The sequence below is a fragment of the Linepithema humile genome, chromosome 2 (genome assembly GCF_040581485.1).
Source record: "Linepithema humile isolate Giens D197 chromosome 2, Lhum_UNIL_v1.0, whole genome shotgun sequence".
Taxonomy (NCBI): domain Eukaryota; kingdom Metazoa; phylum Arthropoda; class Insecta; order Hymenoptera; family Formicidae; genus Linepithema; species Linepithema humile.
The window spans coordinates 15104468-15176556 of NC_090129.1; the positions used below are offsets into that span (position 1 = coordinate 15104468).

General features: G+C 31.9%; 2 protein-coding genes, 2 long non-coding RNA genes and 1 pseudogene across 4 annotated transcripts; 2 read left to right on the plus strand and 3 right to left on the minus strand.

Annotated features, from left to right (window-relative positions):
• Positions 1–5997: 5997 nt before the first annotated feature.
• Positions 5998–7653, minus strand: LOC136997955 (uncharacterized). The gene is made up of 2 exons (XR_010888503.1): positions 6685–7653; positions 5998–6597 (listed from the first exon to the last, which is right to left on the minus strand). It is a non-coding gene; the product is annotated as an uncharacterized lncRNA (long non-coding RNA).
• Positions 7654–7744: 91 nt separating this feature from the next.
• Positions 7745–9346, plus strand: LOC136997976 (uncharacterized). The gene is made up of 2 exons (XR_010888529.1): positions 7745–8659; positions 8747–9346. It is a non-coding gene; the product is annotated as an uncharacterized lncRNA (long non-coding RNA).
• A 673-nt stretch (positions 9347–10019) lies between these two features.
• LOC136997882 (uncharacterized) lies at positions 10020–15505 on the plus strand. Its single transcript, XM_067349281.1, has 8 exons — positions 10020–10038; positions 10168–10245; positions 10620–10727; positions 11814–12005; positions 12585–12638; positions 12926–13057; positions 13789–13911; positions 14870–15505. The coding sequence occupies exons 1-8, from the start codon at positions 10020–10022 to the stop codon at positions 15154–15156; spliced, it is 993 nt and encodes a 330-aa protein (XP_067205382.1). The 3' UTR covers positions 15157–15505.
• A 14170-nt stretch (positions 15506–29675) lies between these two features.
• On the minus strand, positions 29676–32074 carry LOC136997731 (uncharacterized; annotated as a pseudogene).
• A 15679-nt stretch (positions 32075–47753) lies between these two features.
• LOC136998036 (homeobox protein ESX1-like) lies at positions 47754–48441 on the minus strand. The gene has a single exon (XM_067349887.1). It carries the CDS (start codon positions 48291–48293, stop codon positions 47880–47882), a length of 414 nt encoding a protein of 137 aa, XP_067205988.1. The 5' UTR covers positions 48294–48441; the 3' UTR covers positions 47754–47879.
• Positions 48442–72089: the final 23648 nt, after the last annotated feature.

The window sequence follows — 72089 nt, forward strand, 5'->3', positions numbered from 1 at the left end:
TAATTAGACTAATGACTTTCTGGTCTACTTCTGTACCAAAATCAGTTTTAAGTTCCGAGAACAATGTGTCTTCAGTTAACGATGCATCTTCCAATACATCCGCCGAAGCAACCTCATTAAATATTTTTAATCTATCATCTGCAAAATTATTAGACGGATGATAATAGACTGATATTTCATTCTTTTCAATAAAATCTCGACCAATTATTAAATCTGCAAAATGTGTATCTTTTTCAAAAACAAGTAAATATATTTTTCCATTAAAACTTGGAAGAGACTCTAAATTAATCAAAGTCGAAATAGACCCGAGAATAGGAATTGGATTTCCAGAAACCGACTGATAAGAAATTAACGGTTTATTCATTACAATATTCGATTCACCAAAAAACTTTTTAAATATGGAAAATGAGATAAAAGAAACGGGACTACCGGTGTCAAGTAAAGCAGACAAAGTACAAGAAATATTATTCAAAGCAACGACCTTAAGAATTGAATCCTTCGTATCCAACCTTCGAGGAAGAGCTTCTCTTACAGCAGCAACAGACTCCGATGTACCTTCTGAAGAGTCCACTGCAGCGACAGGATTGGAGAGAGGGGAATTCGTTGTCTTCTGCTGCTCCTTTCTTTTAAGCTTGAAGCAATTGTCCTTTACATGACCACGAGTACGGCAATACACGCAGAAAATGTCTTTTAAATTCTCATCTTTATGAGCTTTTGAATCCGATTTAACAGATGAAGCACTACTGTCTTTAATCTTTTCTGACTTACGCGAAACCAGAGGAGATTTTCTTTGCGAATCACTGTAAGTCACTGTAATTTTATGCATTTTTTGCAAAAAAATATCCACAGTATCAGCTTCTAAGGAAGAAGCAACTCCGCGCAAAGAACGGCTTGTAATTCCAGTGATTAAATATTGAATTGCATCACTGTTCGACAAATTCAAACTTTGCATTAATACCAATTTATCAGTGGCGTAATCTTGAAACGATTCCTTTGAAAATATCCATTTTCGGGCTTCTACTTTCTGCATTATTACTTGCAGCAAAACCTTTCTTTCAAATCTTCGAAGAAGGGCACGTTTAAATTCTGACCAAGATTCTAACACTGAATTTGGACACAAATCAAACCATCGGCGCGCTGATTTCACGAGCTTGCTCGTCGCAGCCAAATACGTAATTTCAGATGAAACTCCATGTATTCTCGAAGCACGTTCAACTCTTCGCACCCAAATGTTTACGTCCTCATCTTCTGAACCACCAAAATTTGGAATTTGCGAAGAAAGTAATTGCAATGCTTGAGCTGGCAAAACTGACGAAAGAGCAGAGCGACGCGACGAATCAGGAGCGTCAATTCGAATCTCTTGCACCGGCGACGCCGCACGCGACACCGAATGATGCACTTGATTTGAAATGTCTGGAAATTGATTAGCATCACTGTTTTTAAGAGTCAATGAAGCAATTAATTGATGCATTTCTTGCTGTTGACGATCCAATTGTTGTTTCATAAAATCCTGTTGAACTCGCAATTGTTCTTGGAATAATAAACACAATTGTGAAAGAGACTAATCTGATGATGCTCCTTGGCAACCTTCTGTTATTTTGGCAATTGTTTTCTCGCAATGAGTTGTTACCACCTCGTTGCTAGCCGAATCCAAAGGTGTAACACCTGACAAAGGAAGATCGGGACCTTGAAATCTTTGCAATCCAAAATTTTCAGAAAAATCCAGCAAAATTTCGATGCATTTTTTCTTTGTATTTGCAGGATGTAGTCCATGTTTAACGATCTCGCTCCGAAGTCCTTCGAGCGTCATCGATTCTAAATGTTTACGATCCATAGCGATTTTCTATATGATGCACTACGCTGAAAGTTCCTGATCAAAACACAGCGTGACCGCTAATCGCAAAAGTTTGTGTTTCACTGTAACACGAAACGAGCAGAAAAAGCGTAACCGTTGAAAGTCTAAAAACGCACTGCTCCGAAAAAAGTTCACCGACACACGAAAAAAGAGCGCACACACGCGAAAACTGTATTCTCGCGGACCGATTATTTAAATATATCCCACTTCTGAAGAATAATTACTGTAAGATATCTAGTTTAATTGAATTAGATATCGATTAGTCAGGAATTAATAAGAGGGGAATTGGAATACATCGATAGCACTCACGTATGAAAACGAACTTTTATAAACTTTATTATTAGTAAAGTTATTTAATACACCATAAATAATATCTCGCACTATGATACAAAGATTTTATTACTAGATCTCGTTTAATGGGGTACGCGATAACACATAGAAACTTCGAGAAAACCGTATCACGATTACAAATCAGAAAAGCGTCCGAATGGTCGCGCGTCTCCCGAAACAAGACGCCCGCTTAGTAACAGATCTTCGCCTCAATCCCTCTGTTTACATATTTTCTTGGTAACGCATTTCGCAGCTTAAACCAACATCTTAATACAATTGAAATGCGCGCTCACACATGAATATAAATAGCTTGAATTTATAACCAATCAGGAATCATTCAATCATTACATATTCAGCCTACAGAGTACGCCATCTTCTGACCAAATACGCATGACATAAAAGTTACCATTAAAAACCTTACAATACTAAATCTATCAAAGTTCTTTAAAATATATAAATAAAAACAAATTAACATTGGAAGTAATAAAATTTCGTCTCGGGTACCTACCTTCAATAGAATGAGCTTCTTCGATTTGACTTATGGGTTCGAATGTTTCAGCGGCTGGAAAATAAAAATCATTTTGTATAATTTTCTTTTTTTATATGTTCTAAAATATAACTTATAAGATATATACAAATTACACATTTTTATAAGGTATACATCTATACTGTATAACAACGCTTGGAATTAGTTGCACATTTCGAGTCGATTCAGGAAACGACGCCTCCTGTTCCCCCACTACCGCCCGGCCGCTGGCAGCCGAGCCGTCGATAGCTCCTCTGGCTCAGGAGCGTTTTATATTAGAAATAGGCTGAATTGTTTAGGCATCTCTCAGGAAATCGTAACATTTTCTTCACTACATAAATAATGTTTATTTTCATTAATACATAATATATATATATTTAATTATTAATGAAAATAAACAATATTTATGTAGCAAAGAAAATATTACTATTTTCTGAGAGGTGCCTCAACAACCCAGCCTATTTCTTATATAAAACGCTCCTGCGGCAGAGCTATCGGCGGCTCGGCCGCCAGCGGCCGGGCGGTAGTGGGGGAACAGGAGGCGTCGTCTCCTGAATCGGCTCGAAATGTGCAACTATTTCCGAGCGCTGCTCTATAAAATACAGATTATTTTACCTCTTTGCAAATTACGACCGCGTCTCGGAGGTCTGCCACGACTGCGTGGAGGTCTGCCACGACTGCGTGGAGGTCTTCCACGATTACATGGAGGTCTTCCACGATTACATGGAGGTCTTCCACGACTCCGTGGAAGATTGGTTCTGGTAATATCCAATTCTGAATCCGGCTCTGAATTAGCAACAACCGATGCTGTCAATTGGAAGAAAATAGTAATAAGTTTTTAATATTGAAAAGATATTATTTTGCAAAATATTCTATATAAAGTCAATAATTAACCGCACATGCAAATAAGTGTCAATTATTAATATAAAATCTGTGATATTTTTTCTCTTATATAATCACTGATACAGTAGATTGCGCATTTGAGTCGTATTTGAGAGTTCGTTATTAATAAACAAAAGATCTTTATCATAAGATAGATAAGCTTTACAATTTCGATTCCATAATTATGTTAACAGAGTGTGCAAGTTGATTCAAAACAAGTGTAACAAATTTAGACAGATTATTCTGAAAAAAAGTATAAACAAAACCTTATACATACATATATATCAATATCTATGTAATTAAAAGTTTTAAAATTTTGCCGTTGTCACAGTAAAATCATATGCTTAATAAAAGTAATCGTTGTAAACTCAAAATAAAACAAGAGGATATGCATCATTTATTTATAATTCACATTTTTATATTTAAAGAAAAAAAAAGAAAAAAAACTTAAAATGTGCTCCTTGAGCTGAATGAACGCATTGCACCAACTGTGTAAATATTAAGGATGTCAATTTTAAAAAGAAAAAGAACCTATATGTTCATATGACATTTTTTTACGAAATAATCTTCCAAATAATTTATTGAAACTTTACACTCGTTTTAAATCATCCATCCAGTATGCATGCTTACTATTACGAATAAATAATGACATAAGATAAAATAGAATAATATATCTTTTAAAAATTTTTCAGACAGTAAAATACTCAAGAAAATATTTATCGAAAATTGTCAGTGATACATCCGATATTGAATACGCTTAATTTGAATTTCCAAAATAATAATTTGAATATACTTAGAAGAATTTGCTAAATTTTATCGAAAATTCCTTTTCTTTAAACTCTAAGTAAAAAATTGTTTGTTGTTCGAATTGCCTATTCAAGATACAAAGGGATTTAATTTCTATCTAAATTAAATCTATCGCGCGCGCGCAGTCTTTTAAGAATTTACAACGTGTGAAAATTTTAATTGAAGATAGAAGCAAAATTTTAACTCAAATTCTTTTAAACGTACCTCGTGATAATCCATGTCTGTCAGATGCAACGTTTGCAATTATTGGCTCTGTTCTATCAACCTCTTGATTTTCAATAACAGTATGTGATATGGACACAGGTTTCTGCACTGTAAACAACGAATATAAATGTTTGCAGAAATTTATAAAACTAAATTATAAATAAAAAAGTAAGGAAGAAAAATTTATTTCTTTTATTTTCATCTTACTGTGAGTATAAAAATATAGAAAAGTTTGTTTTCTACTCTGCCATAAAAGTATACGTAAATATAATAAACTATTAAAATAATTTCTATATCAATATCTTGTAGACACACTATTCACGTATTAAAATGAATCGAAAACAACGAAGCAATATAATTGTCTATATATTTTGACGTATTATATACGTCAAAAACAGAACGAAAGTAAAATAGCACTTTAGAAGGAATATGACCGATAAAAATGACAAAGTTAAAATATAAGATATTTATATGTACGATACCTGTATGCGCATCTAATAGATTGTTATCTATTGTTTCCTCATGTCCTGGAGTGTCATCTAAAATATCGTCTTGTAGAGCTACAATAAGAATATATTATTTTCTTTGCCCTCTTCTACAAAGTATATACTACAAAGTATTATATATATATATATATATATATATATATATATGTATATATATATATGTATATCATGAAATTTTAAAACAAACCAAAATTTTCTTCAGGCATTTGCGACACCCTGCAGAGTGTTTGCAGAAATTCTCTCAGCGAAAGCCTACAGTAATAAAAATTACATTAATATATTATTATATATCATGTTATATTATGCAAATAGAAAATTACAATAATTTAACATTAAACATGTTACATAAAAATGTGATACAACTTTGAAGAACATATGTATTCCTAAATATGTAATAAAACGCTACAAACAGCTAAGGTCGGATCTTGTTTGTTAATAATTTTAATTCAATGAACAGTACAAACGTTTCAACTACGGAATTTGGCCTTTCTCAATGTATATATATATATATATATATATATATATATATATATATATATTAAAATAAAGAATCACAATTGATTTGAATAATGTTACACATACATTTTCCGAAAGTATTATATTGTTTTAATGCTTTATTCTGTATTCGTGATTTACATGTTTAGTTTTATTGTTTATTCTCTGTTTTTGCAACTCGATAACGATCCATTTGAACGTTATACTTAAAATTTCTCTTAAATTTAGTCCTTATAATAACTTAATAAATTATTGTCATTGACATCCTATGTTTTGGGTGTATCAAATTCTGTGTGTGCGGTTTTTTTTTCTTTGTTCGTTTGTTTGTTTGTTTGTAAAACAATGATCTTGCAAGAAAATTCATTGTTTTACAAGACTTGACCACAAAAACACAGAATTTGATAGACACGGAACATAGGACAATGCCAATAATTTATTAACTTGTTTCAAGTACTAAGTTCAAGGAAAATTTTAAGTATGACGTTCAAATCGTTATCGAGTTGCAAAAACAGCGGATAAACAATAGAACTATAAATGTAAATCGAATACAAAAGAAAGCATCAAAACAATATAATACTTCCGGAGAACATGTATGCGTAGCGTTATTTAAATCAATTGTGATTGCTTTTTTAAACATATATACACTGAAAATCTCCAAATCCCATGGCTGAAACGTTTGTACTGTTCAATAAATTGAAATTATTAGCAAACAAGATCCAGCTTAAGCTCTTTGTAGCGTTTCAATTACATATTTATTAATTAATAGCAAAAGCTATTCTTCTTTTTTTAATTGATATATATTTTTGTCTCTTCTGTCGCAAAATTTCATTTAGAGATATTGAATTACCTTCCAGAGCTCAAATTGACTTGTGCTTCCGCAATTTGTTTGTCGCGCACTATGTTATGTCGGATGCGTACTCTCTTTACGCTATGCCCTTCCGCTAATCTCTCAATATTTATTTCTTGGTCAATAAGTAATTCACCTAAACTTTCTGTAAGATGAAAAGATTATATTGCAGAAATACAGTTATACAATGTATGTTGAAAAGTTATTGTGATAATAAGAAATACTGCCATACGAAGAAACTGCCAAATATTATGATGTATTCCGTCAAATCTGTGGAAAAGTACGTAATGAAAATCTTCCACAAAATTGTTCGTTCTTATTGGCGTATTAAAAACGCAAACTTTTTCTTTCGCAGGAAGCCATGTACGTCTTAAATAGACTGTGAATTGTAATACAGCGGGATGCTCTGTGGATACGAGATCAGCTTCTTCTTGAATTATCCGCAAACCTTCCTCAAATGCATTGACCGGTGCTAATGGCAAAGTCATGGCAAAACCAAAAATCTTTCTAGGGGCTGCCATTAAACCTAAAGCTTTCCAGCGTCTTAATATGGCCTGCGTAATATGTAATATTTAATAGAATATTGAATCATATTTAACAAGCACATGAATCGTGTAACAATAAAAAAGCTATATAAAGAACGCAAAATTATGAAATTTTGTTTTTGTTTTTAGATACTATAAATACGTACTTGATTAAAATGAAACCAACTACCAGTTATACGTGCTTCTGGAAAAATTTCTCTTGCAACTGTCATCGCTGCATGTTCGTAATCAATCATAATTGACTGCACTCCTTGCAATGCATTCGGATGGAGCTCCTTTACCCTTTGCCAAATTGCATTGTATACATCTATTGTGCGCTTCTCACGCAATGCAAAAAGGACAGGTATGCCCTAATAGATAAAAAACAAAATAGTAAATATAACATTTTATTAACATTCATAAAGAGATTAAAAGTTATTAAATATATAATGTTTTATATGCTTAACGTACTGTGTCCATATATCGTATATAAATGATATATAATTGCACAAAGGATGGCATTCTAGGAACAACCTGTTCAAAAGGATGAATTTCTTCATTGTAAATATATTTAAATGTTTTTTTTTTTTATTCATTTTTGTCCATTTAAATCTTAAATGTTACTTACCGAAAATGTACCGTCCATAAATATTTCTGTGGCTGCTACTAGAGCATTTAATAGGGCATCCGTTGTAAATAATACTGCTCTATATATAGAGCTCTAGTAGCAGCCACAGAAATATTTATGGACGGTACATTTTCGGTAAGTAACATTTAAGATTTAAATGGACAAAAATGAATAAAAAAAAAAAACATTTAAATATATTTACAATGAAGAAATTCATCCTTTTGAACAGGTTGTTCCTAGAATGCCATCCTTTGTGCAATTATATATCATTTATATACGATATATGGACACAGTACGTTAAGCATATAAAACATTATATATTTAATAACTTTTAATCTCTTTATGAATGTTAATAAAATGTTATATTTACTATTTTGTTTTTTATCTATTAGGGCATACCTGTCCTTTTTGCATTGCGTGAGAAGCGCACAATAGATGTATACAATGCAATTTGGCAAAGGGTAAAGGAGCTCCATCCGAATGCATTGCAAGGAGTGCAGTCAATTATGATTGATTACGAACATGCAGCGATGACAGTTGCAAGAGAAATTTTTCCAGAAGCACGTATAACTGGTAGTTGGTTTCATTTTAATCAAGTACGTATTTATAGTATCTAAAAACAAAAACAAAATTTCATAATTTTGCGTTCTTTATATAGCTTTTTTATTGTTACACGATTCATGTGCTTGTTAAATATGATTCAATATTCTATTAAATATTACATATTACGCAGGCCATATTAAGACGCTGGAAAGCTTTAGGTTTAATGGCAGCCCCTAGAAAGATTTTTGGTTTTGCCATGACTTTGCCATTAGCACCGGTCAATGCATTTGAGGAAGGTTTGCGGATAATTCAAGAAGAAGCTGATCTCGTATCCACAGAGCATCCCGCTGTATTACAATTCACAGTCTATTTAAGACGTACATGGCTTCCTGCGAAAGAAAAAGTTTGCGTTTTTAATACGCCAATAAGAACGAACAATTTTGTGGAAGATTTTCATTACGTACTTTTCCACAGATTTGACGGAATACATCATAATATTTGGCAGTTTCTTCGTATGGCAGTATTTCTTATTATCACAATAACTTTTCAACATACATTGTATAACTGTATTTCTGCAATATAATCTTTTCATCTTACAGAAAGTTTAGGTGAATTACTTATTGACCAAGAAATAAATATTGAGAGATTAGCGGAAGGGCATAGCGTAAAGAGAGTACGCATCCGACATAACATAGTGCGCGACAAACAAATTGCGGAAGCACAAGTCAATTTGAGCTCTGGAAGGTAATTCAATATCTCTAAATGAAATTTTGCGACAGAAGAGACAAAAATATATATCAATTAAAAAAAGAAGAATAGCTTTTGCTATTAATTAATAAATATGTAATTGAAACGCTACAAAGAGCTTAAGCTGGATCTTGTTTGCTAATAATTTCAATTTATTGAACAGTACAAACGTTTCAGCCATGGGATTTGGAGATTTTCAGTGTATATATGTTTAAAAAAGCAATCACAATTGATTTAAATAACGCTACGCATACATGTTCTCCGGAAGTATTATATTGTTTTGATGCTTTCTTTTGTATTCGATTTACATTTATAGTTCTATTGTTTATCCGCTGTTTTTGCAACTCGATAACGATTTGAACGTCATACTTAAAATTTTCCTTGAACTTAGTACTTGAAACAAGTTAATAAATTATTGGCATTGTCCTATGTTCCGTGTCTATCAAATTCTGTGTTTTTGTGGTCAAGTCTTGTAAAACAATGAATTTTCTTGCAAGATCATTGTTTTACAAACAAACAAACAAACGAACAAAGAAAAAAAAACCGCACACACAGAATTTGATACACCCAAAACATAGGATGTCAATGACAATAATTTATTAAGTTATTATAAGGACTAAATTTAAGAGAAATTTTAAGTATAACGTTCAAATGGATCGTTATCGAGTTGCAAAAACAGAGAATAAACAATAAAACTAAACATGTAAATCACGAATACAGAATAAAGCATTAAAACAATATAATACTTTCGGAAAATGTATGTGTAACATTATTCAAATCAATTGTGATTCTTTATTTTAATATATATATATATATATATATATATATATATATACATTGAGAAAGGCCAAATTCCGTAGTTGAAACGTTTGTACTGTTCATTGAATTAAAATTATTAACAAACAAGATCCGACCTTAGCTGTTTGTAGCGTTTTATTACATATTTAGGAATACATATGTTCTTCAAAGTTGTATCACATTTTTATGTAACATGTTTAATGTTAAATTATTGTAATTTTCTATTTGCATAATATAACATGATATATAATAATATATTAATGTAATTTTTATTACTGTAGGCTTTCGCTGAGAGAATTTCTGCAAACACTCTGCAGGGTGTCGCAAATGCCTGAAGAAAATTTTGGTTTGTTTTAAAATTTCATGATATACATATATATATATACATATATATATATATATATATATATATATAATACTTTGTAGTATATACTTTGTAGAAGAGGGCAAAGAAAATAATATATTCTTATTGTAGCTCTACAAGACGATATTTTAGATGACACTCCAGGACATGAGGAAACAATAGATAACAATCTATTAGATGCGCATACAGGTATCGTACATATAAATATCTTATATTTTAACTTTGTCATTTTTATCGGTCATATTCCTTCTAAAGTGCTATTTTACTTTCGTTCTGTTTTTGACGTATATAATACGTCAAAATATATAGACAATTATATTGCTTCGTTGTTTTCGAGTCATTTTAATACGTGAATAGTGTGTCTACAAGATATTGATATAGAAATTATTTTAATAGTTTATTATATTTACGTATACTTTTATGGCAGAGTAGAAAACAAACTTTTCTATATTTTTATACTCACAGTAAGATGAAAATAAAAGAAATAAATTTTTCTTCCTTACTTTTTTATTTATAATTTAGTTTTATAAATTTCTGCAAACATTTATATTCGTTGTTTACAGTGCAGAAACCTGTGTCCATATCACATACTGTTATTGAAAATCAAGAGGTTGATAGAACAGAGCCAATAATTGCAAACGTTGCATCTGACAGACATGGATTATCACGAGGTACGTTTAAAAGAATTTGAGTTAAAATTTTGCTTCTATCTTCAATTAAAATTTTCACACGTTGTAAATTCTTAAAAGACTGCGCGCGCGCGATAGATTTAATTTAGATAGAAATTAAATCCCTTTGTATCTTGAATAGGCAATTCGAACAACAAACAATTTTTTACTTAGAGTTTAAAGAAAAGGAATTTTCGATAAAATTTAGCAAATTCTTCTAAGTATATTCAAATTATTATTTTGGAAATTCAAATTAAGCGTATTCAATATCGGATGTATCACTGACAATTTTCGATAAATATTTTCTTGAGTATTTTACTGTCTGAAAAATTTTTAAAAGATATATTATTCTATTTTATCTTATGTCATTATTTATTCGTAATAGTAAGCATGCATACTGGATGGATGATTTAAAACGAGTGTAAAGTTTCAATAAATTATTTGGAAGATTATTTCGTAAAAAAATGTCATATGAACATATAGGTTCTTTTTCTTTTTAAAATTGACATCCTTAATATTTACACAGTTGGTGCAATGCGTTCATTCAGCTCAAGGAGCACATTTTAAGTTTTTTTTCTTTTTTTTTCTTTAAATATAAAAATGTGAATTATAAATAAATGATGCATATCCTCTTGTTTTATTTTGAGTTTACAACGATTACTTTTATTAAGCATATGATTTTACTGTGACAACGGCAAAATTTTAAAACTTTTAATTACATAGATATTGATATATATGTATGTATAAGGTTTTGTTTATACTTTTTTTCAGAATAATCTGTCTAAATTTGTTACACTTGTTTTGAATCAACTTGCACACTCTGTTAACATAATTATGGAATCGAAATTGTAAAGCTTATCTATCTTATGATAAAGATCTTTTGTTTATTAATAACGAACTCTCAAATACGACTCAAATGCGCAATCTACTGTATCAGTGATTATATAAGAGAAAAAATATCACAGATTTTATATTAATAATTGACACTTATTTGCATGTGCGGTTAATTATTGACTTTATATAGAATATTTTGCAAAATAATATCTTTTCAATATTAAAAACTTATTACTATTTTCTTCCAATTGACAGCATCGGTTGTTGCTAATTCAGAGCCGGATTCAGAATTGGATATTACCAGAACCAATCTTCCACGGAGTCGTGGAAGACCTCCATGTAATCGTGGAAGACCTCCATGTAATCGTGGAAGACCTCCACGCAGTCGTGGCAGACCTCCACGCAGTCGTGGCAGACCTCCGAGACGCGGTCGTAATTTGCAAAGAGGTAAAATAATCTGTATTTTATAGAGCAGCGCTCGGAAATAGTTGCACATTTCGAGCCGATTCAGGAGACGACGCCTCCTGTTCCCCCACTCCCGCCCGGCCGCTGGCGGCCGAGCCGCCGATAGCTCTGCCGCAGGAGCGTTTTATATAAGAAATAGGCTGGGTTGTTGAGGCACCTCTCAGAAAATAGTAATATTTTCTTTGCTACATAAATATTGTTTATTTTCATTAATAATTAAATATATATATATTATGTATTAATGAAAATAAACATTATTTATGTAGTGAAGAAAATGTTACGATTTCCTGAGAGATGCCTAAACAATTCAGCCTATTTCTAATATAAAACGCTCCTGAGCCAGAGGAGCTATCGACGGCTCGGCTGCCAGCGGCCGGGCGGTAGTGGGGGAACAGGAGGCGTCGTTTCCTGAATCGACTCGAAATGTGCAACTAATTCCAAGCGTTGTTATACAGTATAGATGTATACCTTATAAAAATGTGTAATTTGTATATATCTTATAAGTTATATTTTAGAACATATAAAAAAAGAAAATTATACAAAATGATTTTTATTTTCCAGCCGCTGAAACATTCGAACCCATAAGTCAAATCGAAGAAGCTCATTCTATTGAAGGTAGGTACCCGAGACGAAATTTTATTACTTCCAATGTTAATTTGTTTTTATTTATATATTTTAAAGAACTTTGATAGATTTAGTATACTTAATTTGTTTATATTTCAATGAAGCATTCATATCGGAAATTCATATTTGGAAATTTTTCAATAAAATAAATGTCTATCGAGAATTATCAATAATGTATCCACATCGGATGTATTATTGATATGGATACATGATTTATTTTATTAGAAATGAATATGATGAGTATTATGTGTGACTATATACTTACATTATTTCCATAGCTACTTCACATCATTTGGACACACTTACTTTGGATGGCGAACTAACAAGAAGCAGGAACCGTGGCAGACCTCCTAAACGACGTGGACGACGCGGCAGATTTACGACGCTTTCACGGACTGAAGAAATCACAGGTAAAACATATTATTTTTCGCTATATAATATAGTATAGTAAACTGAAATAAATATTAAGGTATAGTACTTCCGCGATCATACCTGAGAAAATCATATTTCTTTGGAATATTTTTAAATTTTAACTGCATATTAATAGAAATACTACCTACGCATTTGTAAAGTTAGAAAAAGATTGACCGTACCGAAGTTGAGATATTTAAAGTTAGCATTTTTTATACGAATTACATAAAAGTGCTAACTTTAACTTTAAATATCTCAGCTTCGGTACGGTTAATTTTTTTCTAACATTACATAGGTGTAGGTATTATTTTTATTAATATACAGTTAAAATTTAAAAATATTCCTAAGAAATATGATTTTCTCAGGTATGGTCGCGGAAAGTACTACCTTAAACTGACAATAATTACATTGCTGTGATAATATTAATTAATAATATATGTATTTTATCAATTTGATGTTATCTTTTTCGGGATTTTATCACATTGTAAAGAATTTGAATTGATATAATTTTAAAAATAAACACGATTAACTTTGAAAATAATAAAAATATGAATTGATTATTATGATATATACTATTATCCAATATAAATATCTAAACAATTAATACAGCATAAAGGTTTGTACATTATTGATTTTATAAATGTAATAATTTGACATAATGGAAAATAAAGCATTTTAAAAAAATTATATTTATTAATGAATATGTTGATAAATATTGTCATTATTTCAGGACACACAAGCACTGAACAAGGAAGTCAACAAATAGAAGTGTTGTCGAGCGAATCTGATCATAATGAAGAAAATGAAATAGAAGCAGTTTCGAGCGATCAGAATGAGATGGTGCATAATGAAGGTTAGTATACATATTCCCATTTGTGATCATAATACGGTACACATTTTTAAAGTTAGATCCGATTGGCCATAAAGAATACGACAATGGCTATAAAAATCTTTTATTGCAAACTAAAATAATTTAACATATATTTAATTTTTCTACGTAATTGACGTCGATTGCATCTTGTACGTAATTTCTACGTAATTGACGACGATTGCATCTTGTATTGTATATCGTAGCATTAGCCTTTTTATACAGGTATCAAACAATTCTGCTGTCACTGAATTGAATCACTTCACTTTGAAGGTCGAACAAATGTGTGACCATATCATTTTGAAAACGTTAGCAAGAAAGCTACACTTTTAAAGTGTAAAAATATGTGATAATCATTGTGGGATTATCCAGAGTATGGAAGAATAATCAAAGAAAATCAGTGTCAATTCTATAGAGTTGGATGAATAGATTCGACTGTGAACTTTTTAACCTACACTTTTCTCCCTACAATTAATATCTCGCCTATAAATATAATCATATTTTACATCTTAAAAGTGACTTTCTTGTCAGTGTTTTCAAAATCACATAATCACACATTTGTTCAACTTACAAAATGAAATGATTCAATTTATCGACGGCAGAATTATTTAAGATTATAAAAAAGTTGATGCTACAGTACAAAGTGTATCGAGGTCGACTAGAAACGGTGATTAGAAAAATTAAGTGTATATTAAAGCATTCTTAATTTGTATTAAAAGATTTTCATAATTATACCCAACGAGAAATGACTCATCGAATTGACGTCGAATCGACATCAATATGATGTAATATCGATGATTTCGATGTCGATTTGATGTCGATTTGACATCGATTGATAGGTCATTTCTCGCTGGGTAATTAACTGTAGCTTTTTTACGATGGACTGGATCTTATTTTAAAAACACGCGCCTGTTATTATCATTAATTAATTTATATTTTATAGATTTTGAAGATATTTTTCGCACACCAGAAGATGATTTTGGAACGATTGGTCTAAGCGATAAAGAAGAGGATCACTTACCTTTTCATCCTGTTAGTACAATAGCATCAAGCCAGCGCAATCGCTCCAATGGTACATGCTGCACATGCTTGAATGCTACTGCCGCGTACATATTTGTTCCATGTGGACATTTGTGTATTTGTAGTGAGTGCCAAAAACGATTGCAAGATCATAAATGTCCACTATGTCGTAAAAAATATTCCTACTGTATTCGCGCCATAACGATATAAATACTGTATAATTTTACATGTAAAATTCAAGCATTTACATGTAAAATTCAAGCATTTACATGTAAAATTCAAGCATTTTCGCGCCGTATATAACGTATATAACGTATTCGCGCCATAACGATATAAACACTGTATAATTTTACATGTAAAATTCAAGCATTTACATGTAAAATTCAAGCATTTTTGCGCCGTATATAACGTATATAACGTATTCGCGCCATAACGATATAAATACTGTATAATTTTACATGTAAAATTCAAGCATTTACATGTAAAATTCAAGCATTTTAAGATGTAAAATATGATTTGATTTGACACTACTTTTTTTTCTGTGCAATGTGTATGTGTATAATCAAAAAAAGAAGATATCGAATTGTTGTGCCCTTTGTGATAGGGCACGGGTTCGGGATCTGCCGAGGAGTTAGGCCGGGAATCCGGGAATAATCTTTTGATGTTTTTTCAATAAAAAACAGTCTCTCATATATTTATTGGTTTCTTGTTCTATTACAAATTCCCTTACTTTTAGTTAGTCTAGGTTCCGTCAGGAATCCTTGTCGTAATGTGGTATCACGGAGCCCCAAGTTATTCTTATTCGCTTTTAGCGAATTGTTATAATTCGCGTTCTTCTAGATTTGTGGTCCCAACGGACTTACGTCCGTTTCTTGTGAATGATAGTTTTAGACCCGCCGTCGTGATCTCGCGACGGCGATTTTATATCTGTGAAACTGCACTTGATTGCAGTTTTAACGATCTAACTTGCTGACGAAATTCGATCGTTCGTCAGCATTGTCGCGTAAAAAGTGAGTTAGGTTTTAATTTTCGCTGCGCGAGTTATCCGGTGTCTCGCATGAGCCGGAAACTGAATATTAGATATCTTAATCTGATATGCAATAGATATTTTCTTATATTTTATTAATATATATATATTTTATTATTAATAATTGGTTGTGGTTCTTTGGACCCACAACATCCTCCCCCCGTTGAGAAAAGAAAACGAGGAGATACGAGTTTTCGTAACCTTGAGGCTCCATTTATTTATTCTAAAATGGACTTCGTTCTTTCCATAGTTTTATTCCTAATATAATGGCAAGTATTATGGCAATTACAACAGCTATGCTACTTGTTGTCATAGGATAGACAAATGCTTGTTCTGCGAATGGATTTTTTAGATTGTCGTTAACATCTTTATTTATTTCCTCAAGTTTATTACTGAGGTCCATTAATTCTTTCGGATCTTGTATAATTTTTTTAAATTTTAGTCCTTGCAATAGACTTTTCTTATTTTGTGTATTCTGATCTTTGCTAAATGTTAAATTAAAATTTGGTAAATAAGTTTGTATATTCGCGATTTGCTCAACGTTTTTTGTTTTTATTGTCATATCTGTTGCAATTACCTTACAGTTTTCTTTTAACGTTATTTTTCCTGTTCGCTTAATTACTACAACAGTTTCTTTATTATTTTTACAATGTATATATATTTGTTGTTCCTTAAGTGTAGAGTACAACCATGTATTTGGTGTTTTTAATGCTATCCATAAAGTTTGATTACTCTTAATATAACGCTTATCGCAATTATCCGCATTTTTTGTTATATGTGAGTACGTTTGTATTTCGCAAAGAGAATTTGTGTTTACAATATAAATAGGACTATAAGGTTCGCATAAATATGTATTGTGTACATTGATACATTTATTTAAGTTTTCTTTTGTTATAGTCATGTATGTCGGTCCGTCTGTACTTATCGCGATTATATGTTGATTTACTTCAGTGAAAACGAAAATATTGTCATGGTCATGTATAGGTAAAGGAATTATTTTTATTATTTTGTATTTAGGAAATGTTATCAAAGGGAATTGTAGTATAGTATAAATATTTGTATTGTCATAGTATGCGCTTGTGGTAATTAATTTTTTGATGGTATTCCATTCTTCTATTTTGAGTCCAAAGGGAAATTGTGTTCCTTGAGGCAAATGAGGCGTCGCTTCTTTTAATTCAGAAATTATTTTTTCTATTGGTGTTATTTTTGGATTTAATATTCCGTTTTGTATTTGTGTCAGAAAATCCATAATATCTTGAATGTCTCGCTGTAGATCAGTTAGAATTGCATTTATTATTAGAAAGTGTTCTAATATATCTTCTCGTTTAATTTCATCTGAGATTCGATTGTAAATATTTTTTGTAGCGTTTTTTAATAATTCGTTATTATGTTCTAGTGTATCTTCTAGCTTATTTATGTGTGTAAGCGTTGTGTTTAATATTTTTATTTGCGTTTTTGCGGCGTGTTGTGTTATTTGTTCGTTATTTTTTATCAAGTGTAATTGTTCATTAATATTTTTCTCGTCATCTGCGTCCATGGTTCCAAATAGAGTTTTAGCGATACTACCTATCCCGTTTATTAATCCGCGTCGTTTGTCGGAAGGTTTTTTATAAATGGTATTTATTTGTTTTATCGATTCCGTCAATTGATTAATGTTCTTTTCGATTATTAACTTCATGTTTCGGCATGGTTGTTTAGTGGATTTATTATTAATTTCATTACAAATTTCATCCGTATCTTGTATTTTTTCCTTAATACGTTTAAATCTTATATTTATTGCCGTAATATCTAATTTTATTACTAGTTTCCATTTTGTTTCGATGAGATTTAGTTCTCCTATTTGTTCATAATATAGCCCTGGTTCTTGTGAGAAGTACTCTATCTTGACTGGGGATATTGTTTCAGTTCTCACCTTGATTAGTTTATCCTCTAGTATAGCGTACCTGGAAGTTTTATGCTACGTGTTATATTATATCAATAGTGTAGGGTGTTACGATAATTTTTTATATGTGCGTGTTCTGCATTTTGTCCTTTGAAAGGGTCTTATGTTTTGTGCGAGTGCTACTGTGCATCAGTTTTCGTTCGGCGTCTGATTTGTTACCATTATCATGGAGTTCGAGAATTTAGTTGTTGTTTTACGGTCTGAGACCGATGATAGGGTAGTGATGCGACGAGAATTTTCTCTTGCGGAGATATTGGAAGAGTTGGTGCCTGCCTTCGTGCAAAGTTCTCCCGAGAGACTTGTCATACAGCGACAAAGGAGAGCCCTTTGTCGTCAGCTCCTTGTTGGGCTGCGCCGTGCTGTGTCGCGGCAATTTCGGCCATTTAATGGTCGCCGTCGCCGGATTGGACATTTACAGTGGCGACGTGTTATGTTACTGATTTCGGAGATGACCTGTGTTCTCAACCGGGTGCGATGGCTCGCGGAGGAGGAGAGCGAGAACGAGGAATATCCCGATTCTCCATAATGCGGTAAGTGTGATTTAGTTTTCGATAAAATGCTTAATGCGGTTTGCATGCACCAGCATTGTTTTTCGCCCTTTTTTTATGATGTAGTTAACGCTTGATTTTTTCTCAATTACTATGTAAGGTCCTGTCCATAACGCGTCAAGTTTTTTCGAGCGTCCACGTCTTAGTGTTTCGTCGTATAATAATACCTTGTCGCCTGCTCTAAACGTGCTTATATTAGCCTTTTTGTCGTAGCATTCTTTTGACTTTGCTTTCTCCTCTTGCATGTTCGCTTTCGCTACCTGGTGTGCTGTACGCAATCTTTCTTTGAATTCGGATATGTAGTCATCATACGTATACGTTAATTTCGGAGGACATGTCAGGGCCGTAGGGAGCGTAACCTGGTGTCCGTACAACAGTTCAAATGGCGTATAACCTGTCGCTGTATGTGGTGTAGTATTGTATGTAAACATCGCGTAGGGCAGCCATTCGTCCCAATCGGTCTGATCTCCGTTTATGTAGTGTCGCAAGTACTCTGCTAGTGTCCTGTGCGATCTTTCGAGCGCGCCGTTACTTTCCGGGTGGTACGCGCTTGTACGAATCTTCTCAATTTTTAACAGTTTGCAAGTGCTCTTAAACACTTCGCTCATAAAATTCGTTCCCTGGTCGGTGAGAATTTTATCAGGCACTCCGTATTCCAAAATTATTTTTGTAACGAATGCCTTCGCTACTGTACCAGCTTCCTGATTTTCGATGGGCATTGCCTTGCTCAATTTCGTGAAATGATCTTGGAATGTTAGTACGTATTTGTTTCCGGTTAGAGTTACGGTTAACGGTCCTACTATATCTAGTGCGCATTTTTCGAATGGCCTATCCGGAGTATCGGTAATAATCATTGGCGTTTTACTTCGTCGTTTTAATTTATTCTTTTGACAATGCTCGCATTTGGCGATGTATTGTTTTACGTCTTTTGTTAACCCTTTCCAGTTGTGAGTTAAACGGATTCGATTTATGGTGCGTTGCACGCCTTGATGCCCGCCTATCGGTGCATCATGATACTCATATAATATTTGCTGTTTTTCTTCCTCCGTGTACCTTTTTATCTCTTTTTCGCTATCTCTTTCTTCTTCCTCTTCGTCACTCTCTTTCTCCTTGTCGATTATATGTATAGCGTGAACGACGTTGCGACTTAGTGCGTCAGCATTTGTATTGTATTTTCCGGCTTTGTGTACGATTTCATAGTCGTACTCTTCCAATTTCAGTCTCCATCTAATTAGACGAGATCCTGGATCGGTCACGTTAAACAACCAAATTAGCGGTTTATGGTCGGTGACAATTTTAAATTTGGTCCCGTATAGGTACGGTCGAAAATGTTTGACCGCCCACACAATCGCGAGTAATTCTTTTTCCGTCGTGTTATAATTTTGTTCTGCACGAGAAAGAATTCTGCTAGCATAAGCTATTGGTCGGTCTTGTCCTATCATTCCTTGTGACAAGATACCTCCTATCGCGAAATCCGATGCGTCGGTAGTTAGTATAAATTCATCGTTGAAATTTGGGTACTGCAAGACGGGGGCGGTAATTAGTTTCTCTTTTAGATTGTCAAAAGCTTTTTGCTGCTCTTGTGTCCACTCAAATTTTACTCCCTTTTTAACTAATTTTGTGAGTGGTTTGACTATTTTCGAAAAATTTTCGATAAACCGTCTATAATAGCCCGCCAGTCCTATGAATGATTGCACATCCTTGACTCGTTTTGGCGTAGGGAAATTCTTTACTGCCTGGATTTTTCCAGGGTCAGGCATAATTCCATGTTCGGTAATTATGTGTCCTAAATATGCCACTTCTTTTCTAAGAAATTCACACTTGTCCGGCTGTAATTTCAGATTATTGTCGCGTATTTTTTGTAATACTTCTAATAGTCGCCGGTTGTGGTCTTCTAAACTAGCGCCGTATATCACGATGTCGTCTAAATAGACCAGACACCGTATTCCTTGTATGCCCGCCAGAATAGTATTCATTAATCTTTGAAACGTTGCCGGGGCATTCTTTAGTCCGAACGGCATCCGATTAAATTCATAATGCCCGTAGGGCGTTGAAAAAGCCGTTTTTTGCTTATCTCTGTCTGCCATGGGTATTTGATGATAGCCCGATGCCAGATCTAACGTTGTAAAATATTTCGAATTCCCTAGTTGGTCCAAAATATCTGTTATATTTGGCAGTGGAAAAGAGTCTCCGACTGTTAGGTCGTTTAATTTTCGGAAATCGACCACGACTCTCATTTTAGGTTTTCCCGAAGCGTCTGTTTTCTTCGGTACCACCAAAAGTGGTGCGTTCCATTGGCTCGAGCTTGGACGTACGATATCGTTTCTTAACATTTCCTGTACCTGTCTATTTACTTCGGCCTTATGCTTCTCCGGTAATCTATACGGTCGCGTATTCACGGGTGCCGTACCGGCTCGAGTTACGATCTCGTGTTGCAGTGCCTCGGTGCAGGTCAGGGGTTCTCCGTCCAAATGGAATACATCATCGAAATCTTCGCAGATTTTAAGTAGAGTTTTTCGCTCTTCGTTATTTAAGTGATCGAGACGAAGCGCCTCTTTAATTCGTTGCATGCGTGACAAGGGAATTTCCTTTGGTATATACGTCTGAGCTATTAATATCTCGGCATTTTCTTCTGTCTTTACTTCTTCAATTTCTACTACTGGAGCTTGCATTTCTATTTTAGTTTCGGTAGTATTTATTATGCTAATCGGGCAACTATTATTTTTTGACTCGACTAGGCAATTTCCGATAAATATTCCTGGTCTAGTTTCCACTGCTTGGATTATTCCTGCTGTGTTTTCTTTAGTTATGGCTGTTATAATAGTTTCGCTTCTAGCTTCTAAAGTAAACTTTTTGCATGGGAAAAGTGTAAATAAATTTTTATCGATGCGTAGTTTTTTGGTAGTATAGTCCCAAGATGCTTGATATTTTTGTAGGAAGTCGGCTCCGAGGATTCCGTCATATTCGATAGGAAAGTCGTCTTTTATCACGTTTAATTCATGTTTAACATTTCTTGTTTTTAACGGAATAGTTGCTTGCATTACGCCTATAGTATCCGCTTTGTGCCCTGTTGCGCCAATGATTGTTATCTTTTTATCGTATATTATGGTTTCATCTTTCAATTTATTCAATTTTATTAGACTCATGGTAGCTCCTGTGTCGATCAACATATTTATTTTATCGTCAATCACTTCATTCATGGGTAGTGAAATCAGATCGAGCTCAGTGTGTGCATGATTTATCTCATCAGCTGTTAGTACCTTATGCTCTCGTACTGTCTTAGCTGTTGCTTTAATTGTTTTCCTTTCTGCATCGTCGTCCTCAGTCTCGCGATGCTTATTAGTTTTATTTATGGTATTTCGCGTGTTTGATTCTTCATTTATTTTCTTATTTTTAGTATATTCCGGTTTTCCGTTTAATATCCAACATTCGGTACGGTTATGTCCGGATTTTTTGCAATAATTACAATGTTTATCCAGCGTATTAAATCTTGATCCGCTCGGTTTAGGCAAAGTGAATTGATTACCGTAGCGGCTCGTTCGGCAATCGCGACCGTAATGTCCTTGCTTGCCGCATTTATGGCATTGAATTGCCTTAGAATTATTAAAACTTTTATTCGCGTTGTACGCGGAATCACGTGGTCTCTTTAATTTTTTCTCTGCTTTGGCCCCTTCAATGGCTTCTTGCAGGGTTGCATATCGTTGCGCGCGTATTATCATTCGTATATCCTCGCGCAGTCCATACACAAAGTTTTGTAGCGCTTGCTGTTTAACTGTATCTAATATAGTGCGTTTATCTTGCGGTGTCTTTCCTGGACTGTCTGTTAGAGATTCGTATAGCTGCATCGCTAAATGGTCTGCTCGTGCCCCATATTCTACTGCACTTTCTCCGGGTCGTTGTTTCAAATGATTAAATTCAATTTGAATCGATGCAGGATTTTTCTTAGGGTAGTAAAAGCTTTCCAGTTCGTTTTTTTAACTGTTCAAACGATCTGATATCTTTGATCTCAAAATTTATTAATGCTCTGCCTTGCAATTTAGTCGACATTATGACGTCGAGTAGCTCGTCTGCGAACTCGGGCTTTACATACTTCATTGCACATGTACAAGCGCTTAGAAATGATTTTAAGTTCGTTCGTGACGTACCGTCAAAAATAGGTATTAAATTTATCGCGTTTTTTGATGTCATGTAGCGTTGTGCGTCAGTGGATTGTCTGTTTCGTATGTCTTCAGTAGTTCGACCGTATGAAATGTCGGTTTCGCGTTCTTGTCGCGGATTTCGTTCGTGATGATGCGCATGAAGATACTCAAATAATGTCGCGATCTGTTCGCGCATTTCGTGCATTGTTTCTTCTAGTGCTGAAATCTGATTTTTATTTTTTGGGCGTGTTCCCGTTCGAAGTCCGCTGGCTTCGTTTTCTCTTGTATTTTGCTCCATTAACGCGGATATTTCGTTTTCTATTTCGATGTCTGCCTCACTCTTCCTTCTTTGAGACATTTTTTCGTTTCTTCTTTCACGGATTTCGTCCGGATCAAATATGCTACTATCGTATGATGTTAGCTCAAACTCGCTGTAATCTGACACGCGGCTTGGTGTTTTACTAATGTAAGGTCTAGTCTTTTTAGTTTTTACTTCTATCACGGTATCGTTAAGAGCGGGAATTAAACTCGAATCGATATCTTCGAAAGTGTAATCTCGTTTAGCTTCTATGTTTGCATCCAATTCGTCGTCGGTATCACCGTCCGAGTTTGTGTATTGTAATGTACGGCGTACGTTATCGCTTATGTCGCGAGTCGCGTCTTCGATAACGCGTATCGGGTTTAACGCTGTGCGGATTGCGTGTCGCGCTTGGTTGCTAAATAGCCACGACCTATTTCGTACGGGACCGGGGTCGCTTTCGCTTTTGTACATTCACGCGTTTTTATATTTTATATAATGGTTCGGACTTACAGTAGTAGTAGTATGATCGCTCGCATGTTGCCTCGTCCTTAGCTGCGGTTCGCTGTCCGGCTGTAGATCGTAGGCTGTAGGTGTAGGTCGCTCGGCTGCTTTCTGCGGCTGGCTCCTATTTCGCTGACTCCGCTCGGCACTGCTTGGCTCTGGATAGTCTGCTGCTGCGCTGCTACTCTGCTTACCGTTGCGTTGGTCGGGGTCTTCTCGTTTCAATAATCTCCGTATTGAAACTTGTCCGCCGACTATTTTGCACTTAATTTTCGGCTGCTTACTGCTGCGTTGGTCGGGGTCTTCTCGTTTCAATAATCTCCGTATTGAAACTTGTCCGCCGACTAATTTTCACTCACTTAAAATTTTTTTTTTTTTCTTTTTGTTTCAGGCTCTGGACTTTCCGGGTTCCTGGTCCCGAAGGAGAGGCAGATCCCACCGCTGCCACCAGATATTTGTTGTGCCCTTTGTGATAGGGCACGGGTTCGGGATCTGCCGAGGAGTTAGGCCGGGAATCCGGGAATAATCTTTTGATGTTTTTTCAATAAAAAACAGTCTCTCATATATTTATTGGTTTCTTGTTCTATTACAAATTCCCTTACTTTTAGTTAGTCTAGGTTCCGTCAGGAATCCTTGTCGTAATGTGGTATCACGGAGCCCCAAGTTATTCTTATTCGCTTTTAGCGAATTGTTATAATTCGCGTTCTTCTAGATTTGTGGTCCCAACGGACTTACGTCCGTTTCTTGTGAATGATAGTTTTAGACCCGCCGTCGTGATCTCGCGACGGCGATTTTATATCTGTGAAACTGCACTTGATTGCAGTTTTAACGATCTAACTTGCTGACGAAATTCGATCGTTCGTCAGCATTGTCGCGTAAAAAGTGAGTTAGGTTTTAATTTTCGCTGCGCGAGTTATCCGGTGTCTCGCATGAGCCGGAAACTGAATATTAGATATCTTAATCTGATATGCAATAGATATTTTCTTATATTTTATTAATATATATATATTTTATTATTAATAATTGGTTGTGGTTCTTTGGACCCACAACAGAATTAACAGTTGCATAGATCTCTCTATCTTTCCCTCCCTCCCTCCCTCCCTCTCTCTCTTTCTCTCTCTCTTTCTGTAGATTTAAATCGCTCCTGATGTCAAAGTTGTGATTTTTTCTATTTTATGTGAGTAATACTTGTGTGCAATGTGTATGTGTGCAATAAAGTCATGCGTGCAATCCCAAGTAAAACAGAAAGTCAAAATAATATCAGTTCGACATCATATTGACTTTCTGTTCTCCTTGGGATGTGTATGCGTGCAATACAGTCGTGTGTGCAATGTGTATGTGTGCAATAAAGTCATGTGTGCAATGTGTATGTGTGCAATAATATTATGTGTGCAATGTGTATGAGCGCAATAATGTCATGTGTGCAATCTGTATGTGTGCAATAATGTTTTGTGCGCAAACGTACGTTTGTATTTTTAATTATTAAATGTGCGCAATAATATTATGTGTGCAATGTGTATGTGCGCAATAATGTCATGTGTGCAACCTATATGTGTGCAATAATGTCTTGTGTGCAAACGTACGTTTGTATTTTTAATTTTTAAATGTGCGCAATAATGCTTGTAGGCAATCGCTCTGTAGGCAATCGGGAATGTCGGCAATTGAAGCTGTCGGCAAAATGTTGTGGGCAAACGAAGCTGTTGGCAAATGGGAATGTAGGCAGTTGAGACCCTCCCAAAGTTTTTATTGGATTTTTTTGTTCATAATAATTAATTGTATTTTTTTATAAAAAGAATTTTTTTTTTTTTCCTTTTGTATTTTTTTTTTTTTTTTTTTTTTGAGGTAAAACTGATTCTGACATTTTTAAAAATTATTTATTGGGGTATTATTCCAGAATAATTGGAAGCAGAGTTTTATTTAATATTATATATATTATTTATTTTTTTACTTTTATTGATATATTTTTTTTGATTATTTTATAGATTTAAATCTTTTAATATAAATTCAATAATATATTATATAAATAATTATTTAATAAGAATTTTTGATTATTTAATTATTCATATAATATATTATTAAATTTATATTAAAATATTTAAATCTATAAAAAAATAAAAAAAAATCAAAAAAAAAAATCAAAGAAAGCAAAAATATAAATAATATATATAATATTAAATAAAACTCAGCTTCCAATTATTCTGAAATAATACCCCGATAAATAATTTTTAAAAATATCAGAATCAGTTTTACCTCAAAAAAAAAAAAAATAAAATACAATTAATTTTAATGAACAAAAAAATCCAATAAAAACGTTCATTAAAATTATAAATAAAAATATTTTTGATAATTCCTTTTTATTCAAACACATAAATATTTATGGAATATGAATTTTAGGGTTAATATTTATGTATTTAACTAAAAAAAAATTATCAAAAATTTTTTTATTTATAATTTTAATGAAAGTTTTTATTGGATTTTTTTGTTCATGAAAATTAATTGTATTTTTTTTATAAAAAGAATTTTTTTTTTGTATTTTTTTTTTTTTGAGATAAAACTGATTTTGACATTTTTAAAAATTATTTATTGGGGTATTATTCCATAATAATTGAAAGCAGAGTTTTATTTAATATTATATATATTATTTATTTTTTTGCTTTTATTGATTTATTTTTCTTGATTATTTTATAGATTTAAATCTTTTAATATAAAATCAATAATATATTAAATAAATAATTATTTAATAAGAATTTTTGATTATTTAATTATTCATATAATATATTATTAAATTTATATTAAAATATTTAAATCTATAAAAAAATAAAAAAAAATCAAAGAAAAAAATTAATAAAAGCAAAAAAATAAATAATATATATAATATTAAATAAAACTCAGCTTCCAATTATTCTGAAATAATACCCCAATAAATAATTTTTAAAAATGTCAGAATCAGTTTTACCTCAAAAAAAAAAAATAAAATACAATTAATTTTAATGAACAAAAAAATCCAATAAAAACTTTCATTAAAATTATAAATAAAAATATTTTTGATAATTCCTTTTTATTGAAACACATAAATATTTTTGGAATATGAATTTTAGGGTTAATATTTATATATATAAAACTTTAAAAAAAAAACTGTCGTATATATTAACCTTCCAAAAAAATTAATCTTCCAAAAATAAATGTCGTATATATATTAACAAACCTTCTAAAAAAAAGTTGTTTATATAAACACGCAAATCTTCCAAAAAAAGTTGTTGTATATATAACCTTTCAAAAAAAGCTGTCGTATATATTAACCTTCCAAAAAATTTATCTTCCACAAAAAAATGTATATATATTATTAACAAATAACAAACCTTTCAAAAAAAGTTGTTGTATATATAACCAAATAAAAATTTGCTACATATTCTGCCTATGAAAGAGGTGATATCAGAAAATGACGCCAAGTTTAAATAAAAAACCTTTCAAAAAAACTTGTATGAATATATTTTAAAAAAAGTTGTATATACCAAATAAAAATTCGCTATATATTCTGCCTATAAAAGAGGTGATATCAGAAAATGACGCCAAGTTTAAATAAAAAATTTTTCAAAAAAACTTGTATGTATATATTTTAAAAAAAGTTGTATATACCAAATAAAAATTCGCTATATATTCTGCCTATAAAAAAGGTGATATCAGAAAATGACGCCAAGTTTAAATAAAAGACCTTTCAAAAAAACTTGTATGTATATATATTACGAAAAAGGATTATATTTATTGCGCTTATTGCGTTTACAGCTTTTTAACCAATAAGCATCGATAAGATTGTATTTAGTTAGTTTTGCATCTTTATCTAGTTATTTATTTAAAAATTATATTCATATCTACAATTAGTTAATTTTTTTTCAAGTATACATTTTAAAATAATTGCATCTGTATCTAGTTACTTTTGCTTCTATATCTAATTATTTAAATTTAAAAATGATATTTGTGTTTATATCTATCTAGTTAATTTTTCTTAAGTATACTTTTTAAAATAATTGCATTTGTATCTAGTTATTTTTTTTTATATCTGTATCTAGTTAAATAAAATAATTTTTTAAATAAAAGTATTTAATTCAAAAATAAAAAAATTTTTCAAATTTAATCAAAATAAAAAAATATTACAAAATTTTGCAAAAAACTTGGCGCTGCTGTACTGAACTATTAACTTACATAAGATTCGCATCGCAATACTTTGGGCTTGTTTGTTTTAGCTACACTGGGGCTGCTCTGGGTCTGCTCTACACAGGATAATACAGGACAGATAAATAGTTTGTCCTGTATTATCTTGTTTAGAGCAGACCCAGAGCTGCCCCAGTGCAGCTAAAACGAACAAGCCCTTTAACATGCTCCTAATCATTCCAACATACTTTAATCTATAGTATATGTGACGTAATACTATAGTTTAGTTTGGAGTATTAGAGCGAGTAGGAGCATGTTAGAGCAAGCGATGCAAACAAATTTCGGCTCAAACAGACTAGAGCGACGAAGCGGCAAGTGGCGATGCTATAGCCAATCAACTTACAATTTTACCGTAAGAATACCGTAAGAACAAGAGTTTAATTGGCTATCGCGTCGCCGTTTGCCGCTCTGGTCAGTTTGAGTCATTATAACACTTAATCATGTAAATTGTAAAATTATTGCTCATTTTTATTCTCTATAATATTTTAAGATGTATTTAACATGTAGTTCAGTACAGCAGCGCCAAATTTTTTGCGAAATTTTGTAATATTTTTTTATTTTGATTAAATTTGAAAAATTTTTTTATTTTTGAATTAAATACTTTTATTTAAAAAATTATTTTATTTAACTAGATACAGATATAAAAAAAATAACTAGATACAGATGCAATTATTTTAAAAAGTATACTTAAGAAAAATTAACTAGATAGATATAAACACAAATATCATTTTTAAATTTAAATAATTAGATATAGAAGCAAAAGTAACTAGATACAGATGCAATTATTTTAAAATGTATACTTGAAAAAAAATTAACTAATTGTAGATATAAATATAATTTTTAAATAAATAACTAGATAAAGATGCAAAAATAACTAAATACAATCTTATCGATGCTTATTGGTTAAAAAGCTGTAAACGCAATAAGCGCAATAAATATAATCTTTTTTCGTAATATATATACATACAAGTTTTTTTGAAAGGTCTTTTATTTAAACTTGGCGTCATTTTCTGATATCACCTCTTTTATAGGCAGAATATATAGCGAATTTTTATTTGGTATATACAACTTTTTTTAAAATATATACATACAAGTTTTTTTGAAAGGTTTTTTATTTAAACTTGGCGTCATTTTCTGATATCACCTCTTTTATAGGCAGAATATATAGCGAATTTTTATTTGGTATATACAACTTTTTTTAAAATATATACATACAAGTTTTTTTGAAAGGTTTTTTATTTAAACTTGGCGTCATTTTCTGATATCACCTCTTTTATAGGCAGAATATGTAGCAAATTTTTATTTGGTTATATATACAACAACTTTTTTTGAAAGGTTTGTTATTTGTTAATAATATATATACATTTTTTTGTGGAAGATAAATTTTTTGGAAGGTTAATATATACGACAGCTTTTTTTGAAAGGTTATATATACAACAACTTTTTTTGGAAGATTTGCGTGTTTATATAAACAACTTTTTTTTGGAAGATTTGTTAATATATATACGACATTTATTTTTGGAAGATTAATTTTTTTGGAAGGTTAATATATACGACAGTTTTTTTTTGAAAGGTTTATATATACAACAACTTTTTTTGGAAGGTTAAAATAATATATACGACAGTTTTTTTTTTGAAAGATTTATATATACAACAACTTTTTTTGGAAGGTTAAAATATACAACAACTTTTTTGTAAGGTTTGCGTGTTTATATATACAACAACTTTTTTTGGGAGGTTTATATATACAACAACTTTTTTTGGAAGGTTAAAATATACAACTTTTTTTGGGAGGTTTGCGTGTATACAACTTTTTTTTGGAAGATTTGCGTGTACTTGGCGCCTTTTCTTTACCTTTTTTTAAAAAGGTAATTTGTTGATATAAAATATACAACTTTTTTGTAAGGTTTGCGTGTTTATATATACAACAACTTTTTTTGGAAGGTTTGCGTGTATACAATAACTTTTTTTTGGAAGGTTTGCGTGTACTTGGCGCCTTTTTTTTACCTTTTTTTAAAAAGGTAATTTGTTGATTGATGGATATCATTTCTTTTTTTCAGTAAAAATATTACTAAATATATAAACTTTATATTGATATTTCAGAGTGAAATAACAATTGTGAAATAATTAATTAGATTTTGCTAAAGAGTCCCACCACCACCCCCGTCATATAAAACGGTCCTCTTTGATTAATGTTGTAATAATACAAAGTTATATATAATTATGTAAATATCAAACAAATCGTTTCTAGGCCATTGTATTTGTCTAATTTAAGCGTCATTGGCTTAACTTTCTTTATTTTCTTATTTTTTATATGATATTTGATTATCTATAAAGATTTTCGTCATCAGTGAACATATTTTAATAAAATATTTGATTATATATGACAATTCTTTTTACTATTTATTATCAAAAGATATGATCAAATAATACCACCAATTACTTATCAATTTTCTGTAAGAAAATGATACAGATATCTTTAGCGCCTCTAGGCCATTGTCTTTTTCTAATTTGCGCATCGTCAGCTTCAATCCAAGTATTAGACATTTCTTCTCTACATATACTTGTGTAATGACCATTTTTGATACATGATCCATGATGGAATATTGCACTCATAACTTTGTAGAATTGTCCAGCAATATTTATTTTAGTTGTTGGGACAGCACGTAAAGTAAACTTATCTGTTTTTGTTGATATACCGTCTTGAATTGCTATTAAATGCATGACAATTATATCTCCGGTTAATATTAATTCACTTTTACATAATATGTCATTTCCTGTACAATTTTCACATGATTCGTTGTGTAATTGACACCAATGAGAAAATGTAACATTTAATAATTCATTAAGATCAAAACTTTTTTTCTTCCGTTTATTAACAGGAATTGAAAGAAGGATATTTTTATTAACAATAGTCGTCGTATTATGACAATTTTTACATCGTTTAATGGAAGTGACTTGATGCTCAACTAAATTTTTTATATAATCGTATTTCGTGCAAAGAGCTATAAGAAATTCACATGCATCTCGTTTAACATTTTTGGAGAAAAATTCTCCTAAACTTTGTCGTATTACATATGTATTCAAGTTAGGCAGTTTGTTTTCATATTGATTTATTAAAATACCTAAAATACTTAATTTATCATACTCAAATATTAGTTTTCTAATAACATTTAAATGTAAAAAGCATTGCAATACTGCATTTGCATAACACGAACCCTTATCTATATTTTGAAAACCATGCGTGACCCAAGTAATATTTTTTCGAACTTTTGTATGTGATTCTTGAACAGAACTAATTATTTTGGGTTGTACCCATAAAATATCTTTTATTTTATGATACTTTTCTTTTGAAACAGAAATTATATCTGTTTTGGATTTGTGTATTCGTTTTAATCGATTATATTCAACAATAGCTTCTTCACTAGCTTCTATAGATGAAGGGTCAAAATTGATCAAATGCAATCCATCTGAAGATGTTACTCGTGACAATGCAACATAAACTTGGCCGTGACTAAATACAGAATTACCTATGTCCATAATAGCATTCTGCAAACTCAGGCCTTGGCTTTTATGAACAGTAATTCCGTAACTTAGACACAATGGAAATTGTTTTCGAATAACATATGCTTTCTCCATCACCGCAAATTTGACATTTACCCTTTTAATTAAATATTCTAAACCTGATGGCAAAAGAAGCTTAATTTTTTTTATATAACCGTTAGAAATATCTTGTACAACTGAAATGACTTTAGCAATTGTACCATTAACAAGACCCAACTAGCATCAATATTACGCCTTATCATAACTTTTGCCCCAATTTTTATAACAATTTGTTTTGAAAGCCCAGCTGTTTTAGAATTATCATCATCATTATTTTCCAACACTTTTAATATTTTCTTTTTTATATATGGAATACATTCGATTGTATCTTCAGCAATTAATAATATTTCTTTCGAAGCAATACGACTTAACATTGCAGCATTCAAAACGTCACACATGTGACAAGTGGGCAATAAACAAACGGTATCTGATGGCAAATTGTTAATAAAATCACATAATTCATTTAATCTAGATTCGAAGGAATCTTCTGTAAAAGATATTTTCCTATTTTCCAAAATTTCATAATCAGACTTTGTTAATAAACCAATACGAATTCTTGACAATAATTCACGATAAGACTCATCTTCTTGCTGGCGCATATTAATTGTCAACTCATCGTAATCAAATAATGTAGTCCACAAATTTACAGTCTGTAGACTGTAGACAACCGATATATTTGTTAACTTTTTCATTTGACAAATCTTTAAAGACATAATCTTCATGTACAGGAGGCAATTGAAGCAAATCTCCAAACAAAAGAATATGCCTTTTACCAAACCAGCCATCATCACAATCACTTGAATCAAATATTTCAGACAATCGAAGATGTATGTACATTAAAGTCAAATTAGATATCATTGATACTTCATCGATTATAAAAAGAATAACATCTTTAAGTTCCGCTCGTAAAAGTTTTAACACATGATCAGACAATCGTTTATATTTAGGAGTATTACCATGTTCAACAGGTAATTAAAGCAATCTATGAACTGTCAAACCGTCTATATTAAACGCTGCTATGCCAGTAGGTGCTGCTACAGCAGTATCTTTTTTGAGATTTTGTTTTATTCAGCACTTAACAGTTTTAATTAAATAACTTTTTCCAGTACCACCTTCTCCACTAACATATAATCGCAATATTGATTTATCTGACCCTATAATAGTAATAACTCTATCGAATACTCTTTTTTGATCTATATTTAATTTTGCAATCATTTCTGATACATCAATATCTTTAATATTTTTATCACCGAGATCCTTAAAATCTTGCATCGCTTCACCAGCTTCTATATTTTGAACACCTATTGGATTGTCAGGATCATCTTGCGACTCATGTTTTTGTACTTCATCTAAATGTTGCTGCACTAACTCTTTAGCATTTTCAAATGCTTTTTGCAATTCTTCTAGTTTTTCGTGATATTGTAATGCTTCTGTTAAATGTAGTTTTACCTTGTGAAATGATTCTGCATAAGTATCACATCCATTTCTAAGCTCTTCTAATTCTCTCCACGGTTCGAACAGAAGTAATAACGCAAAGAAATACTTTTCCGGTTGTGTATTAACATTATATCTATAATGATTAATAAGATATCCACGCTGTCGTCGTCTAAGATATCCATTTTTAAATTTATAGAATTCAACAAACTTATTTTGTGGTTTGATTTTTGTAATATCATACCATTTTGCAAACTCATAAAGAGACATACATTCTAATTCTTTTGGTCTCTGTGGATAGTGGTTATCTATCAAAGATTCACAAAATATATCTGTCGATTGATCATCAAGTACTTCAATCTCTTTACGAGTTTTCAATTTTCTACATCTTATTCGATTAACATCTAACCATCTAATAGTTGTATTTGGATCAGTTCCATATAAAGCAATACCCAGTAATGTATCAGCAGCTTCAAGAGCTCCACATTCTCTATTACTCGTGAATCGCAAGGCAATACTCCAAAGATAGCTCATCAATGATTTATTCGTATTATTTTTAGTATTAATAATAGTATCAGACAACTCACATTTTCCCGCTTTATTCATATATTTAGTAATGTACCAGGTAAGCAGTGACGACTTTTCGCCAATAAATTGTATATCCATATTTTCTTCCCATGCAGTAAGAAGAACAGGATTATAATCATTTATATTACTTTCATCTTCAGTTCGCGGAAGATCATAAAGCCTGCTTCTATGTTTTAATTGCTTTCTACCTGCTATAGCAGTTGTGACATCTCTTATACTTAACGTTTCAGTGACAGGACGAGGAAATCCAAAACGACATCTCCGAACAACTTTACGTCCAACTTTTTTAGAACGGAGACAGTAATCATTATGTTTGTGTCGTTGATGCGTATTAACACGTCTGTACAATAATGGTGAAATATTTTTATCTGGCATTTTACAGCTTATATATTGTAAAATAAATTTGGAAACTTCTTCGATAGAAGATTCACCAAGAATTGGAGCATTTTTTATCCAAATTAATAAATGAAAATGTTGTATGCCTCTACCTTGGTATTCTCGTCGCCAAAAATAATGAGTGACTTCTCCGATCGGATGATCTTTGGAACAAATAAAGTCAAGCATCGCACGAAACGTATTATCGAGAAATCTCGATGTTGACACAGGATCTCTAGCAACAAGTACACTGGTGCATGCCAAAGAATCGCACCATCCATTTACTTCACGAATATATTCACCTAACTCTTCCCATAACCATTCAGCGGGACTTAATGTTAGAAACCATGTTGCAGGTCCATAATGTTGTGTCATACAATTTAAATTATTTCGCGGTTTACTCCAGAATTGTTCCGTTTTCCTTAGTGTCGAAAATATTGTGGTTAAATCGGATTCTAACAATTCTTTGGACATTGCTTCTAAATATTCCGCAGCCGTATAACGAACTTGTGGATTAGTTACATTCATCTTATGAAAAATTCCATGATTTAATTGACGGATATTCGTATTATTTAACAAAAAGAATAGGTATTGTTGATTTAATCTATACTGTGGATGTTTAGACATCAAACGACATTTAACAAATTCATGATCATGAAGCTTGACCTGCCTAGTTTCGTGCTGTCCATTAATACCAAAAGAATATAAATCTGGAAAACATAACAAATCCAAACATTTCTCACGATTATCCAAAGGTAAATCATAGACTTTTAACATTTGATATAAAGCTGTTGCAGTTTTATTTGTTCTCTTTTCATATAATGGATATATAGTATATTGCTCATAATAACCATCATTTTCATCATTAATAACCTGAGTTAGCATTGCCTCATGCTGATTGAATGCAGCATCTCCAAGATTTTTTGTTCCCTGTATTTCGGTTTCTAAATTATTACTTAATGACACATGCTCCTCATCCAATACATCTTTTGCAATATTTTCATCCTCTTGCATCTGGAATTCCAGTTTATTTAATTTTTCCAAAGATAATTCATTATGACTATTTGGTAATATTATTTCAGAATACAAAGGATTATTATTCTTTAACCATATTAATGCATCAAATACTTTTTTAACATTTACCATCTCTTCCCATATAATTTTTGATTTTGTGGGAATACCTCTGACTAAGATATATAATTCATGATTAATATTTATTGCATCGGTATTAGAACATAATTTGTTTAATGTCTCTTGTATAGGAAGTGGTAAATGAAATGTTCTACCTTTAACTTTTTGTATCATTTGCCTTTCAGGTAATTTTTTGTTCATAACAGTTGTCATTTTAACAACAGTTTGAAATGCTTTAGCTCTCTGTATAAGAATCTTTTCAAATGTATTAAGAGATGATATTACTTTAGGCACATTATTTGTAAAAAGATTATTCAAAATGCAATACGCAGGCATTAAACCTTGACAAAATTTTTGTTTACAATAAATACATATATATTGTGCATTAATTTGTTGTTTCTTCACATGTACCATTAAATCTTTCCAAACTGGATTATCTATTTTTGCTTTAATGATTTTAGAAACATTTTTTTTATAACAAAGCTTTTCGCATGATACACAAGCATAACGCGGTGTATCCATTAGACGTTTTTTCAAGGCTTTAAACGCATTCTTATACTTAAAAAAGATATCATCATCACTTATAATTGCATCGGTTTGTTGATGTTTGTATATATCTGCTTTCTCTTGTGCAGCAATAACAGTTTTATTTAATGCTTCCAAATCAGCACAATTTAATGCTTCATCTAAATTCAACATTTTTTGATACAAATTTATATGTTGATAAATCAAACGCCTTATATTTCTTACTTTCGGAAAATGGGGCGATAACAATAGAATTGGTAGAAACATCGCTCCACAAATAGTGAAATTAATATAGCAACTTTGTGCATGACCAAGTTTCGTATTTGATGTTTTTACTGTACATGTACGAATACTTTCTATCAATCTAGGAACATTTTTTACAGTACATGTACTAACAGTTTCAAGAAATTTTTCATATCGTTCAATCAAAACTGGATTGTCAATTTTACATGAGGTACTGCACGACCACGATTTTTTTGCTAGTGCTGTTATCAAAGGTAACACATTTACAATTTGCCCTTCCATGTTCATTACTAAAGATTCTTCCAAAATTGCATTACGATATGTAGACTCTACAAAATAATTTTCAGATGATGCTGTGTGTCTAGATATCCCACATAACACATCTAATTTTTCATTAATTCCACAACACTTATCAACAAGAGTCAAGCATACTTCTGATTTCTTTTTAAGTACAGCTAATATATTATACATCTTGCGAATATAACTGTTCCTAATATGTATACACCAACGTATTATTTTCTCGGCTTCTAATTGTTTTTCGATCTGACCTGTAATATTTAATTTATTTGAAATATTTTTAATAATTATTGTGTGTCAAAGAAGTATGAAGTTTTATTGTTGAATTCTGACACCGAAAATTTTTATATTTTTTAATAATTTTATTTGCAACATTGCATTTATTTATTACAAATTTGCTTTTATTCTCTTTTCTTCTTTCTTCTCTTTTCTTCTCGTAATATTGTCTGTTACAACATTTACGCTTTAATATTTTTTGTCTACTTTGTTTGTTTTACGAGCCTATAGCATAAAATATGCATTGTTGTGTGCTTTTTTCAACAAAATCTTCTTTATATCGCAATCTTTTTTTAGTGCAATTATTTTTTAAATCATTTTCATCTTGAGACCGTTTTTCAGAGCAACATCTTTCTAAATTATTTTTCTTTTTTTTATATAAACGTCGTTTTTTAGCGCAATTTTCTTCCAAATTATTTTCAAATTGACGCCGTTTTAAGACATTTTCTACATTTTGTTTATACCGATCTTGATTTTTATATTCATTTTCATTTTTCTTTCGTAATTCTTTAAATTCAAGATTTTTTTGCAATCGATTTGCTTTTTGTTGCTCCGTCTCTTTTTGACGTTTCATACGTGCACGAGTTGCTGAAGCTTCTCTCTTTTTAATTATTGCTAATGGAAGCACTTTTTGAACAGTATTATTATTTAAATCTTGAGGGAAGTGTTCAATCATATTAGATTCAAAAATTTTTATTTAATGAGAACGCATTAAACTATGATCATATCTCACTTTTTCAGGTTTAATATTAAATAATAATGAAATAGCAAAAGCTATAGCAAAAACACCACAATCATTACCATTTGGTTGTTTTTGTACAGTAGGAAACTTGACAGGCCGCTCATTAAAAGGATAAGTTGGAAATAATTGTCTTAAGAACTTTTCATGATCACTGTGCAATTCTTTCTTATTTAATGAATCATAAATAAATAAATTTTTTCTATCATAATAGCTGCATATCCAATGTTCTGTGCTATGTAAAATCTGTATATGTTTTTTGTCTTCTGGTATAGGTTTTATATATTCAAGACGTTGCAATTTCCATGTCTCTTCAGGTTTATAATCTGAACAATTTTTTAAAAATTGGTTAAAATAATCCATATGTTCATCGTTTAACCAACCGCCTTGAACAATAATTTCTTTCTGATCTAATGACAGCATAATCTGTTCTATTTCCGTAGATTTTTTTATCTTACTAACTTCTTGATTCTCATGTTCATTTTTATTATTTTTCATTTGTAATTCTTTAAATTCACGATTTTTTTGCAATTGATTTGCTTTTTGTTGCTCCTTATCTTTTTGACGTTTTATACGTACACGAGTTGCTGAAGCTTCTCTCTTTTTAATTATTGCTAATGGAAGCACTTTTTGAACAGTATTATTATTTAAATCTTGAGGGAAGTGTTCAATCATATTAGATTCAAAAATTTTTATTAAATGAGAACGCATTAAACTATGATCATATCTCACTTTTTCAGGTTTAATATTAAATAATAATGAAATAGCAAAAGCTATAGCAAAAACACCACAATCATTACCATTTGGTTGTTTTTGTACAGTAGGAAACTTGACAGGCCGCTCATTAAAAGGATAAGTTGGAAATAATTGTCTTAAGAACTTTTCATGATCACTGTGCAACTCTTTCTTATTTAATGAATCATAGATAAATAAATTTTTTCTATCATAATAGCTGCATATCCAATGTTCTGTGCTATGTAATATCTGTATATGTTTTTTGTCTTCTGGTATAGGTTTTATATATTCAAGACGTTGCAATTTCCATGTCTCTTCAGATCTATAATCTGAATAATTTTTCAAAAGTTGGTTAAAATGATCCATATGTTTATCGTTTAACCAATCACCTTGAGCAATAATATTTTTTTTATCTGATTTTAACATCATCTGTTTTTCTATTTTTATAGACATTTTTGTTTTATTAATATTATTAAAATTCAATATTTTCTATATCCTTACAGGCACACAACAGTTACAGACGCACAGTAGTCGATTTTTGTAGGCGCACAGCAACCCTCCTTTTTATGTCAAGTGTTTAAAGACGCACAGCAGTCACTCTTGAAGGTGCACAGCAACCTTTCTTTTTATAAGCGCACAGCGCAGTGTTCTTTTTATACGGTGCACAGCAACCGTTCTTTTTTATAAGCGCACAGCAGCTCTTGTATAAAAAATATTTATACGGTGCACAGCAACCGTTCTTTTTTATAAGCGCACAGCAGCTCTTGTATAAAAAGTATTTATACGGTGCACAGCAACCGTTCTTTTTTATAAGCGCACAGCAGCTCTTGTATAAAAAGTAAAAAAAAAAATTTTTTTATACGGTGCACAGCAACCGTTCTTTTTTATAAGCGCACAGCAGCTCTTGTATAAATAAAAAAAAAAAATACTTACACTCAAACTCCTCTGGAAATCCAAGAATCTACAATAAACATTTAATACAGTAATAATGGCTATACAATCTTTTATTTCAATTTTTAATACACATACAATTCTTTTTAATGTTACACTAATTATACAATTTTGTATTATTTACTTAATAAATTATTAAAATTTTAAATTTTCCAATTTTAAAATACCACTTACACTTTCTCACTGTCTTTCTCTGTTCTTCAAATAATAATAGTATCTGCAATAAAAATTAATAAAGTAAACATATATTGTTGTATTTAACACGATAAATATTGAATCGAAATATTGAATACTTTAAAATGTTAATATATTTACTATAAATATCATGTAGTATTATCCTGAAATAGATAAAGTTGTGTAAAAACGTTTCATTTTTAATATAAAATATTAACATATTTACTATAAATACACTCACCCGAAAAAAAAGCGGTACACTGAAAATGTGGGAAAAATTCATCAAATTTCAACTGACGATAACTTCGTAAATAATAAAGATAGAAAGTTCTATAAAATATGGAAATGAAGCTAAAAATCTCTACTTTAAGAATCAATTTATTTCAATGTTGCAAAATAAATTTATTGAAAATGGCGGATGACAAAGCGCGAGCATGCAAAATTGAAAAATAATGGTTCGAGTTTGCGACGGTGCACGATATAAACAAAAAATTGTAGCTTATTGGGATCAAAAGCGTACGAAAGTACAGAGTCTCCTCTTTAAAATGCTTTTTTATGCATCTCGATACGATGATTTTTCGCCGAGAGATTCGCATTTGAAGAAAAAGGCAGATTCTTACTTCAAATGCGAATCTCTCAGCGAAAAATCATCGTATCGAGATGCATAAAAAAGCATTTTAAAGAGGAGACTCTGTACTTTCGTACGCTTTTGATCCCAATAAGCTACAATTTTTTGTTTATACCGTGCACCGTCGCAAACTCGAACCATTATTTTTCAATTTCGCATGCTTTTGCTTTGTCATCCGCCATTTTGGAGAAAGTTATCACACATTATTGCGTTATGAATTTTCGAACACTAGACATCCAAACTTTTAAAATGGTTTTTAAAAAATCCTGCTAGCTGTATTACGTGCCGAGATGTTCAATTTTGAACCAGACCGAATTGCAAGAATAAGAATTCTGTGGTTATCAGCTCCGCGGTATTTTAAAACTCCAAACTCTCCTTACGGTTATAAGTGTCAATTCTGCTCTTGGCGTTACCCAGGATCAACGGCGTGGACGTGGCAGAAATCTGATCCCGTGTGCACATGTTGGCACGTGTGTATGTGTGTGTGTGTGTGTGTGCGTGCGTGCGTGTGTCCGTGCGTCCGTGTGTATGTGTGTGTGCGTGCGCGTGCGTGCGTGCGTGCGGTCGCGTGCATGCGTGTGTGTGCGCGTGCACCACTGGGATAAGGACCTCATGGCTCGTTAGATCCACGATATTTTACGACTCCAAACCCTCCCGGTGGTGCGTGTACAATTGTGTGTGCGCGCGCGTATATTAATAATGGGTATGACCTCCTCGTGCGCGTATTATCTCATTCATGCGACGAGGCATACTTCTTATTAGTGTTCTAATTTCAGTCTGCGTAATGTCATTCCACTCTATTTCAAGAACTCTTCGAAGTTCTGGCAATGACTGAGGAGCAGGTATATGATTTCGTACTTTTCTGTTAATATTGTCCCATAGGTGTTCAATGGGATTTAAATCTGGACTCATTGCTGGCCATTCGAGTCGATTTATGCCAACTTCATCGCAGAAATCAAGCACTTTTCTCGCAACGTGCGGTCGAGCATTGTCTTGCATAAACAAAAAGTCTTCTCCGATGAAGTGCGCATACGGAACAACGTACGGTATGAGTACGTCTTCCACGTATACATCTGCGTTCATGTTTGCGTCAAAAAAGTGGAGATCTGTGTGAGCATTCGCAGAAATTCCTGCCCAAACCATTACAGAGCCACCATTGTAGCTAGGCCTCTCACTTACAGTACAGTCTGCAAATCGTTCTCCAACGCGACGGTATACTCGTTTTCGTCCGTCTGAAGAATACAGACAAAAACGAGATTCGTCGCTAAAAAGAACGGTACTCCATTCTGCATATGTCCAGCCTGCATGCTCGACAGCAAAATTGAGTCGAGTTACGCGATGGCGACGCATAAGCGAAGGTACATTTGCTGGCCTGCGCGGAAAAAGACCGTGTTCCGCTAATCTGTTTCGAATAGTGTCAACGGATACATTACATTCGCGGACATCTCTTAAATTGTTTCGAATTTGAACAGCCGTTCGATGTCTGTCTCTTAATGAATTTAAAACAATAAATCGGTCATCGTTTTCATTCGTACAACGAGGACGTCCCGAACCAGGTCTTCTTTGGACAGAATTAGTCTCCAAGTACCTAGCATAAGCACGTTGCACGGTTGACACTGATAAATCAAGTGCCTCAGCAACGTACCTTCGACTTCTCCCATCTTCAATTAACGCTACAACTTGAGCAGCTTTTTCAGGACTTATCGTCGCCATAATTGACCAATAATTTCAATGCGAAAAGATTAATTATTGTTTACTTTGACGAAGTCGTACGAATAAGTAACGCGTCTCGAAAGAAAAAAATCAAGAGAAATCAAGCACTCTTCTCGCAATGTGCGGTCGAGCATAAACAAAAAGTCAGGGCGGAGAAATCACAAAAGATCTGCAGACATCTCCTTCGGATGCAAAACAATTGATTGAAAAATAATGGTTCGAGTTTGCGACGGTGCACGGTATAAACAAAAAATTGTAGCTTATTGGGATCAAAAGCGTACGAAAGTACAGAGTCTCCTCTTTAAAATGCTTTTTTATGCATCTCGATACGATGATTTTTCGCTGAGAGATTCGCATTTGAAGTAAGAATCTGCCTTTTTCTTCAAATGCGAATCTCTCGGCGAAAAATCATCGTATCAAGATGCATAAAAAAGCATTTTAAAGAGGAGACTCTGTACTTTCGTACGCTTTTGATCCCAATAAGCTACAATTTTTTGTTTATACCGTGCACCGTCGCAAACTCGAACCATTATTTTTCAATTTTGCATGCTCGCGCTTTGTCATCCGCCATTTTCAATAAATTTATTTTGCAACATTGAAATAAATTGATTCTTAAAGTAGAGATTTTTAGCTTCATTTCCATATTTTATAGAACTTTCTATCTTTATTATTTACGAAGTTATCGTCAGTTGAAATTTGATGAATTTTTCCCACATTTTCAGTGTACCGCTTTTTTTTCGGGTGAGTGTATATTCAATATTTGTTTCTTGATCTAAGAGTCGTTTATCTTTACTCTTTAATTTATGGTATTCATAGTAATATATGTATATTTTATTTATATTAAAAATTAAACGTCTTTACACGACTATCTATTTCAGGATAATACTACATGGTATTTATAGTAATATATAGTAATATATATTAACATTATAAATATATATTAACATTTTAAAATAAATATAAAAGCTTCATTTTTATTAAAAAAATATATGTTAAAAGTCAATATAATAATAATTTTAATATAATAATATTAATTAATGAGTTAACATATATAATAAAGCACAAAAACCCAAAGCCAGATGTAATAACATTTATTACTCTTGGGTAACACGTTTTGAAGAGCCGAAACGTATGTTAAACAAGAGTAATAAATGTTAAAAAGTATAGCAAAATTAGCAAATTACATCTGGCTTTGGGTTTTTGTACTTTACTTTTATTATATGTAAATTTATTATTAAATATTATATTAAAAATCAGACGTTTCTAACACGGCTGCTATATTTAGAGATACAATACTATACTATATATATAAAATAAATAACGGAAACAAACCTTAGGTAATATACTGAGCAATTTTTATCACAAGAACACTGTAAATATCCACCACTTAACTATGAACACATAAAACACATATACACAATAAACACGGCAGACATTTTGTCTCATCTGTCAATCGACAGCCATAGAGTCACATTTATATAAATGACATAAATGCTACGCCTCAAAAGTATTCAATTGGTGTTTTCCGTTAACCAATCGTTTCTAATGAAAGCTGACAAATCACAATGCAGCATTTCCATTTCTCTTTATGACAATGGCCGGTATTCGTAGTCGGTCACAACACTCAATATTCTGTGATTAGTGGACAGAGAACAGAAAGTGTACTTTGTGCACATAGTGGAATCTGCAGCTAAGTAAGCAGGTATGTAATGTTATTATGTGAAAATTTCACAACTGTAAAACTAAAATAATATTTATTTGTCTGTCTAAGCGCTGTCACAAGTATCTCTGCCCTTACTGGTTTTGCCAGAGCAGTGTCATCATCAGTGTCATCAGTGTCATCAGTGGCTATTATTTTTTTTCGATATGCCAAATCTAAGCGCTGTCACAAATATCTTAGCCCTTGCTGGTTTTGCGAGAGTACGCCAAATTTTCAATCAAGATTTTATCTAGCTAGCTGGAGATTAATTGCAGATAACGTGCAATATATGGTGCTTTACATCTGACGTGGACTAATAATAATGGTGCTTTACATCTGACGTGGACTAATAATAATGCGAAGGAACGTGAATTTAAGCGACAATATGTTGCGCATGCAATAATAAATAAACAATATAAATATAAACAAGCTACGATAAATTTTGTAGATCTGCAAATAGCAGTCATCATCAAATACAACAGTAAGTTATATATAAAATATATATATATATAATTTTTATGTAGAATATATATATTTTTTCTAAAATAATATTTCTTATGATTATGTAGAGAACTCTCCAGCACATTTACGCGTCTGTCATCATTTAGTGGATGAAGCAACATCTGAAATGGACACTGAACTTAAAATATTTATACATCTGACGTGGACTAATAAATAATAATAATGCGAAGGTTTAAGCGACAATATGTTGCGCATGCAATAATAAATAATGGTGCTTTATGGTGCTTTACATCTGACGTGGACTAATAATGCGAAGGAACGTGAATTTAAGCGACAATATGTTGCGCATGCAATAATAAATAAACAATATCATAAATATAAACAAGCTACGATAAATTTTGTAGATCTGCAAATAGCAGTCATCAAGTACAACAGTAAGTTATATAATATATAAAATTTATATATATAATTTTGATGTATAATATTTCTTATTTCTTATGATTATGTAGAGAGTTCTCCAGCACATTTACGCGTCTGTCATCATTTAGTGGATGAAGCAACATCTGAAATGGACACTGAACTTAAAATATTTACATCTGACGTGGACTAATAATAATAATGCGAAGGTTTAAGCGACAATATGTTGCGCATGCAATAATAAATAATGGTGCTTTATTGGTGCTTTACATCTGACGTGGACTAATAATAATGCGAAGGAACGTGAATTTAAGCGACAATATGTTGCGCATGCAATAATAAATAAACAATACCATAAATATAAACAAGCTGCGATAAATTTTGTAGATCTGCAAATAGCAGTCATCAAGTATAACAGTAAGTTATAATTTAATAAACGAAGTTGGAACATTCGACGCAGCTTATATGAAACTAATTATTATTTTAAGTAAACAATGTAATAACAGATATAAATAATTTTATTAAGTAAACAATGTAATAACAAACGCGAGACACTACCGTGTCTCTTGATATCATATAGTAATAAGAACCTTGTGTACATAGAAAATTTATTATAATTTTATTAAGTAAACAATGTAATAACAGACGCGAGACACTACCGTGTCTCTTGATATCATATAGTAATAAGAATTTATTAAATAGATTCTTTGAGATAAAGTTGTTGTTAGCTCTTTCCATGCTTTTTCTACTTGTTCCAGTGTATTTTTATATTATATATATTATGAGTCCACAAAGTGCATATGACAACATTAGCTTCTTTATCCGTTCTGTATTACTCGGTTGTATTTCAATTCGCGACTTAGCTGCTTCCTCAGATAATTGATTTCTATTCATTACACGTTTTATTTATTCATATAATTATATATATTTATTCATCACGTCACGAAACGAGAGGTCATACAGGTGGCTGGTGCTCTTGTATCAATAAATGTTTTCTCAGAATTACTTATTCTCTGTAAATGGAAATGGAAAAAATATATACTGGTTCTCCTACTCTTCTCAGAAACTAATGTTATTTGAAGCGAGTTCTGTGTGATAATAATAATAAGTAACAGGATACAGATATAAATAAATCATGTCATATAATTGTTACGTCCTGATAGATGTAGAATTTTTTCGTTGGGCTCGGCGATCGACGTAAACGGGCCTGACCGCACGAGCCGAGCGGCACGTTTAGGACTTGCGACGGGTCAGCGACTGGAAGAGTCGTTTTTACTCCGTCAACAAGTCAACCGCTCGTGGTTCCCTTTTTGGGTCAAGGAATTGAATCCCTATTACCCGGGGCGGAACCTTTGTGCGCAATTTGAGAGGGAAGGTGTGAGGGGGGTGACGAACGAGGAGGGTGTGGTTAAATAAAAAAAAGAACAAAGTTTAATTTACTAAAGACAACATTTTAATTCGATTAAATTTATAATTACGATACAAAACTCAACTCTTATTCACACGTGTTTTATATTTCTATTAGTGTATTTTTCACAAGTGTGTGTGTGTGTGTGTGTGTTATTTCTCAGGGGAGAGGACTAAGTTTAGGAAATCAAACCCTGTGAATTCAGGGTTAGGAAGATGGGGAGGAGGAGCCGCGACGTATTCGATGGTAGTGGCTTCGGAGTTGACGGATATGTTGTCGAACTCCGGATCGTTTCGTGGGAATTCCTCCAGTTGAGCCTCTACTGGAGGAGGATAGAAGCGGACAGGCGAAGGGGGTCTGTACTCCAGGAACTCTTCAAGAGACGGAGAGATAGACCTAGGAGAAGGAAGTAGAGGAAAGTCGAACACGGGAAAGGGTTGAGGAGGTGGTTGAGGAAATTCCTGAGGAATCGGTGGTAATGGAGGAGGTTGGTCTGTTTGCGTGTGAGTGCTTGTACGGACGTTATTAAATGGGGTGTGTCGCCTAATTCTAATGGGTCTTACGGTGACCCTCGCAGCGTATCTAACGTATGGCGGGAGGAATATAGCTAAACAGAGAGCAAATGCCGAGAGATCCGAGCGGTTCCGACGATTGTTGGGTCGCGGCGAATGTTTAGTTCTCACTGACAAATAACACAAAAAAAGATTTTTAACCGAAATAGGGACGGATTACATAAAAAGAAATAAGAGAATACTAAAGAGAGGAGGAAAAAAAACAAATGAACTAACTTACTCGTTGTAGGATAGTTTCAAGTCGGGTTGACTATGTTCGGTGGTTCTGAGCAGGCGCCCCGTTGAGGGAAGGCGTTATATGAGCGTCGGACCCCTTTTTTTGTAAACGCGTGGGCACCCTGCTGCGGGATGGTGTCGTCAGGGTGATGGGCCCTCTACTTGAGATGCACCACGAGATGGTCGCGATAAAGTATCAACTGGTTTTACTCTTTGATTCGCGCCCCCGAACTACTCGAAAAACTGTTTCGAGAAACTAAGCTAAACGGAATAACTGCGCAAAACTGTTTAAAAAACTGTGTGTGATTGTGTCCGGAGCCACCAAAACACGGGTTTTTATACTTTTTCTTTGGGGTAGATCCCTTTGGAAAATCTTAGGTTTTTGGAGCAGGGATCGAATAGGAATTAGTCTTGCGAGAAAATTTTTAATGTGGGGGAGGATGGCGTCATTTTTAGCTAATAGGATTGGGTTTAGATGACTAGGTTACTTGAAATGAGATAGGAAGAAAGAGGCCCTAACGAATAAGGAATAGCGTCGTTTCGGGTCCATATATGATGGGGGTAGGTTTTTGAGGTGGCGTAACCCGGTTGGTGTTAATTAGTATAGGTGGGGTGCATCTCAGTGTCTTAAGATCTGGGTGGGCGTAGTCTTTAGACCATACGATGGAATGATGGGTGGTCTATAAAAGTGCTTGCCCCGATTCTCGGCTTTCGGATTGGGTGGTTAAGAATCGGTATATAAGTTCGCAAAGCCTTGGGTCACTGATCTAATAAATTTGACAGTTTACGACTGTCGCGTGCCCTTGGTGTCGCGTGGAGAGTGCGACTAATGCATCTCGGTTTCCCAGACCTACTAAACACGTGCGCCGTATCAGGTGTCGCGCCTTCTCGGCATGCGACTGCGGTCATTCCCCGATCGTTACTCGGTAAAACCCTATCTACTAGCTAGAGTTCCCGTAGGTAGAATCCAAGAGTATGACTAGTTGGTGCCAGTTTTTTCTTTTTATCTCTTACTCTAACCGTCTGGAGTCGGTTAAGGACTCCAGCTACCGCGAAGTTTTGACTTTTACGGTTTTTCTGGCGACGATAGGCACGCTGAGCGGCCAAGGTATTTTGAAATATCCATGCTATTTTTCTCCGTGAGAAGATTCGAGCTCCTGGTGTCTCATGAGAAAAACAGCTCTGGCGTTATAATATTTCTTAAGAGTTTTGTTGGTTCCGCGTTTACTAGGTCTGGTATTTAATGAAAAGAAAAGAATCGTGTAGTCTGATCAGGACGTAACATAATCATATATATAATAATATAAGTATTACATGAACAATTGCACAGGATACAGATATAAATAATATGATTTATTTATATCTGTATCCTGTGCAATTGTTATATAAGTAATATTTATTTATATATTTATTTATATATATATATATATATATATATATATTTATATATTTATTTATGTCTATATCCTGTGCAATTGTCATATAAGTAGGAAAATAAACAAAAAGTGGTAAGTAATATATCCTGTGCAATTGTTATATATTTGTTTTATGTCTATATCCTGTGCAATTGTCATATAAGTAGAAAATAAACAAAAAGTGGTAAGTAATATATAATATTTATTTATATATATATTTTTTTATTTATACATATATATTTATATAACTTTATATATATTCTATATAAGTAATATTTCAAAACATTCAAGACGGTATATATAAGTAATTAAGTATTAGAAATGGAAGTGAATGTGGCCGCGAGTTTGCCCGCGACTTCCACCGCGGCTTCCATCGCGACCTCCTCGACGACCGCGACCTCCTCCTCTTCCTCTGCTCCATTGTGGTGCTGTAATAGAACAAAACAAATTAAATAATTTATTTTCGAGGATAAAATAAAATAAAAATTAATAAAATATATATAAAATAAAATAAATAAAATAAAATAACTTACGTAGCACTGGTATGTATTCTTGTCCCTCCTGCTGCCACTGCTGCCATTGTTGTTGCTGTTGCTGCTGTTGCTGCTGTTGCTGCCAATTTTTTATCTCTAAAAAAAAATTTAAATATTAAATTTATATTTATTTTAAGAGCGGATATAATTTTTACCTTTTATAATATGTGGCGGAAGATATGGATATGATGATGCTGGTGGCGGCGGCGGCTGCGACTGTGGCTGCAACGCTGACAGCAGTGGTCCCGGTGGCAACGATGACGGCGGTGGTCCCAGTGGCAACGATGACGGCGGTGGTCCCGGTGGCAACGATGACGGCGGTGGCCCCGGTGGCAATGAAGACAGCGGTGGCCCCGGTGGCAACGATGACAGCGGTGGCCCCGGTGACAACGATGACGGCGGTGGCCCCGGTGGCAATGATGACAGCGTTGGCCCCGGTGACAACGATGACGGCGGTGGTCCCGGTGGCAATGGTGGCGGTGGCCCCGGTGGCAACGGTGACAGTGGCGGTGGCCCCGGCAACGTGTCACAAGATGGATTGACCATTATTTTTATTGCTCGCAATTCTTCCTTTAATGCAGCGATTTCAGCAGTAGTCGCTGCATTGAAGGAAGAATTTTCTTTCTCTGCTTCATTAATTTCTGTAAAAAAAAAATATTTTATATTTTTCTATTATCTTATTACATTACATAATATAATTTTGTCTTGTACTTACTTTTTTTTCGCTCCCTGCGACTGTGTCTTTGCGACGCCATTTTAGACACGCCTCTTATGGTTTCCATTATTATCCATTTCCATTATAGTAGTGACAAAATGCAAATTTTAGGCCGCTAATGCTATTGGTGGTGGGGTTAATGTCCATTGTCGCTGCTTGGAAGTTCCAAGGAGACGATTGGTGTATTTAAGGGGTCGATTGTGTAGCATAAAATGAAGTAAAAATTACAAAAGTAAACAAATTTACTAACATATCCATGATCTTATTGGTCAATAACTAGTAAATTTGTTCACTTTTGTAATTTTTACTTTTTTATGATACACAATCGACTCCTTAAATACACCAATTGTCTCCTTGGAACTTCCGAGCAGCGACAAAAAACATGGACATTAACTCCACCACCAATAGCACGAGCGGCCTAAAATTTGCATCTTGTCACTACTATGGCTTAGTTTACATCGATTATTTAGTACATGTACCAAGTATTAAATCTGCTTCTCCGATAGATATAAATCGTTTATAGTGTAAAATCTACTATATACTATTATTAAGATCCGATAATCTCGGCTCGTCTCAACTTTCGGGCTCGCGTAAAGATACACGGTCGATCTTGCGCTGCGCGTGAACTTGGCGCGAGACACTACTGTGTCTCTAGATAAACCAATCAAAGAAGCAGATTTAGTACTTGATACGCGTACTAAACAATCGGTGTAAACTAAGCCTATAATGGAAATGGATAATAATGGAAACCATAAGAGACGTATCTAAAATGGCGCCGCAAAGACACAGTCGCAGGGAGCGAAAAAAAAGTAAGTACAAGACAAAATTATATTATGTAATGTAATAAGATAATAGAAAAATATAAAATATTTTTTTTTTACACAAATTAATGAAGCAGAGAAAGAAAATTCTTCCTTCAATACAGTGACTACTGCTGAAATCGCTGCATTGAAGGAAGAATTGCGAGCAATAAAAATAATGGTCAATCCATCTTGTGACACGTTGCCGGGGCCACCGCCACTGCCACCGTTGCCACCGGGGCCACCGCCACCTTTGCCACCGGGACCACCGCCGTCATCGTTGTCACCGGAGCCAACACTGTCATCATTGCCACCGGGGCCACCGCCGTCATCGTTGCCACCGGGACCACCGCCGTCATCGTTGTCACCGGGGCCACCGCTGTCATCATTGCCACCGGGGCCACCGCTGTCATCATTGCCACCGGGGCCACCGCCGTCATCGTTGCCACCGGGACCACCGCCGTCATCGTTGCCACTGGGACCACCGCCGTCATCGTTGCCACCGGGACCACTGCTGTCAGCGTTGCAGCCACAGTCGCAGCCGCCGCCGCCATCAGCATCATCATATCCATATCTTCCGCCACATATTATAAAAGGTAAAAATTATTATATCCGCTCTTAAAATAAATATAAATTTAATATTTAAATTTTTTTTTGGAGATAAAAAATTGGCAGCAACAGCAGCAACAGCAGCAACAGCAACAACAATGGCAGCAGTGGCAGCAGGAGGGACAAGAATACATACCAGTGCTACGTAAGTTATTTTATTTTATTTATTTTATTTTATATATATTTTATTAATTTTTATTTTATTTTATCCTCGAAAATAAATTATTTAATTTGTTTTGTTCTATTACAGCACCACGATGGAGCAGAGGAAGAGGAGGAAGTCGCGGTCGTCGAGGAGGTCGCGGTGGAAGCCGCGGTGGAAGTCGCGGGCAAACTCGCGGCCACATTCACTTCCATTTCTAATACTTAATTACTTATATATACCGTCTTGAATGTTTTGAAATATTACTTATATAGAATATATATAAAGTTATATAAATATATATGTATAAATAAAAAAATATATATATAAATAAATATTATATATTACTTACCACTTTTTGTTTATTTTCTACTTATATGACAATTGCACAGGATATAGACATAAATAAATATAGAAATATATATGTATAAAAATAAATATATAAATAAATATTACTTATATAACAATTGCACAGGATATATTACTTACCACTTTTTGTTTATTTTCCTACTTATATGACAATTGCACAGGATATAGACATAAATAAATATATAAATATATATATATATATATATAAAAATAAATATATAAATAAATATTACTTATATAACAATTGCACAGGATATATTACTTACCACTTTTTGTTTATTTTCCTACTTATATGACAATTGCACAGGATATAGACATAAATAAATATATAAATATATATATATATATATATATAAATAAATATATAAATAAATATTACTTATATAACAATTGCACAGGATACAGATATAAATAAATCATATTATTTATATCTGTATCCTGTGCAATTGTTCATGTAATACTTATATTATTATATATATGATTATATGACATGATTTATTTATATCTGTATCCTGTTACTTATTATTATTATCACACAGAACTCGCTTCAAATAACATTAGTTTCTGAGAAGAGTAGGAGAACCAGTATATATTTTTTCCATTTCCATTTACAGAGAATAAGTAATTCTGAGAAAACATTTATTGATACAAGAGTGGAGCACCAGCCACCTGTATGACCTCTCGTTTCGTGACGTGATGAATAAATATATATAACTATATGAATAAATAAAACGTGTAATGAATAGAAATCAATTATCTGAGAAAGCAGCTAAGTCGCGAATTAAAATACAACCGAGTAATACAGAACGGATAAAGAAGCTAATGTTGTCATATGCACTTTGTGGACTCATAATATATATAATATAAAAATACACTGGAACAAGTAGAAAAAGCATGGAAAGAGCTAACAACAACTTTATCTCAAAGAATCTATTTAATAAATTCTTATTACTATATGATATCAAGAGACACGGTAGTGTCTCGCGTCTGTTATTACATTGTTTACTTAATAAAATTATAATAAATTTTCTATGTACACAAGGTTCTTATTACTATATGATATCAAGAGACACGGTAGTGTCTCGCGTTTGTTATTACATTGTTTACTTAATAAAATTATTTATATCTGTTATTACATTGTTTACTTAAAATAATAATTAGTTTCATATAAGCTGCGTCGAATGTTCCAACTTCGTTTATTAAATTATAACTTACTGTTATACTTGATGACTGCTATTTGCAGATCTACAAAATTTATCGCAGCTTGTTTATATTTATGGTATTGTTTATTTATTATTGCATGCGCAACATATTGTCGCTTAAATTCACGTTCCTTCGCATTATTATTAGTCCACGTCAGATGTAAAGCACCAATAAAGCACCATTATTTATTATTGCATGCGCAACATATTGTCGCTTAAACCTTCGCATTATTATTATTAGTCCACGTCAGATGTAAATATTTTAAGTTCAGTGTCCATTTCAGATGTTGCTTCATCCACTAAATGATGACAGACGCGTAAATGTGCTGGAGAACTCTCTACATAATCATAAGAAATAAGAAATATTATACATCAAAATTATATATATAAATTTTATATATTATATAACTTACTGTTGTACTTGATGACTGCTATTTGCAGATCTACAAAATTTATCGTAGCTTGTTTATATTTATATTTATTATTGCATGTGCAACATATTGTCGCTTAAATTCACGTTCCTTCGCATTATTATTAGTCCACGTCAGATGTAAAGCACCATTTTATTAGTCCACGTCAGATGTAAAGTACCAAATCCACGTCAAATGTAAAGCACCATTGTTTATTTATTATTGCATGCGCCACATATTGTCGCTTAAATAAATTCACGTTCTTTCGCATTATTATTAGTCCACATCAGATGTAAAGCACCAACATATACTAGGTGCGCAACTAAGTTTCCGGGTTTCACACATGAATGGCGCTAACGATACATGTAGTCGATATACATGTCTAAAGTTGTGTTTTTTTATTAACTTGGACATCTGTCAACAATAACCAGTTATAATACCAACACATATCGCAACGCAAAAATTTTTTTCTAACAATAAAGATGTCGAGTTTTGTGCCAACTAAACAGCATTTGCGGGAAGCTTGCTTTTCTGCTTCAACTTGAAAGAAAATGCAGCTGAAGCAGGTCGTTTGCTTAAGAAAGCCTACGGCAAACATGCACCATCGAAAACTACCTGTAAAGATTGGTTTAAACGCTTCAGAAGTGGCGATTTCGACACTGAGGACAAGGAGCGCTCCGGAAGACCAAAAACATTTGAGGACGCCGATCTGCAAGCGTTATTGGATGAAAATGATACGCAAACACAAGACAACAACAACTGATAAATTTGAACCATGCATTGCTCGAAAAACGGCCAGAATGGGACACGAGACACGAACGAGTAATATTGCAGCACGACAACGCTCCGTGCCATCGCACTTCCATCGTCCAGGACACCATCAAAACGCTGAAATGGGATCTGCTACCGCACCCGCTGTATTCACCAGACCTGGCCCCTTCCGATTATCACTTGTTCCGGTCGATGGCGCATGGCTTGGCTGGGCTACACTTGGCCAATTTCGAAGAAGTGCAGAATTGGTTGGATGAATGGTTTCGATTCAAAGACGCGTCGTTTTATCGTCGCGGTATTCATGTATTGCCAGAGAGATGGCAAAAATGTGTAGCTAGCGAGGGACGATATTTTGAATAAACCGTTTTTTGTATTTCTCTTGAAATTTTCCATTTTGCATTGATAAAAAAAACCCGGAAACTTAGTTGCGCACCTAGTATAACACATTATTTGCAATTAATCTCCAGCTAGCTAGATAAGATCTTGATTGAAAATTTGGCGTACTCTCCCAAAACCAGCAAGGGCTAAGATATTCGTGACAGTGCTTAGATTTGGCATATCGAATAAAAATAATAGCCACTGATGACACTGATGACACTGATGACACTGATGACACTGATGATGACACTGCTCTGGCAAAACCAGTAAGGGCAGAGATACTTGTGACAGCGCTTAGACAGACAAATATATTATTAGTTTTACAGTTGTGAAATATTCATACCTGCTTACTTACCTGCAGATTTCACCATGTGCACAAAGTACACTTTCTGTTCTGTCCACCAACCACAGAATACTGAGAGTGTTGCCAACATGTCTTGCTACACTTCTGCACTTTAAGATCGAAAAAAATTTTTTTCATAAATAATACTATTATTTTTATATACACTATCTTTATTCGTCTCCACAACACGTTATATATACATTTTATGACCGATATTAATTATATCAACGTTAATTAATATCATCAAAGCTGCGAGCTGACAGGTCTGAGCGCCGCCATATTAGAAATCTGAGTTGAGTGCGTTCTGATTGGTTGCGTGCTGACGACGCTGACCAATAAGACATGCGTTACATTTTAGCGTGACATCCGAGAAAAATGATGATTTTTTAGATTTCTCGACTTTGGGTGCATATATCTTGATTTATAAAGCACACAGAGCAAAAACAAGCATATTTTTCTTATGTAATTTGGGTATGCGCTTTCGATTGAGCCTAATACCAACTCAATCGGCCCAGCCGTTATTGAGATCCGATAATCTCGGCTCGTCTCAACTTTCGGGCTCGCGTAAAGATACACGGTCGGTCTTGCGCTGCGCGTGAACTTGGCGCGAGACACTACCGTGTCTCTTAATGTATTTAAATAAAAAAAAATTATCAAAAATTTTTTTATTTATAATTTTAATGAAAGTTTTTATTGGATTTTTTTGTTCATGAAAATTAATTGTATTTTATTTTATTTTTTTTTGAGGTAAAACTGATTCCGACATTTTTAAAAATTATTTATTGGGGTATTATTCCATAATAATTGGAAGCAGAGTTTTATTTAATATTATATATATTATTTATTTTTTTGCTTTTATTGATTTATTTTTTTTGATTATTTTATAGATTTAAATCTTCTAATATAAATTCAATAATATATTATATAAATAATTATTTAATAAAAATTTTTATTATTTAATTATTCATATAATATATTATTAAATTTATATTAAAATATTTAAATCTATAAAAAAATAAAAAAAAAATTTAAAAAAAAAATTAATAAAAGCAAAAAAATAAATAATATATATAATATTAAATAAAACTCTGCTTCCAATTATTCTGAAATAATACCCCAATAAATAATTTTTAAAAATGTCAGAATCAGTTTTACCTCAAAAAAAAAAAATAAAATACAATTAATTTTAATGAACAAAAAAATCCAATAAAAACTTTCATTAAAATTATAAATAAAAATATCTTTAATAATTCCTTTTTATTCAAACATAAATATTTTTGGAATATGAATTTTAGGGTTAATATTTATGTATTTAAATAAAAAAAAATTATCAAAAATTTTTTTATTTATAATTTTAATGAAAGTTTTTATTGGATTTTTTTGTTCATGAAAATTAATTGTATTTTATTTTTTTTTTTTTTGAGGTAAAACTGATTCCGACATTTTTAAAAATTGTTTATTGGGGTATTATTCCATAATAATTGGAAGCAGAGTTTTATTTAATATTATATATATTATTTATTTTTTTGCTTTTATTGATTTATTTTTTTTGATTATTTTATAGATTTAAATCTTCTAATATAAATTCAATAATATATTATATAAATAATTATTTAATAAAAATTTTTATTATTTAATTATTCATATAATATATTATTAAATTTATATTAAAATATTTAAATCTATAAAAAAATAAAAAAAAAAAATAAAAAAAAAAATTAATAAAAGCAAAAAAATAAATAATATATATAATATTAAATAAAACTCTGCTTCTAATTATTCTGAAATAATACCCCAATAAATAATTTTTAAAAATGTCAGAATCAGTTTTACCTCAAAAAAAAAAATAAATAAAATACAATTAATTTTAATGAACAAAAAAATCCAATAAAAACTTTCTTTAAAATTATAAATAAAAATATCTTTGATAATTCCTTTTTATTCAAACACATAAATATTTTTGGAATATGAATTTTAGGGTTAATATTTATATATTTAAATAAAAAAAAATTATCAAAAATTTTTTTATTTATAATTTTAATGAAAGTTTTTATTGGATGTTTTTGTTCATGAAAATTAATTGTATTTTTTTTATAAAAAGAATTTTTTTTTTTTTTTGTATTTTTTTTTTTGAGGTAAAACTGATTCTGACATTTTTAAAAATTATTTATTGGGGTATTATTCCAGAATAATTGGAAGCAGAGTTTTATTTAATATTATATATATTATTTATTTTTTTGCTTTTATTGATTTATTTTTTTTTATTATTTTATAGATTTAAATCTTTTAATATAAATTCAATAATATATTATATGAATAATTATTTAATAAGAATTTTTGATTATTTAATTATTCATATAATATATTATTAAATTGATATTAAAATATTTAAATCTATAAAAAAATAAAAAAAAATTAAAAAAAAATCAATAAAAGCAAAAAAATAAATAATATAATTAATATGTATAATATTAAATAAAACTCAGCTTTTAATTATTCTGAAATAATACCTCAATAAATAATTTTTAAAAATGTCAGAATCAGTTTTACCTCAAAAAAAAAAAAAAAATAAAATACAATTAATTTTAATGAACAAAAAAATCCAATAAAAACATTCATTAAAATTATAAATAAAAATATCTTTGATAATTCCTTTTTATTCAAACACATAAATATTTTTGGAATATGAATTTTAGGGTTATTAGAGTTACGCAGGTAACGGGGCGGATGGATTGATTAACGCTAGGCGATTATGAGTAGCAACACGTTTTAATTATATACTCAATACATGTGCAAGCACGTTAGGCGGGAACCGACTAGAACTGGGAGGGGACCGCGCGACAGAAGAAGTAAGTAAAGAAAAGAAAGGTGCGCAGCCGTGCTCGCGAGAACGTAAAGGTAGGTCCACATTTCAGTCTGTTCGTTGATCGTACAGAATTTCGCTAACACCTCCGCTCGATTCACAATCAGTGATGCTCCGGGAACACGCTGAAGTCCGGAAATCTCCGTACACCTCATATGTTTGGGCCTAGGAAGATCTTTGGTCAACATGTCGGCTGGCATGTCGCTGGTAGAAACGTGGGCCACCTTCAATAGTCCTTGGTTCAGGGTCTCGCGGATAAAATGGTGGCGCATATCAATATGCTTGCTCCGTGAGTGAAGGACAGGGTTTTGAGCCAGTTTCAATGCCCCCATATTGTCGTTGAACACGGTGATATTGCCAATTTCAGAGAATCCGAGTCGTTCTAGAAATTTTCGTAAGTAAATGGCCTCCTTGGCGCATTCGGTTAGACCCATGTACTCCGCTTCGGTGGATGAGAGGGCGACCGTGGGTTGTTTCCTGGAATCCCAGGATATTGGGCTGCCAGACAGCTTGAACAAATAGCCGGTATAAGATCGTCGATCTTCGGAGCAGCTACCCCAGTCGGCGTCCACAAATCCTTCGATGGGCTTAGAGTCTCTTCGGTAGACTAGTCCAATGTCCCTGGATCCTTTGAGGTATCGGAGGACCCGTTTCGCAGCAGTCCAGTGCTCGTTGCCATAGCAATTATTAAACTGTCCTAGATAGCTAACAGCGTAGCTTATATCGGGACGTGTGGTTACTGCCAGGTAGGTTAGAGCGCCTACGAGCTCCCGATAAGGAAGATTCGTTTCTTCTTCGTCAGCATCCAATTTCTTTTTTTTGGTGAGTTTAACATTAGTGTCCATCGGTGTGCTGATAGGGTTACAGTCGGTCATTCCAAATCGTTTAAGTATGTCGTCGATGTAACCTCGTTGATGCATGGTAGCCTCGTTTTGAGTAACGTTGAATTCTATGTTGAGACAGTAGCCCACTTCGCCGAGATCCCTTACATCGAAGTGTTCGGTGATCATGTCGCGAAATTTCGCGATAATCTTGGGGTTACGAGAAGCGACTAAGATATCGTCGACGTAAACCACGATGGCGATGAAGTCTTCTCCTTTTCCACGTGTGTAGAGGCAGGGATCAGCGTCGGAGGGAATGGCGCCGAACTTCTTGAGTGTGCTGTCCAACTTGGTGTGCCAATTTCTTCCGGCCTGGCGGAGACCATACAGCGATTTTTTTAAGAGGCATACCTTGTCTCCGTTTTGCAGGTCTTGGAGCATTTTGTTGGCTTTGTTTGCCAGATTACGGTCATCTTCCTCCTCCGAAATAGTCCTTAAAATTCCGGCTAGTTGCTTAGGAGGTTCCATGAAAATCTGTTCATCCAACTCGCCGTTTAAATAGGCGGTCGTTATGTCAAAGTGATGCATTTTCATGCCTAGGCGAACCGATAGTGCGGTGATCAAACGTATTGTTCCTTGACGGGCTACGGGTGCGAAGACTTCGCCAAAATGTAATCCAGGTTGCTGGCTGAATCCCTGCGCAACTAGGCGGGCCTTGCGTCTGTAAAGAGAACCGTCTGAATTAAATTTGTTTGTTAGAACGATGCGACTTCCAACGGTAGTGGAGTTTCTTGGACGGTCCACAAGTCGCCATGTTCCGTTTTGGATTATAGATTTAATTTCGGACATCATGGCGTTGTGCAATTCCTCAGCTTCCGGGCTCGTCAGAGCCTGTTTCATTGGTATCTCGGATACTAAAGCGATTTCTTCTTCAGCGTATTGGACATGGGTATTGGTGGATGAATAGACTTTGCGAGGTCTTCCTCTTTGTCCTGTTCTCAAGACTTTTGGTCTTCCTCTCCCCCGCGATGAAGACTGCGGTAATTCGGGTGCGATTTCATCAACGTGGCCGTCTTCATCGGATTGTTCTTCGACGGGTTGTTCCTCAGCGGGTTCCTCGATGTGGGGGAACAATTCTACGTCGATGGATTTAGACTCCGTGTTTGTTGTTGGTCTCTCTTTGGGATCGCCTTCTGGCGAGAGGTCGAGATCCTGAGGGAGTGATTTATCATCCTCAATGAATTTGACGTCACGTGATATGGTAACCTTGTTTTCATCAGGCAGCCATATTCTGAATCCTTTGGACTCAGTGGGATAACCTAGGAAGATGCCTTCTTTGCAGCGTCGGTCCAGCTTTCCTCGGCCTGGTTCTGTGTTCAAACAGTGGACTCGACATCCGAATTCCCTGAAGTACTTGACGTTGGGAAAGTTTCCGGTCCACAGCTGGTATGGCGTTAAGCCATCAAGACTTTTAGACGGGCATCGATTCCGGATATAGTTGGCGGTGTTGACCGCTTTGGCCCAAAATTTGGATGGCAGGCCCGACTGTGCGAGCAAGCATCTGGCCATATCCAGAAGAGTGCGGTTTCGTCGTTCCGCGATCCCGTTCTGCTCAGGGTTGTACGGAACGGTAAGTCGTCTGGTAATGCCGTTGTCTTTTAGTAGCTTGTCGAAATCTTTACCTGTAAATTCCAAGCCATTATTGGACTGAAATGATTTTATCTTTTTACCTGTTTGTCTCTCAGCGAGTGCGATGAAATCTCTGGTCGCCTGAAGGGCCTCATTCTTGTGACGCAAAAAACGAACTTTGCTCCATCTTGAATGGTTGTCGATGAACTCGATGAAGTATTTTGCTTTCCCTATTGATTCGACCCGCATGGGGCCGCAAACATCCGAGTGAATTAGGTGGAGAAGCTTCGAAACTCTACTGGATTTCTTGGGGAATGGTGTGCGAGTCATCTTTCCTTCGAGGCAGATTTTGCATATGAAATCCTTGGCGATAGTTTTGAACTTTACACCGTTGATGGTTCCTTGTTGCTGTGCCTTGACGAGGTCTCTGACGTTCAAGTGGCCAAGTCTGCGATGCCACAGTTCGACGGTTGAAGGTTTTTTTGACGACGATAACGCGCAGCTAGGTTTAGAATTATTCTGGCCTGATTCGCGCACGAAATATAAGCCGCCGACTCTGTCCGCGGTCAACTTGATATTTCCGTCTCTGTCGATTATTGTTGCGTTTTCCTTCGTAAAATTTACATTGAAACCGTTGTCCGTTATTTTGCTTACCGACATCAAGTTGGTGCGTAAATCCGGAACGTGCAACGTCTTGCTCAGAGATACGACTTTGCTGTCGCCGTCTACGTCGGCTGTGAACTTCACTTTGCCTTCGGCAGTCGTTTCGGTCGAAGCGCTGTTCGCCAGATTTAGTTTTCCGGATCGAGAAAGATTAACTTCGTGGAAAGTGTCTAAATCGCTGCACAGATGAGCGGTCGCGCCGCTGTCCAGACACCAGGCTCGGCGCGATTTGATTTCGTCGGACTGTAACGCAACGTCAACGCGTAATGACACTTCTTCTTCTGCACTTTTGGCTGATTGACTTTTGATGGTCTTCGAACGACACTCCTCGGCTCTGTGACCTATTTTATTGCACTTGTTACAGCGAGACTTACTTGTCTTTCGATCGTCACCTTGTGTATTGTCTCTAGGTTCGGACGCTTTGTTTCTGCGTGTTCGGTTTCTATTTTTATTTACGTACATTGCCTTAGCGCCAGAGTTGTGTGTCTCGCTCTTTCGCGCCTCGTTCTCTTCTACGATTTTTGTACGTAAAGTGTCCGGTGTAGGCAATTCGTCGCGAGATTCGATTGCGCATCGAAAATTGTCAAAACTCGACGGTAGACTGTATAAAAGCATCGTTGCTAAGACGTCGGGATGTATATCTACCTGCATGTCCTGCAATTTGTCGACTGCGTCGTAGAATTTGTTTATATGCTCGCGAACGTCGCTACCTTCCTCCATGCGATGGAGCATTAATTGCTTAAGTAGCGTTGCTTTCCTGGCGGGTCCTCGTGATTGGTATGTCGTCTCTAATTTTAGCCAAACATCACGTGCGGTGGTACAGCCTTTGACTTGTTTCAATTCAGAACTGCCGATCGCCAGGATGATATCGGACTTTGCCTTTGCGTCGCCTCTTTCCCACGCTTTCCGCGCGGCTTCCGATACGGGATCGCCGGCCACGACTTCGGGCTTGGCGGACTCGCCGTTTACATACGACTACGCGTCGTTCTTGATGAGGAGAGCTTCCATGTGAAGCTTCCACGTATCATAATTGTCCTTTCCTAGGCTCTTAATTCGCGTCACGCCACCGATATTCATGGTCGAAGAGGTTATGCTTCGCTGAATCCGATAATTTTATTGTTTTAATCACGGTGCACCTGGGCCCATAACCTATTAGAGTTACGCAGGTAACGGCGCGGATGGATTGATTAACGCTAGGCGATTATGAGTAGCAACACGTTTTAATTATATACTCAATACATGTGCAAGCACGTTAGGCGGGAACCGACTAGAACTGGGAGAGGACCGCGCGACAGAAGAAGTAAGTAAAGAAAAGAAAGGTGCGCAGCCGTGCTCGCGAGAACGTAAAGGTAGGTCCACATTTGAGTCTGTTCGTTGATCGTACAGAATTGCGCTAACAAGGGTTAATATTTATGTATTTAAATAAAAAAAAATTATCAAAAATTTTTTCATTTATAATTTTAATGAAAGTTTTTATTGGATTTTTTTGTTCATGAAAATTAATTGTATTTTATTTTATTTTTTTTTAGGTAAAACTGATTCCGACATTTTTAAAAATTATTTATTGCGGTATTATTCCAGAATAATTGGAAGCAGAGTTTTATTTAATATTATATTTATTATTTATTTTTTTGTTTTTATTGATTTATTTTTTTTGATTATTTTATAGATTTAAATCTTTTAATATAAATTCAATAATATATTATATAAATAATTATTTAATAAGAATTTTTGATTATTTAATTATTCATATAATATATTATTAAATTTATATTAAAATATTTAAATCTATGAAAAAATAAAAAAAAAAAAAAAAAAAAAATCAATAAAAACAAAAAAATAAATAATATATATAATATTAAATAAAACTCAGCTTCCAATTATTCTGAAATAATACCCCAATAAATAATTTTTAAAAATGTCAGAATCAGTTTTACCTCAAAAAAAAAAAATAAAATACAATTAATTTTAATGAACAAAAAAATCCAATAATAACTTTTATTAAAATTATAAATAAAAATATTTTTGATAATTCCTTTTTATTCAAACACATAAATATTTTTGGAATATGAATTTTAGGGTTAATATTTATGTATTTAAATAAAAAAAAATTATCAAAAATTTTTTTATTTATAATTTTAATGAAAGTTTTTATTGGATTTTTTTGTTCATGATAATTAATTGTATTTTTTTTATAAAAAGAATTTTTTTTTTTGTATTTTTTTTTTTTTTTTTTTGAGGTAAAACTGATTCTGACATTTTTAAAAATTATTTATTGGGGTATTATTCCAGAATAATTGGAAGCAGAGTTTTATTTAATATTATTTATATTATTTATTTTTTTGCTTTTATTAATTTATTTTTTTTTTATTATTTTATAGATTTAAATCTTTTAATATAAATTCAATAATATATTATATAAATAATTATTTAATAAGAATTTTTGATTATTTAATTATTCATATAATATATTGTTAAATTTATAGTAAAATTATAGATGTATCAGGCTCTGATGATTGTTAAAATCAATAAATTTGATAGGAGCGTAAAGAGCCAACAGCCAGATATTCGTGCAAAGGTTATCGTGTATTAATTTATAACCATTGAACAATACATTAAAAAACAAACGTTTCAGCCTGTCATCAGGCCTTTATCAATGTTATTACAAAATTCAATAAATACGCAACGCAAAAATTAAATACAAAAAACGAAGTAAACTTGACATAATAAACTGAAGAGTAGTTAAAACCACGTTAAACTGTAATAAAAAAGAGCCAAATGAGAAAATTCCCGTTACAAATTGAGCGCAAACCGAAAAAACAGAAAAAAGAAACAATTTTTACATACTTGTGTTAAACATAGTAGAAAGCTTGTCCACACAAGATGGAACGAGGTAGGAGAAAAAACTTAGAACCATATAATGTGATGGTTGAAACCTCAATGTACGTGATAGAATAACGATAAATTCAAGCGATGAAAGATTAGTGAGAGGGCGGTGGAGAAGGGGGGGGGGCGGAAAGAACAAGGAGTATGTAGGGGAGGGTATAAGTACCTAGGAGGGGAAGACAGGAATTAATATATGAAAAGAAAAACGATACAATTATAAAGGGGGAAACAAATTAATAATGGGGAGATAAGAGTCAGGTAACCGTTCTGTGTCATTTTGATTGTTCAAGCCTGCACGTTGTCTTTTTATGAATACCATTTCGGATATCAATTTCTTTCTATAAGAAGGTTCTCCGTCCAGAATTCTCACATTGTCCCAGTCAAAATCGTGAGAAAAATCCAATTTATGTTTGGATATAACAGAGGGGGAACAGCTCTTTTTTATGTCATTCTTGTGTTCTTTGATTCTAGTATTAAGCTGTCTTTTTGTCTGACCCACGTAAGTTTTCTCACAATCTCGACATGATATCATGTAAACAACCTGACAATGTGAAAATTTATTTAAACTGTCTTTCCCCGTCCGTATGAATTGTGTTAGATTGTTAGGAATTGAACATGATAATTTTAAATTGAAGCTTCTGGCTATGGAGTTAAAATCTTTATAAACCGAAGGAATGTAAGGAATGGTAAAAAAAGTCTTAAAGTCATTATTGTCATAAATATTGTTTGAACAATTACTAATTAAATTAAAGTCACTAGATTTTTTATGAATTAAAAACTTAAGCCTATTATGTATAGTCGAAAAAATAAAATTGATAGGAAAACAGTTATTAAATAGGATATTGATTGCAATTGTAAAATTCTTGTTATGAAATTCAGGATGAGAAAGTAAAAAAATTCTGTCCGTTAAACTTATAATGGTCCCTTTTTTGTGCGATATCGGATGGTGGGAATGATAATTTAATAATCTACCTGAAGAAGAAGGTTTCCGGAACCAGTCAAATGTGATAGTGTTATTTTTCACAATCAGAGTTAAATCGAACAAATTAATCCGATTGTCCACACCAACTTCCACAGTAAACTTTAGTCTCTCATGATAGGAATTAAAAACGTCACTAATAAAATTTATAGAATTGTTAGGTGCAGCTAAAATGATATCGTCCACATAACGGTAATAAAAAGGTAACCTGAAAGGTAGTCTATCTAACGCACTGATTTCAAGGTCCTGTAGTACTAAGTTAGCAATCAATGGGGATAAAGGAGAGCCCATGGGGGTGCCATAAGTTTGTTTGTAAATTTTGTTGTTAAAATTAAAAAAAGTGGAGCTCAGTATCACAAGCGGATGCCCTTCAGAAATTCATTAAGAGGGATGGAAGTATAATATTTGGGGAAATTAAAACCCATCTGTTAGAAATGCTGTCAATAGCTAATTCTATGGGGATGTTCGTGAACATGGATACAACATCTAGGGAAATAATTTGAAAATCGTCCCCAATAACAAATCCCTTCAATTTGTGAACAATCAAAATGACACAGAACGGTTACCTGACTCTTATCTCCCCATTATTAATTTGTTTCCCCCTTTATAATTGTATCGTTTTTCTTTTCATATATTAATTCCTGTCTTCCCCTCCTAGGTACTTATACCCTCCCCTACATACTCCTTGTTCTTTCCGCCCCCCCCCCTTCTCCACCGCCCTCTCACTAATCTTTCATCGCTTGAATTTATCGTTATTCTATCACGTACATTGAGGTTTCAACCATCACATTATATGGTTCTAAGTTTTTTCTCCTACCTCGTTCCATCTTGTGTGGACGAGCTTTCTACTATGTTTAACACAAGTACGTAAAAATTGTTTCTTTTTTCTGTTTTTTCGGTTTGCGCTCAATTTGTAACGGGAATTTTCTCATTTGGCTCTTTTTTATTACAGTTTAACGTGGTTTTAACTACTCTTCAGTTTATTATGTCAATTTTACTTCGTTTTTTGTATTTAATTTTTGCGTTGCGTATTTATTGAATTTTGTAATAACATTGATAAAGGCCTGATGACAGGCTGAAACGTTTGTTTTTTAATGTATTGTTCAATGGTTATAAATTAATACACGATAACCTTCGCACGAATATCTGGCTGTTGGCTTTTTACGCTCCTATCAAATTTATTTATTATAGTAAAATATTTAAATCTATAAAAAAAAAAAAAAAAAAAAAAGAATTAATAAAAGCAAAAAAATAAATAATATATATAATATTAAATAAAACTCTGCATTCAATTATTCTGAAATAATACCCCAATAAATAATTTTTAAAAATGTCAGAATCAGTTTTACCTCAAAAAAAAAAATAAAATACAATTAATTTTAATGAACAAAAAAATCCAATAAATACTTTCATTAAAATTATAAATAAAAATATCTTTGATAATTCCTTTTTATTCAAACACATAAATATTTTTGGAATATGAATTTTAGGGTTAATATTTATGTATTTAAATAAAAAAAAATTATCAAAAATTTTTTCATTTATAATTTTAATGAAAGTTTTTATTGGATTTTTTTGTTCATGAAAATTAATTGTATTTTTTTTATAAAAAGAATTTTTTTTTTTGTATTTTTTTTTTTTTTTTTTTTGAGGTAAAACAGATTCTGACATTTTTAAAAATTATTTATTGAGGTATTATTCCAGAATAATTAGAAGCAGAGTTTTATTTAATATTATATATATTATTTATTTTTTTGCTTTTATTGATTTTTTTGTTTTGATTATTTTATAAATTTAAATTTTTTAATATAAATTCAACAATATCCACTCTTAAAAAAGGCATGAAAGATCGATACTCGAATGTATCGAAATCTCGAAAGTATCGAAGTGTATTGTTGCATTTTTATTGCGACGCTGATTGGTTATCTCAATGTTGTCATGTGCAAAAGTATATTTTGACAGTTCATATTTAAATGGTTGTCAAGGCAATATTGATTAGCAATTTATTGATTAGCAATTTATAAATGTTTCTATGATACTTGTTTACATTTTCAAAAGCTGTCAAATTGTACAGACGTATTCTCTGTTATTTTTTTAAAAAAAGTGAAAAAAGAGTGAAAAAAGTGAAAAAAGGAGAAGGAAAGGATAAAAGGAAAAAGTAAAAAAAAGGTAAGTAATAATTTTAAAAATTCTCATACCTATAGCGCGCACCACTTCCAGTACATGCTTTCCTCTCCGTATTTATTATTTGTCATTTCATATTAATATGCTTTCGCTTCTTGTTAGACAATTATTCTTTACTTAAATTTAAAAGAACTGCACCGCTGTGATCTATCCAATCATTTTGTTACATGCTAAATTTTGGTAACTGCACATTGCATAATAATTGTATAATCTTAAATTACACAAATTTATCAACTTTTTAAACACTATTTTTGATGCATGATTAGCATTATGATATAATTTTAATGTAATAAATTCTTGAACATAAAATAAATTCTAAATTATTGTGGAATAGCAATTAAAATATACAAAATATACAGGCCAATAAAATTAATATTAAAAATTATAAGATGCGATAAAATATTTAAATGGAAAGTAGATAAAAAATTATTTTTTTATGTGAACAAAAACAAAATAATTACAACGAATAAGATTTGCATGTGATTTATAAACGTTTATAGATTTCAAATTTTAAGTAGCAATTCCAAATTATATTAAACTGTTTTAAATAAAAAAAAGACTTTTAATTAAATTTTCAAACTAAAATATATTTGCAACGCTGGTAAATGTTGTTCACTGAATCAAAAATTTCAAAATTTATTTAAGAAATAAATTTTTAGATTCTGGTTTTCTCTATCTTAATTATCTAATTGTAAGTCAATCCGTTAAAAACGGTGATATTTCCGTTACGCTTTTCGTTCCAATATTTGCGTTTTTGAATATATTATATAATTAATTAATTATTAATTAATTAATTATTCTATAATTTTTTCAAATTTCAAGTACTTAATTACATTATTTAAAAATTTTAGAGAAATGAATTTTAACAAATATCATCTAGCAATTGCAAATATCTCAAAGTCGATCTTTCAAATGGAGATTGTTGTTTGTATGAAATTAAATCATCAATGTATTTTAATTTTATACAAATAAAAATTTTTATTTAAGAGATCGACTTTGAAAGATATTTGCAATTGCTCAATGATATATGTTAAAATTAATTTCTCTAAACATTTTAAATAATGTATGTATAAATAATAACAAGAAGATAGCAAATAATTTCAGCATTAACGATTTTGTGCTTTGATTAATGTATAATATTTTTTTTTACATTGGCTGGATAGCTTAATATTAAAACGGTTTCAGCATTAAAATAGTAAATAGAGTATCAAATTATAATTATTAGCTCAATATTAAGCTATCCAGGCAATGTAAAAAAAATATTATGCATAAGTCAAAGCACAAAATCATTAATGCTGAAATTATCTGCTATCTTTTTGTTATTATTTATACGTACATTATTTAAAAATTTTAGAGAAATTAATTTTAACAGATATTAGCGAGCAATTGCGAATATCTTTCAAAGTCGATCTCTCAAATAAAGATTTTTATTTGTATGAAATTAAAATACATTGATGATTTAATTTCATACAAACAACAATCTCCATTTGAAAGATCGACTTTGAGAGATATTTGCAATTGCTAGATGATATTTGGTAAAATTCATTTCTTTAAAATTTCAAGTACTTAATTACATTATTTAAAAATTTTAAAGAAATATATATATATATATATATATATATATATATATATATATATAAATTGACTTTTTTTTTGGATGCTTCACCGGAATATATATATAATTAAATATTCATTATAATACAACTTGTACTTACACTATAAATATAAATTAATTTCTTAAATTTTATTGAAGGATAAAAAAACGACAAGGGAGAGAGAGAGAGAGAGAGAGAGAGAGAGAGAGAGTGAGAGAATGAGGAACAAAATAAAAGTGGAACAACAAAAAAAAAGAAATATTAAGAAGAAATAAGTAGAAAAAGGAAAAGACGTTTAGAAAAAGTATGTATATAAATAAATAAATAAATGTAAAAAATTTTAAAAATAATGTAAAAAAAATATTATACATAAGTCAAATCAATGAAATTAATCTACATTGATGATTTAATTTTATACAAATAACAATCTCCATTTGAGAGATATTTGCAATTACTCGATGATATTTGTTAAAATTTATTTCTTTAAAATTTCAAGTACTTAATTATATTATTTAAAAATTTTAAAGAAATAAATTTTAACAAATATCATCTAGCAATTGTAAATATCTCTCAAAGTCGATCTTTCAAATGGAGATTGTTATTTGTATGAAATTAAATCATCAATGTACTTCAATTTCATACAAATAACAATCTCTATTTGAGAGATCGACTTTGAAAGATATTCGCAATTGCTTGATGATATCTGTTAAAATTAATTTCTCTAAACATTTTGAATAATGTATGTATAAATAATAACAAGAAGATAGCAAATAATTTCAGCATTAATGATTTTGTGCTTTGATTTATGTATAATATTTTTTTTTACATTGGCTGGATAGCTTAATATTAAAACGGTTTCAGTATTAAAATTGTAAATAGAGTATCAAATTATAATTATTAGCTCAATATTAAGTTATCCAGGCAATGTAAGAAAAATATTATACATAAGTCAAAGCACAAAATCATTAATGCTGAAATTATTTGCTATCTTTTTGTTATTATTTATACATACATTATTAAAAAATTTTAGAAAAATTAATTTTGACAGATATCATCGAGCAATTACGAATATCTTTCAAAGTCGATCTCTCAAATGGAGATTGTTATTTGTATGAAATTAAAGTACATTGATGATTTAATTTTATATACAAATAACAATCTCCATTTGAGAAATCGACTTTGAGAGATATTTGCAATTGCTCGATGATATTTGTTAAAATTCATTTCTTTAAAGTTTTTAAATAATGTAATTATGTACTTGAAATTTAAAAGAAATGAATTTTAACAAATATCATCGAGCAATTGCGAATATCTTTCAAAGTCGATCTCTCAAATGGAGATTGTTATTTGTATGAAATTAAATCATCAATGTACTTTAATTTTATACCAAAAATTAATAAAAAATATTTACTTGAATCAAATAAATATTTACTTGATTTTAATAAATATTTACTTTAATCAAAGAAATATTTACTTAAGTCAAAAAAATATTTATTTGATTCTAATAAATATTTGCTTGATGTGTGTTAATAAATATTTACTTAAATCAAGAAAATATTTACTTGTATCAAATAAATATCTACTTGATTCTAATGAATATTTACTTGAATCAAAAAAATTCTTTATTTTAATTAAAAAAATATTTACTTAAATAAAAAAATATTTACTAAAATTTAATAAATATTTACTTGATTCTAATAAATATTGGTTTGATTCTAATAAACATTTACTTGATTCTAATAATTATTTATTTGAATTAAATAAATATTTATTTGAATCAAAAAAATATTTACTTGATTCTAATAAATATTTACTTAATGCTAATAAATATTTACTTGATTTTGATAAATATTTAATTGAATAAAAAAAATAATTTACTTGAATAAAAATATAATTATTTGATTCAAGTAAATATTTACTTGGAATTAAAAAAATCATTTACTTGAATCCAATCTTAAAAAAGGCATGAAAGATCGATACTCGAATGTATCGGAAGTATTGTTGATGCTTTTCCGCGACGCTGATTGGTTATCGTGATTATTCTGATAGTTTGATAGCTTGATAGCGAAGGTTATTTTGACGGTTATTTAAAATAAAAAAAATTTATTAAAAATTTATATTTCTACAAATATAAATCAAATATATATATAAATAAATTTATAAATATAAATTTAGTGAAACTTTTTTTATTTATAATATAAATTTAATAAATAATTTTATTATTATACATAGAATAATTGAGAAAATAGAAAACAAAAAATTAATTATACGAAAAAAAAATGGAAAGTATTGATGAAGATTTAAAAACGGAAAATTTAAATATTGAAAATTTGTTAACTCCTAATGAAGTTCTTGACAACATTAAAATGTTTGACTCAACTGTGTAAGTACACAAATTATACTAAAAATTCTAAAAATGCTTTTTGAAAAAAATGTATAAAATTTTTTTGCCTAATTTTGATATTTATTTTTAATATTTAATTTGAATAATTTAATTTAAATATTTATTACACAGGTTTATTTTATTTGCATAATTATTATTTATTTTACAGTGAAATTGTAGGCTATGTGGACGGCATAGAATCTCCACGTTTAGTAGGAAACAACCAACAATATAAATTTTACAAATTTTATCTTAATAATAATTCAGGACGAAGAGTACAAATAGTTGCATGGAATGATGATATAAAAAATGTGGAACACCATGTGATGTCCAATCATGTAAATATTCATATATACACTATATGTACACAATGTGCACTCGGTCATAGGAATGCCTTAACGCATAAATGTGCATGAAAGTCAAGACACATTCAAACGGTGTGTTTTGATTTTACATATTTTTTGCATCATAATTATGATTATTCCTCTTATATGACATATGTCAAAGACAATAATTATCCGCTAAATAATATATCAAAATACAGTTATAAAAAGTAAATAATATAATTAAATGATATACTTATTGTGACATATTATTAAACAAATAATCATACTTTTTGATATATGTCACACGTGAGGCATAATCACAGTCATGATGCAAGAAGTATGTAGAATCGAAGCAGGCAATTTGAATGTGCCTTGATACTTATACAAATTCATGTGTTAAGGTATTCCTGTGACCAAATGTACATACATGCATACCTACGTATATATAATGTATCCGCAATGTACGTGTGTTTAAAAAGTTCCAGGCTTTGATAAATAATTTTATTAATATAATCAAAATCAGCCTATAAAAAGTATTTTTTCAAAACTGGAAAAAGCGTTAGCATAAGAAAGGGAACTACTTTTAAGAAGATCGTATAAAATAAATATTAAAAATAAATACAACTTGTTTTATTTATCAAGGCCTGGAATTTTTTAATCACACATACATTATATGTATGTATATATACCAACGCTTCTTCTAGCTTCAGAAACATTTTTTATAGGTTGATCATCTACTTCCTCTTTTACTATTCTTCTTTCTCAAAATCAAAATCAGCCTATGAAAAGTGTTTCCAAAGCTGGAAAAAGCGTTAGCATAAGTGCATTGTACAGAAAGGGAACTACTTTTAAGAAGATCGTATAGAATAAATATTAAAAATAAATACAATATGTTTTATTTATCAAGCCTGGAACTTTTTGAACACATCCATTTGTCAATTTTGTCAATTTCGAATGGGAAAGTGTAAATATAATAAATTGGCACTGCTTCATTTTCTTTATTGGGATAATTTCAATAATAATAATAAAATTAAATAATAATAGGAATTAAGGACACATCATTTAAATTTTTTTTTTTTTGGGGGGGGCATATTATAAGAAATAAAGTAAAAAATATGTTCTAAATAAAATTATTATTATAAGAAATAAAGTAAAAAATATGTTCTAAATAAAAAAAATGTTCGAAATAAAAAAAATGTTCTAAATAAAAAAAGATTCTCAAAAAAAAAATTTTTAATTTATGTTTTAAATTTAAATGTTTTTGTTAGATAATTCACATAGATGGTGCACAGGCAAGATTACCAAAAAATAATCTATTTAATAATGGAAACGTTCAATTTGAGTTATTAATCCGTAGCAATACGATTGTATCCAATCTTGGATATTTCGAACCAATAAAAACATTAAGTGGTAAACCTAAAGCAATCCAAATAAAAGACGTTTTGAATAGCACCGATTGCATTAGTTAGTTATATTTTTATTTATATCTAAATTCTCCAAAAATGCTACTTAGAAAATTTTTTTTACGCAAAATATTTTATAAATTTTATTTCTTTAATAATTATTTTATTTTTACATTATGATAATACTAATATAAAATTCAAGCTTTTTACATTTTTTTCACTATCATGCATTTACATATTTCAGTTTTGGAAGGATATGTTAAAACCAACTTTTCTGAAATTTTTAATAATAAGTTGAATAAAATTATTGGTTGTGGGTCGATAACAGATGGTTTATTTAAGCTGGAAGTTCATATTCTGGAATTTACCTATGATATGTATAGCGATCTAGATTTGATAAAGGGAGATAAAATTGAAATAATAGGATGCATGCAAAGTAACGGTAAAAATATTGATATTTCTTATTAATTACTTTTAATTTAAAATAATTATTTTTATAAAATTATTTGCGCACGTACGCATGTGTTTACATAATTTTGATAATTTTATGATGATTTTATAGCTGATCCGCCATATTTAATAGTTAATGATTTGAAAGATATAAAAAAGAAAGAAGGACGTATGTCGATTCCTCTGCTATTAAAAAGAGTAAATACTCCTAGAAAAAGAAAACTGGATGGTATAAAATTACAATTATTATTATTATAATTTTATTATTTTGTAAAACAAATTTTAATATTTACACAATAATACATAATTTTTTTTACAGAAGCAGAAGAATTACCAAATAAAAAAGATGGCACAAAAAAATTATAAAAAATGTAAATATTAAAAAATGCAAAAGCACAGAAAACATCGTGAAATAAAATAT

Coding starts and splice junctions, on each gene's coding strand:
- LOC136998036 (XM_067349887.1), bottom strand. CDS start 48,293: ATGGTCAATCCATCTTGTGACACGTTGCCGGGGCCACCGCCACTGTCA.
- LOC136997882 (XM_067349281.1), top strand. Junction 13,058..13,788: donor ACGGACTGAAGAAATCACAG/GTAAAACATATT, acceptor TCATTATTTCAG/GACACACAAGCACTGAACAA. Junction 13,912..14,869: donor TGAGATGGTGCATAATGAAG/GTTAGTATACAT, acceptor TATATTTTATAG/ATTTTGAAGATATTTTTCGC.